The following is a 72,089-nucleotide window of genomic DNA, read 5'->3' on the forward strand; positions in this document are numbered from 1 at the left end:
CTCACAGGGAATGCTCAAAGCACCGACAGTAAGAAGAGTCCCTATTCTTGTACTTAAGGCGGCATTGTCCCTTTTGTATTTAATTCCGATGTAATTTCAGTAATTCATCGTCAATGTGTATGTCCAAGGAATACATTGAATTTGCAGTGGTGTATCGGATACTAATACTGGTCTCACAGGGAATGGACAAAGCACAGACTGTAAGAAGAGTCTCTAATCATGTACTTAAGGCGGCATTGTGCCTTTTTATCTAATTCCAATGCGATTTCTGTGTTTCATCGTCAATGCGATGGTCCACGGAATACATTGAACCTGCAGTGGTGTATCGGAAACTAATACTGGTCTCAAAGGGAATGCTCAAAGCATCGACTGTAAGTAGAGTCTGTATTCTTGTACTTAAGGCGGCATTGTGCCTTTTGTATTTATTCCGATGCGATTTCTGTGTATAATCGTCAATGTGAAGGTCCAAGGAATACATTAAACCTGCAGTGGTGTATCGGAAACTAATACTGGTCTCACAGGGAATGCTCAAAGCACCGACTGTAAGAAGAATCTCTATTCTTGTACTTAAGGCGGCATTGTGCCTTTCGTATTTAATTCCGATGCTATTTCTGTGAATAATCGTCAATGTGAAGGTCCAAGGAATACATTGAACCTACAGTGGTGTATCAGAAACTAATACTGGTCCCACAGGGAATGCTCAAAGCACCGACTGTAAGAAGAGCCTCTATTCTTGTACTTATGGCGGCATTGGGCCTATTGTATCTAATTCCGATGCGATTTCTGTATTTCATCGTCAATGTGAAGGTCCGAGGAATACATTGAACCTGCAGTGGTGTATCGGATACTAATACTGGTCTCACAGGGAATGCTCAAATCACAGACTGTAAGAAGAGTCTCTATTCTTGTACTTAAGGCGGCATTGTGCCTTTTGTATTAATTCCGATGCGACTTCTGTGTTTCATCGTCAATTTCAAGGTCCAAGGAATACATTTAACCTGCAGTGGCGTATCGAAAACTAATACGGGTCGCACAGGAAAGGATCAAAACACAGACTCTAAGAAGTCTCACTGTTCCTGCACTTATTGCGGCATTGTGCCTTTTGTATTTAATTCCGATGCAATTTCAGTGTTTCATCGTTAATGTGTATGTCCAAGGAATACATTGAACCTGCAGTGGTGTATCGGAAACTAATACTAGTCTCACAAGGAATGCTCAAACACCGTCCGTAAGAAGAGTGTCTATTCTTGTACTTATGGCGGCATTGTGCCTTTTGTATTTAATTCGGTTGCCATTTCTGTGTTTCATCGTCAATGTGAAGGTCCAAGGAATGCACTGAACCTGCAGTGGTGTATCGGAAACTAATACTGGTCTCACAGGGAATGCTCAAAGCACCGACTGTAAGAAGAGTCTCTATTCTTGTACTTAAGGCGGCATTGTTCTTTTTGTATTTAATTCCGATGCGATTTCTGTGTTTCATCGTCAATGTGAAGGTCCAAGGAATACTTCGAATCTGCAGTGGCGTATCGGAAACTAATACGGGTCGCACAGGAAAGGATAAAAACACAGACTCTTGGAAGTCTCACTCTTCTTGCGCTTATGGCGGCATTGGGCCTTTTGTATTTAATTCCGATGTAATTTCAGTTTTTCATCGTCAATGTGTATGTCCAAGGAATACATTGAACCTGCAGTATTGTATTGGAAAATTATACTGGTCTCACAGGGAATGCTCAAAACACCGACAGTAAGAAGGGTCTCTATTCTTGTACTTAAGGCGATATTGTTCCTTTTGTATTTAATTCCGATGTAATTTCAGTGTTTCATCGTCAATGTGTATGTCCAATGGATACATTGATCCTGCAGTGGTGTATCAGATACTAATATACGTCTCATAGGGAATGCTCAAAGCACCGACTCTAAGAAGAGTCTCTATTCTTGTACTTAAGGCGGCATTGTGCCTTTTGTATTTAATTCTGATGCGATTTCTGTGTTTCATCGTCAATGTGAAGGTCCAAATAATACATTGAACCTGCAGTGGCGTATCGGAAACTAATGCGGGTCGCACAGGTAAGGATCAAAACACAGACTTTAAGAAGTCTCACTCTTCTTGCACTTATGACGGCATTGTGCCTTTTGTATTTAATTCCGATGTAATTTCAGTGTTTCATCGTCTATGTGTATGTCCAAGGAATACATTAAATCTGCAGTGGTGTATCGGATAGTAATACTGGTCTCACAAGGAATGCTCAAAGCACAGACCGTAAGAAGAGTCTCTATTCTTGTACTTAAGGCAGCATTGTGCCTTTTGTATTTAATTCCAATGCGATTTCTGTGTTTCATCGTCAGTGTGAAAGTCCAAGGAATACATTGAACATGCAGTGGTGTATCGGAAACTAATACTGGTCTCACAGGGATTGCTCAAAGCACCGACAGTAAGAGGAGTCTCTATTCTTGTACTGAAGGCGGCATTGTTCATTTTGTATTTAATTCCTATGTAATTGCAGTGTTTCATCGTCAATGTGTATGTCCAAGGAATACATTGAATCTGCAGTGGTGTATCGGATACTAATACTGGTCTCACAGGAAACGCTGAAAGCACAGACTGTAAGAATAGTCTCTATTCTTGTACTTAAAGCGGCATTGTTCCTTTTGTATTTAATTCCAATGCGATTTCTGAAGTGGACTGACAAGGAAGCCAGTCCACAGTGACGGGTAGCCGAAAGAAAGTCACGCGTACACACACACGCCGACGGGCGTCAAGTACTGGAACAGGCTACGTAATTAATGCTATGAAGAAAAGTACGTAGCTAAATTAATACTTATCTTTAATCAATCATTGTGGTACATCGCTCTTGACTATACACAGGGGACTTTAATTACAATCACTGTAAGGCTAATGGCGCCTTGCTAGTTCGTAGCCATTAACTTAGCTGAAGGCTAGTCTGTCTCTTGGCTAATGAGAGAGAAAGGCTTCGTAAATCTGGTCGCTAGCTAGGTCGTCCGTCCAACTGGGGCGAGTGCTTGTTCGTATCACGAGACCTGCCTTGTGGTGGCGCTAGGTCTGTGATCAGACAGTGGCGACACGCGGGTCCGACATGTACTAAATGGACCGCGGCCGATTTAATCTACCACCTAGCAAGTGTGGTGTCTGGCGGTGACACCACATTCCTCCCCCGCAAATCGGCGAACGGTCGTGAGATAAGGCTTCCGCCCGCCGTGGGGAGGACCCCATGTTGACGTATGCGATGAGGTGGGGAGCCTAACAACAGGCGAAGCTGTGCCAGCCGCACCCGGCCATTCAGTCCGAGGGGATCTAGGAAACGCCTGAAAAACTAGTCCAGGGTGCACGACAACATGCGGTGTATGCGCCCGTAATGAGACAGGAGGGGCCGAAGGGTCGACCTCCATTGCGTCGGGGTAGCCGACGCGCGATGACGTCATGTGGTCCGGAGCGGGCAAGAGTTCCATGGCGGAGGACAGCTGGTCACGGGAAGCGATCGACGGCGCGTGACCCAGGGAGGCGCGTGGCGGCTGCAGCGACGCGTCGAATGCGGGCGGCGCCGGCGGGAGAACAGGCGGCGGCGGCGGCGGCGGCGGTTGCTGCGGCGGCGCGTCGCCATGGGGCAAAATGGGAGGCATCGTCGGTAACACCTGGGGATGAGGCGAGCCAGTAGATGGGTCCCCAGGGCGCTGACCGGACGGCACCGTCGCTGAAAGCAGACGGGGAGCGGCAGAACCCGTGCGACGACAGAGGCGCAGCTGATTGAGATACCGACGCACCTCACCAGAGGCCCCCAAAACCAAATACATCGCGCGGCCGAGGCAGCGAAGAATGCGCCCTGCGAGCCAACGCCGTGAACCTCGATAGTTGCGATAACATACAACGTCGCCTGGAGCAAAAGGAGGAGTCTGCCGCTGCAAAGGAACCTGATGCGGCGGATGCAGCAAAGACATCATGGTGCGATGAGGACGACCATGGAGCAACTCAGCCGGCGAGCGACCATCTCGGGGCTGAGAGCGATACGAAGACAAAAAGAGCAACAATGCGTCCTCCCGAGAATGCGACTCTTTCAATTTCAACATCTGTGCCTTGAAAGTCCGGACCTATCGTTCAGCGGCACCGTTTGACTGAGGCGAAAACGGCGGGGATGTCAGATGTTGAATACCATTGGCCTGGCAGAATGACTGAAATTCTGCGGACATGAATTGTGGGCCATTGTCGGAAACAATAGTCTGCGGAAGACCTTCAATGCAAAAGATAGCAGACAACGCTTGGATGGTGGCGGAGGACGTCGTGGAAGACATCCGGACAACAAAAGGAAAATTACTGAAGGCGTCGACCAGAACCAACCATCGAGCATTCCAGAATGGACCAGCAAAATCAATGTGCAAGCGTTGCCAAGGGGAAGTGGCTTTCGGCCATGCAAAGACTTTCCGCGGCGGTGCGTAGTGTTGTTCGGCACACGCCATGCAAGAAGAACACATATTCGTAGTCGCAGCATCGATTCCGAACCAAGTGCAGTGCTGACGAGCTAGTTGTTTTGTTCGCACTATACCCCAATGTCCTTGGTGAAGAAGCCGTAAAACAGAGGACTGTAACGAACGTGGGACCACGACTCTGGACTGATCATTATCAGAACGCAACAACAAAACACCACGTCGAACAAAAAGTCTCTCCCTGTGAGCAAGAAATCTGCGAACCAACGGATCCTCGATCCGTGACTTTGACAAGGGCCATTGTGTAGCAACAAAACGCAAAACGGTAGCAAGGACAGGGTCAGCAGCTGTGGCTGTAGCTACACGACGAAAATCAATCGGAAACGATTCGACCACTTCATCGGTTTCCGAATCAATGAACATGCAAGCAAGGTCGGAAGAATCGAATGATCTATCCTCAGCAACCGGCAAACGGGACAACGCATCGGCGTTTCCGTGCTTAGCAGTGGACCGATACAAGATATCGGAGCGGTACTGCGAGAGGAAAATAGACCAGCGAATGAATTTCTGCGCTGTACGCGGAGATACAGGCTCGTTCGGATGAAAAAGAGATGTCAAAGATTTGTGGTCTGTGATGATGGTGAAGTGACGACCATACAAGAAATCATGGAACTTAGTAACACCAAATACGAGAGCCAAAGCTTCTTTTTCTATCTGTGAATAATTTCTGTGCGCAGACGAGAGCAATTTGAACGCAAAGGCAATAGGGCGATCATGGGAGCCAACTTTGTGCGCAAGCACAGCACCGATCCCGAAATCCGATGCATCTACCATCAACAAAAGGGGTTTCTGGGGATCAAAAGGCGTGAGGCAAGTATTAGAAAGCAACGCCGATTTCAACTGGAGAAAGGCGCGTTCGCATTCCGTCGTCCAGACGAACGGAACACCTTTACGGCGTAAGTGATGAAGCGGAGCTGAAATGGAAGAGGCATTGCGCACATTCACTCACACCATGTGATTCTACATTGTTCAATGTTCTTGCGACCTCATGACGCAATGCGTGAGGAACATTGCGCGCTCTGAAAAATTTCGGTTGCGCGTTGAGCTTCAGTTCCAATTGTGCTTCATAGTTTTTAGCGCAACCTAAGCCTGATGCAAAATTGTCTGCAAATTGGTCACATAAGCGAGAAACACTGTCTGAAGGCACAGTGTGATTCACTGATAGCACCTGATTTACAATAGACATGTTAAACAACTGAAATAAATGTAAGCCAAACAAGTTCACTGCCGTAGAAGAACGAAGAACGTAAAATGACACAAGTTTTCTTTTTCCCTTGTATGTTGCAATAAGGCTGCACTGTCCTAACACAGTAATTTTCTGTCCTGAATATGTGGTTAGCTCAACATTTGCGGCACGCAACGGAGGTGCGCCCAGTTGTTTGTACGTGTCATGATTGAGCAATGAAACTTCAGCTCCGGTATCGAGCTGGAATGGTATCACTTTGCCTTCAAAGTCTAAGTCCACAAAAAGTTTATTGTCCTGCTGACGACAAGAGCGACTGTTTTGTGCAAGAGGAATAGACACTGGGACAGAATCACTTGCTAATTGTCGTGATTTCTGGCGACGTTGACGCACTCTTTTTGTGGGACGATCACAGTCACTGTTAGAGAAAGTGTCACTGGACGAAGTGGAATTAACGACATGAATGTCCATGGGCGAAGGTCCACGAGCCTGAGTGTCCTTGGTTCGAGACCGGCGCGAAGCAAAGGGCCTGGAATGATTGTGATTGTCTGATCTGAGCTTTTTCTGGCAAACACTTTGAACATGTCCTTTCCTATTGCAGAAAAAGCAAATAGCTTGGCGTGACGGGCAATGTTCACGCGCATGTCTAGTAGCACACCGCGGGCACGATTTCACTGCATTTGTGTGCTGGCGCGGCACACCTGGTTTACAGCGCGGCGGCACCTGGGTCGAAGGGTGCGAGGCCTGGTTACCGGGCCGCGCAGCGCGTCCAGCGGGCCGGTTAATGTTACACACTGCTGGCGAAGTTTCAAAAGATTCCTGAGCACAGTCAAGTGTGTCCTGTCTATCCAATATGTCTATCACTTGTTGAAGGGAGGGATTAACTAGTTTCAAAATTTGCTCCCGTATGCGAACATCAGAAACGTTCTGTGCAATTGCATCACGCACCATTGTATCTGAATAAGAAAGACCACAGTCACAGTCAAAGGCACAGTCCCTAGTAAGTCCTTGCAATGTTGCTACCCACTCCCTATTAGTTTGATCGGCCGTACGTTTTGTACGAAAAAACGTATAACGCTTTGCAACCATATTAACTGTTTCTTTGAAATAGGCATCTAGAGCAGACAAAATTTCCTCGTAGGACAGAGTTGCTACGTCGCGTCGGGGAAACAATTTCACTATCACACGGTAGGTGGACACACCAACACAAGAAAGCAAAAACGGCTGCCGCTCATTACCTTGAATTCTGTATGCGGCGAGGTGGAAGGCAAACTGGCGGGACCATTCCCGCCAAGTCTCGTGGTTCGGGTCGTAGTGCCTAAAAGGCGGTGCAACGGCAGGTTGTGGCTGCGGTACCGGAGAAGCGGCGGCGGCCGCATCGGTTTGAATGGCACGTTGACCCTGGACGAGCTGTCCAAGGGCATCCAATAACGCCTGCGTCTGCTGATTCTGCAAGCGATAAAATTCGGACAGTACATCTGGCGAACCCATGACACAAGTAAATGTAAGCAATCAGAAAGAATACTTTAACTCGTCGCCAATGAAGTGGAATGACAAGGCAGCCAGTCCACAGTGACGGGTAGCCGAAAGAAAGGCACGCGTACACACACACGCCGACGGGCGTCAAGTACTGGAACAGGCTACGTAATTAATGCTATGAAGAAAAGTACGTAGCTGGATTAATACTTAGTTTTAATCAATCATTGTGGTACATCGCTCTTGACTATACACATGAGACTTTAATTACAATCACTGTAAGGCTAATGGCGCCTTGCTAGTTCGTAGCGATTAAACTTGGCTGAAGCCTAGTCAGTCTCTCGGCTAATGAGAGAGAAAGGCTTCGTACATCTGGTCGCTAGCTAGGTCGTCCGTCCAACTGGGGCGAGTGCTTGTTCGTATCACGAGACCTGCCTTGTGGTGGCGCTAGGTCTGTGATCACACAGTGGCGACACGTGGGTCCGACATGTACTAAATGGACCGCGGCCGATTTAATCTACCACCTAGCAAGTGTGGTGTTTGGCGGTGACACCACAATTTCTGTGTTTCATCGTCAATTTGAAGCTCCAAGGAATACATTGAACCTGCAGTGGTGTATCGGAAACTAATACTCGTCTCACAGGGAATGCTCAAAGCACCGACTGTAAGTAGAGTCTGTATTCTTGTACTTGAGGCGGCATTGTGCCTTTTGTATTTAATTCCGATGCGATTTCTGTGTTTCATTGTCAATGTGAAGGTCCAAGGAATACATTGAACCTGCAGTGGTGTATCGGAAACTAATACTAGTCTCACAGGGAATGCTCAAACACCGTCTGTAAGAAGAGTGTCTATTCTTGTACTTAAGGCGGCATTGTGCGTTTTGTATTTAATTCCGTTGCCATTTCTGTGTTTCATCGTCAATGTGAAGGTCCAAGGAGTGCACTGAACCTGCAGTGGTGTATCGGAAACTAATACTGGTCTCACAGGGAATGCTCAAAGCACCGACTGTAAGAAGAGACTCTATTCTTGTACTTAAGGCGGCATTGTTCTTTTTGTATTTAATTCCGATGTGATTTCTGTGTTTAATCGTCAATGTGAAGGTCCAAGGAATACATTGAACCTGCAGTGGTGTATCGGAAACTAATACTGGTCTCACAGGGAATGCTCAAAGCACCGACTGAAAGAAGAGTCTCTGTTCTTGTACTTAAGGCGGCATTGTGCCTTTTGTATTTAATTCCGATGCCATTTCTGTATTTCATCGTCAATTTGAAGGTCCAAGGAATACATTTAACCTACAGTGGCGTATCGAAAACTAATACAGGTCGCACAGGAAAGGATCAAAACACAGACTCTAAGAAGTCTCACTGTTCTTGCACTTATGGCGGCATTGTGCCTTTTGTATTTAATTCCGATGTAATTTCAGTGTTTCATTGTCAATGTGTATGTCCAAGGAATACATTGAACCTGCAGTGGTGTATCGGAAACTAATACTGGTACACCAGCGAATGCTCAAAGCACCGACTGTAAGAAGAGTCTCAATTCTTGTACTTAAGGCGGCACTGCGCCTTTTGTATACAATTACGATGCAATTTCTGTGTGTCATCGTCAATGTGAAGGTCCAAGGAATACATTGAACCAGCAGAGGTGTATCGGAAACTAATACTGGTCTCACAGGGAATGCTCAAAGCACCGACTGTAAGAAGAGTGTCTATTGTTGTACTTAAGGCGGCATTGTGACCTTTGTATTTAATTCCGATGCCATTTCTGTGTTTCATCGTCGATGTGAAAGTCCAAGAAATACACTGAACCTGCAGTGGTGTATCGGAAACTAATACTGGTCTCACAGGGAATGCTCAAAACACCGACTGTAAGAACAGTCTCTATTCTTGTACTTAAGGCGGCATTGTGCCTTTTGTATTTAATTCCGATGCGATTTCTATGTATAATCGTCAATGTGAAGGTCCAAAGAATACATTGAACCTGCAGTGGTGTATCGGAAACTAATACTGGTCTCACAGGGAATGCTCAAAGCACCGACTGTAAGAAGAGTCTCTATTCTTGTACTTATGGCGGCATTGTTCTTTTTGTATTTAATGCCGATGTGATTTCTGTGGGTAATCGTCATTGTGAAGGTCCAAGGAATACATTGAACCTGCAGTGGTGTATCGGAAACTAATACTGGTCTCACAGGGAATGCTCAAAGCACCGACTAAAAGAAGAGTCTCTGTTCTTGTACTTAAGGCGGCATTGTTCCTTTTGTATTTAATTCCGATGTAATACCAGTGTTTCATTGCCAATGTGTATGTCCAAGGAATACATTGAACCTGCAGTGGTGTATCGGAAACTAATACTGGTCTCACAGGGAATGCTCAAAGCACCGACTGTAAGAAAAGTGTCTATTCTTTTGCTTAAGGCGGCATTGTGCCCTTTGTATTTAATTCCGATGCCATTTCTGTGTTTCATCGTCGATGTGAAAATCCAAGTATCGGAAACTAATACTAATCTCACAGGAAAGCATCAAAGCACAGACTCTAAGAAGTCTCACTCTGCTTGTACTTAAGGCGTCATTGTGCCCTTTGTATTTAATTCCGATGTAATTTCAGTGTTTCATCGTCAATGTGTATGTCCAAGGAATACATTGAACCTGCAGTATTGTATCGGAAAATAATACTGGTCTCACAGGGAATGCTCAAAACACCGACAGCAAGAAGAGTCTCTAATCTTATACTTAAGGTGATATTGTTCCTTTTGTATTTAATTCCGATGTAATTTCAGTGTTTCATCGTCAATGTGTATGTCCAAGGAATACATTGAACCTCAGTGGTGTATCGGATACTAATATTGGTCTCACAGGGAATGCTCATAGCACCGACTCTAAGAAGAGTCTCTATTCTTGTACTTAAGGCGGCATTGTGGCTTTTGTATATAATTCCGATGCGATTTCTGTGTTTCATCGTCAATGTGAATGTCCAAGGAATACATTGAACCTGCAGTGGCGTATCGGAAACTAATAAGGGTCGCACAGGAAAGGATCAAAACACAGACTTTGAGAAGTCTCACTCTTCTTGCACTTATGGCGTCATTTTGCCTTTTGTATTTAATTCCGATGTAATTTCAGTGTTTCATCGTCGATGTGTATGTCCAAGGAATACATTGAATCTGCAGTGGTGAATCGGATACTAATACTGCTCTCACAGGGAATGCTCAAAGCACAGACTGCAAGAAGAGTCTCTATTCTTGTACTTAAGGCGGCATTGAGCCTTTTGTATTTAATTCCAATGCGATTTCTGTGTTTCATCGTCAATGTGAAAGTCCAACGAATACATTGAACATGCAGTGGTGTATCGGAAACTAATACTGGTCTCACAGGGAATGCTCAAAGCACCGACAATAAGAGGAGTCTCTATTCTTGTACTTAAGGCGGCATTGTTCCTTTTGAATTTAATTCCGATGTAATTGCAGTGTTTCATCGTCAAAGTGTATGTCCAAGGAATACATTGAATCTGCAGTGGTGTATCGGATACTAATACTGGTCTCCCAGGGAATGTTCAAAGCACCGACTGTATGTATAGTCTGTATTCTTGTACTTAAGGCGGCATTGTGCCTTTTGTATTTAATTCCGATGCGATCTCTGTGTTTCATCGTCAATGTGAAGGTCCAAGGAATACATTGAACCTGCAGTGGTGAATTGGAAACTAATACTAGACTCACAGGGAATGCTCAAACACCGTCTGTAAGTAGAGTGTCTAATCTTGTACTTAAGGCGACATTGTGCCTTTTGTATTTAATTCCCTTGCCATTTCTGTGTTTCATCGTCAATGTGAAGGTCCAAGGAATGCACTGAACCTGCAGTGGTGTATTGGAAACTAATACTGGTCTCGCAGGGAATGCTCAAAGCACCGACTGTAAGAAGAGTCTCTATTCTTGTACTTATGGCGGCATTTTTTTTTTGTATTTAATTCCGATGTTATTTCTGTGTTTAATCGTCATTGTGAAGGTCCAAGGAATACATTGAACCTGCAGTGGTGTATCGGAAACTAATATTGGTCTCACAGGAAATGCTTAAAGCACCGACTAAAAGAAGAGTCTCTGTTCTTGTACTTAAGGCGGCATTGTTCCTTTTGTATTTAATTCCGATGTAATACCAGTGTTTCATCGTCAATGTGTATGTCCAAGGAATACATTGAACCTGCAGTGGTGTATCGGAAACTAATACTGGTCTCACAGGGAATGCTCAAAGCACCGACAGTAAGAAGAGTCTCTATTCTTGTACTTAAGGCGGCATTGTGGCTTTTGTATTTAATTCCTATGTAATTTTTGTGTTTCATCGTCAATGTGAATGTCCAAGGAATACAGTGAACCTGCTGTGGTGTATCGGAAACTAATTCTGGTCTTACAGTGAATGCTCAAAGCACCGACTGTTAGAAGAGTCTCTATTCTTGTACTTAAGGCATCATTGTGCCTTTTGTATTTAATTCCGATGTAATTTGAGTGTTTCAACGTCAATGTGAATGTCCAAGGAATACATTGAACCTCCAGTGGTGTATCGGAAACTAATACTGGTCTCACAGGGAATGCTCAAAGCACCGACCGTAAGAAGAGTCTCTATTCTTGTACTTAAGGCGGCATTGTGCCTTTTGTATTTAATTCCTATGCGATTTCTGTGCTTCATCGTCAATGTGAAGGTCCAAGGAATACATTGAACCAGCAGTGGTGTATCGGAAACTAATACTGGTCTCACAGGGAATGCTCAAAGCACCGACTGTAAGAAAAGTGTCTATTCTTGTGCTTAAGGCGGCATTGTGCCTTTGTATTTAATTCCGATGCCATTTCTGTGTTTCATCCTCGATGTGAAAATCCAAGGAATACACTGAACCTGCAGTGGTGTATCGGAAACTAATACTACTCTCACAGGAAAGCATCAAAGCACAGACTCTAAGAAGTCTCACTCTGCTTGTACTTAGGGCGTCATTGTGCCCTTTGTATTTAATTCCGATGTAATTTCAGTGTTTCATCGTCAATGTGTATGTCCAAGGTATACATTGAACCTGCAGTATTGTATCGGAAAATAATACTGGTCTCACAGGGAATGCTCAAAACACCGACAGTTGGAAGAGTCTCTAAACTTGTACTTAAGGCGATATTGTTCCTTTTGTATTTAATTCCGATGTAATTTCAGTGTTTCATCGTCAATGTGTATGTCCAAGGAATACATTGAACCTGCAGTGGTGTATCGGATACTAATATTGGTCTCACAGGGAATGCTCATAGCACCGACTCTAAGAAGGGTCTCTATTCTTGTACTTAAGGCGGCATTGTTCTTTTTGTATTTAATTCCGATGTTGTTTCTGTGTTTAATCGACAATGTGAAGGTCCAAGGAAAACATTGAACCTGCAGTTGTGTATCGGAAACTAATACTGGACTCACAGGGAATGCTCAAACCACCGACTGAAAGAAGAGTCTCTGTTCTTGTACTTAAGGCGGCATTGTGCCTTTAGTATTTAATTCCGATGCGATTTCTGTGTTTCATCGTCAATTTGAAAGTCGAAGGAGTACATTAAACCTGCAGTGGCGTATCGAAAACTAATACGGGTCGCACAGGAAAGGATCAAAACACAGACTCTAAGAAGTCTCACTGTTCTTGCACTTATGGCGGCATTGTGCCTTTTGTATTTACTTCCGATGTAATTTCAGTGTTTCATCGTCAATGTGTATGTCCAAGGAATACATTGAACCTGCAGTGGTGTATCGGAAACTAATACTGGGTTCACAGGGAATGCTCAAAGCACCGACTGTAAGAAGAGTCTCTATTCTTGTACTTAAGGCGGCATTGTGGCTTTTGTATATAATTACGATGCAATTTCTGTGTGTCATCGTCAATGTGAAAGTCCAAGGAATACATTGAACCTCCAGTGGTGTATCGGAAACTAATACTGGTCTCACAGGGAATGCTCAAAGCACCGACTGTAAGAAGAGTCTCTATTCTTGTACTTAAGACGGCATTGTGCCTATTGTTTTTAATTCCGATGCGATTTCTGTGTATAATTGTCAATGTGAAGGTCCAAGGAATACATTGAACCTGCAGTGGTGTATTGGAAATTAATACTGGTCTCAAAGAAAATGCTCAAAGCAACGACTGTAAGTAGAGTCTGTATTCTTGTACTTAAGGCGGCATTGTGCCTTTTGTGTTTAATTCCGATGCGATTTCTGTCTTTCATCGTCAATGTGAACGTCCAAGGAATACATCGAACTTGCAGTGGTGTATCGGAAACTAATACTGGACTCACAGGGAATGCTCAAAGCACTGACTGTAAGAAGAGTGTCTATTCCTGTGCTTAATGCGGCATTGTGATTTTTGTATTTATTTCCGATGCGATTTCTGTAGTTCATCGTCAATGTGAAGGTCCAAGGAATACACTGAACCTGCAGTGGTGTATCGGAAACTAATACTGGTCCCACAGGGAATGCTCAAAGCACCGACAGTAAGAAGAGTCTCTATTCTTGTACTTAAGGCGGCATTGTGCCTTTTGTATTTAATTCCAATGCGATTTCTGTGTTTAATCGTCAATGTGAAGGTCCAAGGAATACATTGAACCGGCAGTGGTGTATCGGAAACTAATACTGGTCTCACAGGGAATACTCAAAGCACCGACTGTAAGAAGAGTCTCTATTCTTGTACTTAAGGCGGCATTGTGCCCTTTGTATTTAATTCCGATGCCATTACTGTGTTTCATCGTCAATGTGAAAGTCCAAGGAATACACTGAACCTGCAGTGGTGTATCGGAAACTAATACTGGTCCCACAGGGAATGCTCAAAGCACCGACAGTAAGAAGAGTCTCTATTCTTCTACTTAAGGCGGCATTGTGCCTATTGTATTTAATTCCGATGCCATTTCTGTGTTTATTCGTCAATGTGAAGGTCCAAGGAATACATTGAACCTGCAGAGGGGTATCGGAAACTAATACTGGTCTCACAGGGAAAGCTCAAAGCACCGACTGTAAGAAGAGTCTCTATTCTTGTACTTAAGGCGGCATTGTGCGTTTTGTATTTAATTCCGTTGCCATTTCTGTGTTTCATCGTCAATGTGAAGGTCCAAGGAGTGCACTGAACCTGCAGTGGTGTATCGGAAACTAATACTGGTCTCACAGGGAATGCTCAAAGCACCGACTGTAAGAAGAGACTCTATTCTTGTACTTAAGGCGGCATTGTTCTTTTTGTATTTAATTCCGATGTGATTTCTGTGTTTAATCGTCAATGTGAAGGTCCAAGGAATACATTGAACCTGCAGTGGTGTATCGGAAACTAATACTGGTCTCACAGGGAATGCTCAAAGCCCCGACTGAAAGAAGAGTCTCTGTTCTTGTACTTAAGGCGGCATTGTGCCTTTTGTATTTAATTCCGATGCCATTTCTGTATTTCATCGTCAATTTGAAGGTCCAAGGAATACATTTAACCTACAGTGGCGTATCGAAAACTAATACAGGTCGCACAGGAAAGGATCAAAACACAGACTCTAAGAAGTCTCACTGTTCTTGCACTTATGGCGGCATTGTGCCTTTTGTATTTAATTCCGATGTAATTTCAGTGTTTCATTGTCAATGTGTATGTCCAAGGAATACATTGAACCTGCAGTGGTGTATCGGAAACTAATACTGGTACACCAGCGAATGCTCAAAGCACCGACTGTAAGAAGAGTCTCAATTCTTGTACTTAAGGCGGCACTGCGCCTTTTGTATACAATTACGATGCAATTTCTGTGTGTCATCGTCAATGTGAAGGTCCAAGGAATACATTGAACCAGCAGAGGTGTATCGGAAACTAATACTGGTCTCACAGGGAATGCTCAAAGCACCGACTGTAAGAAGAGTGTCTATTGTTGTACTTAAGGCGGCATTGTGACCTTTGTATTTAATTCCGATGCCATTTCTGTGTTTCATCGTCGATGTGAAAGTCCAAGAAATACACTGAACCTGCAGTGGTGTATCGGAAACTAATACTGGTCTCACAGGGAATGCTCAAAACACCGACTGTAAGAACAGTCTCTATTCTTGTACTTAAGGCGGCATTGTGCCTTTTGTATTTAATTCCGATGCGATTTCTATGTATAATCGTCAATGTGAAGGTCCAAAGAATACATTGAACCTGCAGTGGTGTATCGGAAACTAATACTGGTCTCACAGGGAATGCTCAAAGCACCGACTGTAAGAAGAGTCTCTATTCTTGTACTTATGGCGGCATTGTTCTTTTTGTATTTAATGCCGATGTGATTTCTGTGGGTAATCGTCATTGTGAAGGTCCAAGGAATACATTGAACCTGCAGTGGTGTATCGGAAACTAATACTGGTCTCACAGGGAATGCTCAAAGCACCGACTAAAAGAAGAGTCTCTGTTCTTGTACTTAAGGCGGCATTGTTCCTTTTGTATTTAATTCCGATGTAATACCAGTGTTTCATTGCCAATGTGTATGTCCAAGGAATACATTGAACCTGCAGTGGTGTATCGGAAACTAATACTGGTCTCACAGGGAATGCTCAAAGCACCGACTGTAAGAAAAGTGTCTATTCTTTTGCTTAAGGCGGCATTGTGCCCTTTGTATTTAATTCCGATGCCATTTCTGTGTTTCATCGTCGATGTGAAAATCCAAGTATCGGAAACTAATACTAATCTCACAGGAAAGCATCAAAGCACAGACTCTAAGAAGTCTCACTCTGCTTGTACTTAAGGCGTCATTGTGCCCTTTGTATTTAATTCCGATGTAATTTCAGTGTTTCATCGTCAATGTGTATGTCCAAGGAATACATTGAACCTGCAGTATTGTATCGGAAAATAATACTGGTCTCACAGGGAATGCTCAAAACACCGACAGCAAGAAGAGTCTCTAATCTTATACTTAAGGTGATATTGTTCCTTTTGTATTTAATTCCGATGTAATTTCAGTGTTTCATCGTCAATGTGTATGTCCAAGGAATACATTGAACCTCAGTGGTGTATCGGATACTAATATTGGTCTCACAGGGAATGCTCATAGCACCGACTCTAAGAAGAGTCTCTATTCTTGTACTTAAGGCGGCATTGTGGCTTTTGTATATAATTCCGATGCGATTTCTGTGTTTCATCGTCAATGTGAATGTCCAAGGAATACATTGAACCTGCAGTGGCGTATCGGAAACTAATAAGGGTCGCACAGGAAAGGATCAAAACACAGACTTTGAGAAGTCTCACTCTTCTTGCACTTATGGCGTCATTTTGCCTTTTGTATTTAATTCCGATGTAATTTCAGTGTTTCATCGTCGATGTGTATGTCCAAGGAATACATTGAATCTGCAGTGGTGAATCGGATACTAATACTGCTCTCACAGGGAATGCTCAAAGCACAGACTGCAAGAAGAGTCTCTATTCTTGTACTTAAGGCGGCATTGAGCCTTTTGTATTTAATTCCAATGCGATTTCTGTGTTTCATCGTCAATGTGAAAGTCCAACGAATACATTGAACATGCAGTGGTGTATCGGAAACTAATACTGGTCTCACAGGGAATGCTCAAAGCACCGACAATAAGAGGAGTCTCTATTCTTGTACTTAAGGCGGCATTGTTCCTTTTGAATTTAATTCCGATGTAATTGCAGTGTTTCATCGTCAAAGTGTATGTCCAAGGAATACATTGAATCTGCAGTGGTGTATCGGATACTAATACTGGTCTCCCAGGGAATGTTCAAAGCACCGACTGTATGTATAGTCTGTATTCTTGTACTTAAGGCGGCATTGTGCCTTTTGTATTTAATTCCGATGCGATCTCTGTGTTTCATCGTCAATGTGAAGGTCCAAGGAATACATTGAAACTGCAGTGGTGAATTGGAAACTAATACTAGACTCACAGGGAATGCTCAAACACCGTCTGTAAGTAGAGTGTCTAATCTTGTACTTAAGGCGACATTGTGCCTTTTGTATTTAATTCCCTTGCCATTTCTGTGTTTCATCGTCAATGTGAAGGTCCAAGGAATGCACTGAACCTGCAGTGGTGTATTGGAAACTAATACTGGTCTCGCAGGGAATGCTCAAAGCACCGACTGTAAGAAGAGTCTCTATTCTTGTACTTATGGCGGCATTGATCTTTTTGTATTTAATTCCGATGTTATTTCTGTGTTTAATCGTCATTGTGAAGGTCCAAGGAATACATTGAACCTGCAGTGGTGTATCGGAAACTAATATTGGTCTCACAGGAAATGCTTAAAGCACCGACTAAAAGAAGAGTCTCTGTTCTTGTACTTAAGGCGGCATTGTTCCTTTTGTATTTAATTCCGATGTAATACCAGTGTTTCATCGTCAATGTGTATGTCCAAGGAATACATTGAACCTGCAGTGGTGTATCGGAAACTAATACTGGTCTCACAGGGAATGCTCAAAGCACCGACAGTAAGAAGAGTCTCTATTCTTGTACTTAAGGCGGCATTGTGGCTTTTGTATTTAATTCCTATGTAATTTTTGTGTTTCATCGTCAATGTGAATGTCCAAGGAATACAGTGAACCTGCTGTGGTGTATCGGAAACTAATTCTGGTCTTACAGTGAATGCTCAAAGCACCGACTGTTAGAAGAGTCTCTATTCTTGTACTTAAGGCATCATTGTGCCTTTTGTATTTAATTCCGATGTAATTTGAGTGTTTCAACGTCAATGTGAATGTCCAAGGAATACATTGAACCTCCAGTGGTGTATCGGAAACTAATACTGGTCTCACAGGGAATGCTCAAAGCACCGACCGTAAGAAGAGTCTCTATTCTTGTACTTAAGGCGGCATTGTGCCTTTTGTATTTAATTCCTATGCGATTTCTGTGCTTCATCGTCAATGTGAAGGTCCAAGGAATACATTGAACCAGCAGTGGTGTATCGGAAACTAATACTGGTCTCACAGGGAATGCTCAAAGCACCGACTGTAAGAAAAGTGTCTATTCTTGTGCTTAAGGCGGCATTGTGCCTTTGTATTTAATTCCGATGCCATTTCTGTGTTTCATCCTCGATGTGAAAATCCAAGGAATACACTGAACCTGCAGTGGTGTATCGGAAACTAATACTACTCTCACAGGAAAGCATCAAAGCACAGACTCTAAGAAGTCTCACTCTGCTTGTACTTAGGGCGTCATTGTGCCCTTTGTATTTAATTCCGATGTAATTTCAGTGTTTCATCGTCAATGTGTATGTCCAAGGTATACATTGAACCTGCAGTATTGTATCGGAAAATAATACTGGTCTCACAGGGAATGCTCAAAACACCGACAGTTGGAAGAGTCTCTAAACTTGTACTTAAGGCGATATTGTTCCTTTTGTATTTAATTCCGATGTAATTTCAGTGTTTCATCGTCAATGTGTATGTCCAAGGAATACATTGAACCTGCAGTGGTGTATCGGATACTAATATTGGTCTCACAGGGAATGCTCATAGCACCGACTCTAAGAAGGGTCTCTATTCTTGTACTTAAGGCGGCATTGTTCTTTTTGTATTTAATTCCGATGTTGTTTCTGTGTTTAATCGACAATGTGAAGGTCCAAGGAAAACATTGAACCTGCAGTTGTGTATCGGAAACTAATACTGGACTCACAGGGAATGCTCAAACCACCGACTGAAAGAAGAGTCTCTGTTCTTGTACTTAAGGCGGCATTGTGCCTTTAGTATTTAATTCCGATGCGATTTCTGTGTTTCATCGTCAATTTGAAAGTCGAAGGAGTACATTAAACCTGCAGTGGCGTATCGAAAACTAATACGGGTCGCACAGGAAAGGATCAAAACACAGACTCTAAGAAGTCTCACTGTTCTTGCACTTATGGCGGCATTGTGCCTTTTGTATTTACTTCCGATGTAATTTCAGTGTTTCATCGTCAATGTGTATGTCCAAGGAATACATTGAACCTGCAGTGGTGTATCGGAAACTAATACTGGGTTCACAGGGAATGCTCAAAGCACCGACTGTAAGAAGAGTCTCTATTCTTGTACTTAAGGCGGCATTGTGGCTTTTGTATATAATTACGATGCAATTTCTGTGTGTCATCGTCAATGTGAAAGTCCAAGGAATACATTGAACCTCCAGTGGTGTATCGGAAACTAATACTGGTCTCACAGGGAATGCTCAAAGCACCGACTGTAAGAAGAGTCTCTATTCTTGTACTTAAGACGGCATTGTGCCTATTGTTTTTAATTCCGATGCGATTTCTGTGTATAATTGTCAATGTGAAGGTCCAAGGAATACATTGAACCTGCAGTGGTGTATTGGAAATTAATACTGGTCTCAAAGAAAATGCTCAAAGCAACGACTGTAAGTAGAGTCTGTATTCTTGTACTTAAGGCGGCATTGTGCCTTTTGTGTTTAATTCCGATGCGATTTCTGTCTTTCATCGTCAATGTGAACGTCCAAGGAATACATCGAACTTGCAGTGGTGTATCGGAAACTAATACTGGACTCACAGGGAATGCTCAAAGCACTGACTGTAAGAAGAGTGTCTATTCCTGTGCTTAATGCGGCATTGTGATTTTTGTATTTATTTCCGATGCGATTTCTGTAGTTCATCGTCAATGTGAAGGTCCAAGGAATACACTGAACCTGCAGTGGTGTATCGGAAACTAATACTGGTCCCACAGGGAATGCTCAAAGCACCGACAGTAAGAAGAGTCTCTATTCTTGTACTTAAGGCGGCATTGTGCCTTTTGTATTTAATTCCAATGCGATTTCTGTGTTTAATCGTCAATGTGAAGGTCCAAGGAATACATTGAACCGGCAGTGGTGTATCGGAAACTAATACTGGTCTCACAGGGAATACTCAAAGCACCGACTGTAAGAAGAGTCTCTATTCTTGTACTTAAGGCGGCATTGTGCCCTTTGTATTTAATTCCGATGCCATTACTGTGTTTCATCGTCAATGTGAAAGTCCAAGGAATACACTGAACCTGCAGTGGTGTATCGGAAACTAATACTGGTCCCACAGGGAATGCTCAAAGCACCGACAGTAAGAAGAGTCTCTATTCTTCTACTTAAGGCGGCATTGTGCCTATTGTATTTAATTCCGATGCCATTTCTGTGTTTATTCGTCAATGTGAAGGTCCAAGGAATACATTGAACCTGCAGAGGGGTATCGGAAACTAATACTGGTCTCACAGGGAAAGCTCAAAGCACCGACTGTAAGAAGAGTCTCTATTCTTGTACTTAAGGCGGCATTGTGCCTTTTGTATTTAATTCCGATGCGATTTCTGTGTATCATCGTCAATTTGAAGGTCCAAGGAATACATTGAACTTGCAGTGGAGTATCGAAAACTAATACAGGTCGCACAGGAAAGGATCAAAACGCAGTCTCTAAGAAGTCTCACTCTTCTTGCATTTATGGCGGCATTGTGCCTTTCGTATTTAGTTCCGATGTGATTTCAGTGTTTCATCGTCAATGTGTATGTCCGAGGAATACTTTGAACCTGCAGTGGTGTATCGGAAACTAATACTGGCCTCACAGGGAATGCTCAAAGCACCGACTGTAAGAAAAGTCTCTATTCGTGTACTTCAGGTGGCATTGTGCCTTTTGTATTTAATTCCGATGCCATTTCTGTGTTTCATCGTCAATGAGAAGGTCCAAGGAATAAACTGAACCTGCAGAGGTGTAGCGGAAACTAATACTGGTCTCACAGGGAATGCTCAAAGCACCGACTGTATGAAGAGTCTCCTTTCTTGTTCTTAAGGCGGCATTGAGCCTTTTGTATTTAATTCCGATGCGATTTCTGTGTTTAATCGTCAGTGTGAAGGTCCAAGGTATACATTGAACCTGCAGTGGTTTATCGGAAACTAATACTGGTCTCACAGGGAATGCTCAAATCACCAACTGTAAGTAGAGTCTCTATTCTTGTACTTACGGCGGCATTGTGCCTTTTGTATTTAATTCCGATGCGATTTCTGTGTTTCATCGTCAATGTGAAGGTCCAAGGAATACATTGAACCTGCAGTGGTGTATCGGAAACTAATACTAGTCTCACAGGGAATGCTCAAACACCGTCTGTAAGAAGAGTGTCTATTCTTGTACTTAAGGCGTCATTGTGCCTTTTGTATTTAATTCCGTTGCCATTTCTGTGTTTCATCGGCAATGTGAAGGTCCAAGGAATACACTGAACCAGCAGTGGTGTATCGGAAACTAATACTGGTCTCACAGGGAATGCTCAAAGCACCGACTGTAAGAAGAGTCTCTATTCTTGTACTTAAGGCGGCATTGTTCTTTTTGTATTTAATTCCGTTGTGATTTCTGTGTTTAATCGTCAATGTGAAGTTCCAAGGAATACATTCAACCTGCAGTGGTGTATCGGAAACTAATACTGGTCTCACAGTGAATGCTCAAAGCACCGACTGAAAGAAGAGTCTCTGTTCTTGTACTTAAGACGGCATTGTGCCTTTTGTATTTAATTATGATGCGATTTCTGTGTTTCGTCGTCAATGTGAAGGTCCAAGGAATACATTGAACCTGCAGTGGCGTACCAGAAACTAATACGGGTCACACAGGAAAGGATCAAATCACAGACTCTAAGAAATCTCACTCTTCTTGCACTTATGGCGGCATTGCGCCTTTTGTATTTAATTCCGATATAATTTCAGTGTTTCATCGTCAATGTGAATGTCCAAGGAATACATTGAACCTCCAGTGGCGTATCGGAAACTAATACTGGTCTCACAGGGAATGCTCAAGGCACCGACCGTAAGAAGAGTATCTATTCTTGTACTTAAGGCGGCATTGTGCCTTTCGTATTTAATTCTGATGCGATATCTGTGTTTAATCGTCAATGTGAAGGTCCAAGGAATACATTGATCCTGCAGTGGCGTATCGGAAACTAGTACGGGTCGCTCAGGAAAATATCTAAACACAATCTCTAAGAAGCCTCACTCTTCTTGCACTTATGGCGGCATTGTGCCTTTTGTATTTAATTCCGATGTAATATCAGTGTTTCATCGTCAATGTGAATGTCCAAGGAATACATTGAACCTGCAGTGGTGTATCGGAAACTAATACTGGTCACACAGGGAATGCTCAAAGCACCGAGTGTTTATTCTTGTACTTAAGGCGGCATTGTGCCCGTTGTATTTAATTCCGATGCCATATCTGTGTTTCATCGTCAATGTGAAAGTCCAAGGAATACACTGAACCTGCAGTGGTGTATCGGAAACTAATACTGGTCCCACAGGGAATGCTCGAAGCACCGACAGAAAGAAGAGTCTCTATTCTTCTACTTAATGCGGCATTGTGCCTTTTGTATTTAATTCCGATGCGATTTCTGTGTTTAATCGTCAATGTGAAGGTCCAAGGAATACATTGAACCTGCAGTGGTGTATCGGAAACTAATACTGGTCACACAGGGAATGCTCAAAGCACCGAGTGTTTATTCTTGTACTTAAGGCGGCATTGTGCCCGTTGTATTTAATTCCGATGCCATATCTGTGTTTCATCGTCAATGTGAAAGTCCAAGGAATACACTGAACCTGCAGTGGTGTATCGGAAACTAATACTGGTCCCACAGGGAATGCTCGAAGCACCGACAGAAAGAAGAGTCTCTATTCTTCTACTTAATGCGGCATTGTGCCTTTTGTATTTAATTCCGATGCGATTTCTGTGTTTAATCGTCAATGTGAAGGTCCAAGGAATACATTGAACCTGCAGAGGTGTATCGGAAACTAATACTGGTCTCACAGGGAAAGCTCAAAGCACCGACTGTAAGAAGAGTCCCTATTCTTGTACTTAAGGCGGCATTGTGCCTTTTGTATTTAATTCCGTTGCGAATTCTGTGTATCATTGTCAATTTGAAGGTCCAAGGAATACATTGAACCGGCAGTGGCGTATAGAAATCTAACACGGGTCGCACAGGAAAGGATCAAAGCACAGACTCTAAGAAGTCTCACTCTTCTTGCACTTATGGCGGCATTGTGCCTTTTCTATATAATTCCGATGTAATTTCAGTGTTTCATCGTCAATGTGTATGTCCAAGGAATACATAGAACCTGCAGTGGTATATCGGAAACTAATACTTGTCTCACAGGGAATGCTCAAAGCACCGACGGTAAGAAGAGCCTCTATTCTTGTACATAAGGCGTCATTGTGCCCTTTGTATTTAATTCCGATGTAATTTCAGTGTTTCATCGTCAATGTGTATGTCCAAGGAATACATTGAACCTGCAGTGGTGTATCGGAAACTAATACTGGTCTCACAGGGAATGCTCAAAGCACCGACGGAAAGAAGAGCCTCTATACTTGTACATAAGGCGGCATTGTGCCTTTGGTATTTAATTCCGATGCGATTTCTGTGTTTGATCGTCAATGCGAAGGTCCAAGGAACACATTGAACCTGGAATGGTGTATCGGAAATTAATACTGGTCTCTCAGGGAATGCTCGAAGCACCGATTGTAAGATGAGTCTCCATTCTTGTACTTAGGGCGGCATTGTGCCTTTTGTATGTAATTCCGATGCGATTTCTGTGTTTTATCGTCAATGTGAAGGTCCAAGGAATACATTGAATCAAAAGTGCTGTATCGGAAACAAATACTGGTCTCACAGGGAATGCTCAAAGCACCGACTGTAAGAAGAGTTTCTATTCTTGTAGTTAAGGAGGCATTGTTGCTTTTGTATTTAATTCCGATGTAATTTCAGTGTTTCATCGTCAATGTGTATGTCCAAGGAATACATTGAACCTGCAGTGGTGTATCGGAAACTAATACTGGTCTCACAGGGAATGCTCAAATCACCAACTGTAAGTAGAGTCTCTATTCTTGTAGTTACGGCGGCATTGTGCCTTTTGTATTTAGTTCCGATGCGATTTCTGTGTTTCATCGTCAATGTGAAGGTCCAAGGAATACATTGAACCTGCAGTGGTGTATCGGAAACTAATACTGGTCTCACAGGGAATGCTCAAAGCACCGACTGTAAGAAGAGTCTCTATTCTTGTACTTAAGGCGGCATTGTTCTTTTTGTATTTAATTCCGTTGTGATTTCTGTGTTTAATCGTCAATGTGAAGTTCCAAGGAATACATTCAACCTGCAGTGGTGTATCGGAAACTAATACTGGTCTCACAGTGAATGCTCAAAGCACCGACTGAAAGAAGAGTCTCTGTTCTTGTACTTAAGGCGGCATTGTGCCTTTTGTATTTAATTCCGATGCGAATTCTGTGTTTCGTCGTCAATGTGAAGGTCCAAGGAATACATTGAACCTCCAGTGGCGTATCGGAAACTAATACTGGTCTCACAGGGAATGCTCAAGGCACCGACCGTGAGAAGAGTCTCTATTCTTGTACTTAAGGCGGCATTGTGCCTTTTGTATTTAATTCTGATGCGATATCTGTGTTTAATCGTCAATGTGAAGGTCCAAGGAATACATTGATCCTGCAGTGGCGTATCGGAAACTAGTACGGGTCGCTCAGGAAAATATCTAAACACAATCTCTAAGAAGCCTCACTCTTCTTGCACTTATGGCGGCATTGTGCCTTTTGTATTTAATTCCGATGTAATATCAGTGTTTCATTGTCAATGTGAATGTCCAAGGAATACATTGAACCTGCAGTGGTGTATCGGAAACTAATACTGGTCACACAGGGAATGCTCAAAGCACCGAGTGTTTATTCTTGTACATAAGGCGGCATTGTGCCCGTTGTATTTAATTCCGATGCCATTCCTGTGTTTCATCGTCAATGTGAAAGTCCAAGGAATACACTGAACCTGCAGTGGGGTATCGGAAACTAATACTGGTCCCACAGGGAAGCTCGAAGCACCGACTGTAAGAAGAGTCCCTATTCTTGTACTTAAGGCGGCATTGTGCCTTTTGTATTTAATTCCGTTGCGAAATCTGTGTATCATTGTCAATTTGAAGGTCCAAGGAATACATTGAACCGGCAGTGGCGTATCGAAATCTAATACGGGTCGCACAGGAAAGGATCAAAACACAGACTCTAAGAAGTCTCACTCTTCTTGCACTTATGGCGGCATTGTGCCTTTTGTATATAATTCCGATGTAATTTCAGTGTTTCATCGTCAATGTGTATGTCCAAGGAATACATAGAACCTGCAGTGGTGTATCGGAAACTAATACTTGTCTCACAGGGAATGCTCAAAGCACCGACGGTAAGAAGAGCCTCTATTCTTGTACATAAGGCATCATTGTGCCCTTTGTATTTAATTCCGATGTAATTTCAGTGTTTCATCGTCAATGTGTATGTCCAAGGAATACATTGAACCTGCAGTGGTGTATCGGAAACTAATACTGGTCTCACAGGGAATGCTCAAAGCACCGACGGTAAGAAGAGCCTCTATACTTGTACATAAGGCGGCATTGTGCCTTTGGTATTTAATTCCGATGCGATTTCTGTGTTTGATCGTCAATGCGAAGGTCCAAGGAACACATTGAACCTGGAATGGTGTATCGGAAATTAATACTGGTCTCTCAGGGAATGCTCGAAGCACCGATTGTAAGATGAGTCTCCATTCTTGTACTTAGGGCGGCATTGTGCCTTTTGTATGTAATTCCGATGCGATTTCTGTGTTTTATCGTCAATGTGAAGGTCCAAGGAATACATTGAACCAAAAGTGCTGTATCGGAAACAAATACTGGTCTCACAGGGAATGCTCAAAGCACCGACTGTAAGAAGAGTTTCTATTCTTGTAGTTAAGGAGGCATTGTTGCTTTTGTATTTAATTCCGATGTAATTTCAGTGTTTCTTCGTCAATGTGTATGTCCAAGGAATACATTGAAACTGCAGTGGTGTATCGGAAACTAATACTGGTCTCACAGGGAATGCTCAAAGCACCGACTGTAAGAAGAGTCTCTATTCTTGTACTTAAGGCGGCATTGTGCCTTTTGTATTTAATTCCGTTGCGAATTCTGTGTATCATCGTCAATTTGAAGGTCCAAGGAATACATTGAACCTGCTGTGGCGTAACGAAAACTAATACAGGACGCACAGGAAATGATCAAAACGCAGACTCAAAGAAGTCTCACTCTTCTTGCACTTATGGCGGCATTGTGCCTTTTGTATTTAGTTCCGATGTGATTTCAGTGTTTCATCGTCAATGTGTATGTCCAAGGAATACTTTGAACCTGCAGTGGTGTATCGGAAACTAATACTGGTCTCACAGGGAATGCTCAAAGCACCGACTGTAAGAAAAGTCTCTATTGTTGTACTTCAGGTGGCATTGTGCCTTTTGTATTTAATTCCGATGCCATTTCTGTGTTTCATCGTCAATGAGAAGGTCCAAGGAATAAACTGAACCTGCAGAGGTGTAGCGGAAACTAATACTGGTCTCACAGGGAATGCTCAAAGCACCGACTGTATGAAGAGCCTCTATTCTTGTTCTTAAGGCGGCATTGTGCCTTTTGTATTTAATTCCGATGCGATTTCTGTGTTTAATCGTCAATGTGAAGGTCCAAGGTATACATTGAACCTGCAGTGGTGTATCGGAAACTAATACTGGTCTCACAGGGAATGCTCAAATCACCAACTGTAAGTAGAGTCACTATTCTTGTACTTACGGCGGCATTGTGCCTTTTGTATTTAATTCCGATGCGATTTCTGTGTTTCATCGTCAATGTGAAGGTCCAAGGAATACATTGAACCTGCAGTGGTGTATCGGAAACTAATAGTAGTCTCACAGGGAATGCTCAAACACCGTCTGTAAGAAGAGTGTCTATTCTTGTACTTAAGGCGGCATTGTGCCTTTTGTATTTAATTCCGTTGCCATTTCTGTGTTTCATCGGCAATGTGAAGGTCCAAGGAATGCACTGAACCTGCAGTGGTGTATCGGAAACTAATACTGGTCTCACAGGGAATGCTCAAACACCGTCTGTAAGAAGAGTGTCTATTCTTGTACTTAAGGCGGCATTGTGCCTTTTGTATTTAATTCCGTTCAAATTTCTGTGTTTCGTCGTCAATGTGAAGGTCCAAGGAATACATTGAACCTGCAGTGGCGTATCGGAAACTAATACGGGTCACACAGGAAAGGATCACATCACAGACTCTAAGAAATCTCACTCTTCTTGCGCTTATGGCGGCATTGTGACTTTTGTATTTAATTCCGATGTAATTTCAGTGTTTCATTGTCAATGTGAATGTCCAAGGAATACATTGAACCTCCAGTGGCGTATCGGAAACTAATACTGGTCTCACAGGGAATGCTCAAGACACCGACCGTAAGAAGAGTCTCTATTCTTGTACTTAAGGCGGCATTGTGCCTTTTGTATTTAATTCTGATGCGATATCTGAGTTTAATCGTCAATGTGAAGGTCCAAGGAATACATTGATCCTGCAGTGGCGTATCGGAAACTAGTACGGGTCGCTCAGGAAAATATCTAAACACAATCTCTAAGAAGCCTCACTCTTCTTGCACTTATGGCGGCATTGTGCATTTTGTATTTAATTCCGATGTAATATCAGTGTTTCATCGTCAATGTGAATGTCCAAGGAATACATTGAACCTGCAGTGGTGTATCGGAAACTAATACTGGTCACACAGGGAATGCTCAAAGCACCGAGTGTTCAATCTTGTACTTAAGGCGGCATTGTGCCCGTTGTATTTAATTCCGATGCCATTTCTGTGGTTCATCGTCAATGTGAAAGTCCAAGGAATACATTGAACCTGCAGTGGTGTATCGGAAACTAATACTGGTCCCACAGGGAATTCTCGAAGCGCCGACAGTAAGAAGAGTCTCTATTCTTCTACTTAATGCGGCATTGTGCCTTTTTTATTTAATTCCGCAGCGATTTCTGTGTTTAATGGTCAATGTGAAGGTCCAAGGAATACATTGAACCTGCAGAGGTGTATCGGAAACTAATACTGGTCTCACAGGGAAAGCTCAAAGCACCGATTGTAAGAAGAGTCCTTAATCTTGTACTTAAGGCGGCAATGTGCCTTTTGTATTTAATTCCGTTGCGAATTCTGTGTATCATTGTCAATTTGAAGGTCCAAGGAATACATTGAACCGGCAGTGGCGTATCGAAATCTAATACGGGTCGCACAGGAAAGGATCAAAACACAGACCCTAAGAAGTCTCACTCTTCTTGCGCTTATGGCGGCATTGTGCCTTTTGTATATAATTCCGATGTAATTTCAGTGTTTCATCGTCAATGTGTATGTCCAAGGAATACATAGAACCTGCAGTGGTGTATCGGAAACTATTACTTGTCTCACAGGGAATGCTCAAAGCACCGACGGTAAGAAGAGCCTCTATTCTTGTACATAAGGCGTCATTGTGCCCTTTGTATTTAATTCCGATGTAATTTCAGTGTTACATCGTCAATGTGTATGTCCAAGGAATACATTGAACCTGCAGTGGTGTATCGGAAAATAATACTGGTCTCACAGGGAATGCTCAAAGCACCGACGGTAAAAAGAGCCTCTATTCTTGTACATAAGGCGTCATTGTGCCCTTTGTATTTAATTCCGATGTAATTTCTGTGTTTAATCGTCAATGCGAAGGTCCAAGGAATACATTGAACCAAAAGTGCTGTATCGGAAACAAATACTGGTCTCACAGGGAATGCTCAAAGCACCGACTGTAAGAAGAGTTTCTATTCTTGTAGTTAAGGAGGCATTGTTGCTTTTGTATTTAATTCCGATGTAATTTCAGTGTTTCATCGTCAATGTGTATGTCCAAGGAATACATTGAACCTGCAGTGGTGTATCGGAAACTAATACTGGTCTCACAGGGAATGCTCAAAGCACCGACGGAAAGAAGAGCCTCTATACTTGTACATAAGGCGGCATTGTGACTTTGGTATTTAATTCCGATGCGATTTCTGTGTTTGATCGTCAATGCGAAGGTCCAAGGAACACATTGAACCTGGAATGGTGTATCGGAAATTAATACTGGTCTCTCAGGGAATGCTCGAAGCACCGATTGTAAGATGAGTCTCCATTCTTGTACTTAGGGCGGCATTGTGCCTTTTGTATGTAATTCCGATACGATTTCTGTGTTTTATCGTCAATGTGAAGGTCCAAGGAATACATTGAATCAAAAGTGCTGTATCGGAAACAAATACTGGTCTCACAGGGAATGCTCAAAGCACCGACTGTAAGAAGAGTTTCTATGCTTGTAGTTAAGGAGGCATTGTTGCTTTTGTATTTAATTCCGATGTAATTTCAGTGTTTCATCGTCAATGTGTATGTCCAAGGAATACATTGAACCTGCAGTGGTGTATCGGATACTAATACTGGTCTCACAGGGAATGCTCAAATCACCAACTGTAAGTAGAGTCTCTATTCTTGTAGTTACGGCGGCATTGTGCCTTTTGTATTTAGTTCCGATGCGATTTCTGTGTTTCATCGTCAATGTGAAGGTCCAAGGAATACATTGAACCTGCAGTGGTGTATCGGAAACTAATACTGGTCTCACAGGGAATGCTCAAAGCACCGACTGTAAGAAGAGTCTCTATTCTTGTACTTAAGGCGGCATTGTTCGTTTTGTATTTAATTCCGTTGTGATTTCTGTGTTTAATCGTCAATGTGAAGTTCCTAGGAATACATTCTACCTGCAGTGGTGTATCGGAAACTAATACTGGTCTCACAGTGAATGCTCAAAGCACCGACTGAAAGAAGAGTCTCTGTTCTTGTACCTAAGGCGGCATTGTGCCTTTTGTATTTAATTCCGATGCTATTTCTGTGTTTCGTCGTCAATGTGAAGGTCCAAGGAATACATTGAACCTCCAGTGGCGTATCGGAAACTAATACTGGTCTCACAGGGAATGCTCAAGGCACCGACCGTGAGAAGAGTCTCTATTCTTGTACTTAAGGCGGCATTGTGCCTTTTGTATTTAATTCTGATGCGATATCTGTGTTTAATCGTCAATGTGAAGGTCCAAGGAATACATTGATCCTGCAGTGGCGTATCGGAAACTAGTACGGGTCGCTCAGGAAAATATCTAAACACAATCTCTAAGAAGCCTCACTCTTCTTGCACTTATGGTGGCATTGTGCCTTTTGTATTTAATTCCGATGTAATATCAGTGTTTCATCGTCAATGTGAATGTCCAAGGAATACATTGAACCTGCAGTGGTGTATCGGAAACTAATACTGGTCACACAGGGAATGCTCAAAGCACCGAGTGTTTATTCTTGTACTTAAGGCGGCATTGTGCCCGTTGTATTTAATTCCGATGCGATTTCTTTGTTTAATCGTCAATGTGAAGGTCCAAGGAATACACTGAACCTGCAGAGGTGTATCGGAAACTAATACTGGTCTCACAGGGAAAGCTCAAAGCACCGACTGTAAGAAGAGTCCCTATTCTTGTACTTAAGGCGGCATTGTGCCTTTTGTATTTAATTCCGTTGCGAAATCTGTGTATCATTGTCAATTTGAAGGTCCAAGGAATACATTGAACCGGCAGTGGCGTATCGAAATCTAATACGGGTCGCACAGGAAAGGATCAAAACACAGACTCTAAGAAGTCTCACTCTTCTTGCACTTATGGCGGCATTGTGCCTTTTGTATTTAGTTCCGATGTGATTTCAGTGTTTCATCGTCAATGTGTATGTCCAAGGAATACTTTGAACCTGCAGTGGTGTATCGGAAACTAATACTGGTCTCACAGGGAATGCTCAAAGCACCGACTGTAAGAAAAGTCTCTATTGTTGTACTTCAGGTGGCATTGTGCCTTTTGTATTTAATTCCGATGCCATTTCTGTGTTTCATCGTCAATGAGAAGGTCCAAGGAATAAACTGAACCTGCAGAGGTGTAGCGGAAACTAATACTGGTCTCACAGGGAATGCTCAAAGCACCGACTGTATGAAGAGTCTCTATTCTTGTTCTTAAGGCGGCATTGTGCCTTTTGTATTTAATTCCGATGCGATTTCTGTGTATAATCGTCAATGTGAAGGTCCAAGGTATACATTGAACCTGCAGTGGTGTATCGGAAACTAATACTGGTCTCACAGGGAATGCTCAAATCACCAACTGTAAGTAGAGTCACTATTCTTGTACTTACGGCGGCATTGTGCCTTTTGTATTTAATTCCGATGCGATTTCTGTGTTTCATCGTCAATGTGAAGGTCCAAGGAATACATTGAACCTGCAGTGGTGTATCGGAAACTAATAGTAGTCTCACAGGGAATGCTCAAACACCGTCTGTAAGAAGAGTGTCTATTCTTGTACTTAAGGCGGCATTGTGCCTTTTGTATTTAATTCCGTTGCCATTTCTGTGTTTCATCGGCAATGTGAAGGTCCAAGGAATGCACTGAACCTGCAGTGGTGTATCGGAAACTAATACTGGTCTCACAGGGAATGCTCAAAGCACCGACTGTAAGAAGAGTCTCTATTCTTGTACTTAAGGCGGCATTGTTCTTTTTGTATTTAATTCCGTTGTGATTTCTGTGTTTAATCGTCAATGTGAAGTTCCAAGGAATACATTCAACCTGCAGTGGTGTATCGGAAACTAATACTGGTCTCACAGTGAATGCTCTAAGCATCGACTGAAAGAAGAGTCTCTGTTCTTGTACTTAAGGCGGCATTGTGCCTTTTGTATTTAATTCCGTTGCCATTTCTGTGTTTCATCGGCAATGTGAAGGTCCAAGGAATCCACTGAACCTGCAGTGGTGTATCGGAAACTAATACTGGTCTCACAGGGAATGCTCAAACACCGTCTGTAAGAAGAGTGTCTATTCTTGTACTTAAGGCGGCATTGTGCCTTTTGTATTTAATTCCGTTCAAATTTCTGTGTTTCGTCGTCAATGTGAAGGTCCAAGGAATACATTGAACCTGCAGTGGCGTATCGGAAACTAATACGGGTCACACAGGAAAGGATCAAATCACAGACTCTAAGAAATCTCACTCTTCTTGCGCTTATGGCGGCATTGTGACTTTTGTATTTAATTCCGATGTAATTTCAGTGTTTCAGTGTCAATGTGAATGTCCAAGGAATACATTGAACCTCCAGTGGCATATCGGAAACTAATACTGGTCTCACAGGGAATGCTCAAGACACCGACCGTAAGAAGAGTCTCTATTCTTGTACTTAAGGCGGCATTGTGCCTTTTGTATTTAATTCTGATGCGATATCTGAGTTTAATCGTCAATGTGAAGGTCCAAGGAATACATTGATCCTGCAGTGGCGTATCGGAAACTAGTACGGGTCGCTCAGGAAAATATCTAAACACAATCTCTAAGAAGCCTCACTCTTCTTGCACTTATGGCGGCATTGTGCATTTTGTATTTAATTCCGATGTAATATCAGTGTTTCATCGTCAATGTGAATGTCCAAGGAATACATTGAACCTGCAGTGGTGTATCGGAAACTAATACTGGTCACACAGGGAATGCTCAAAGCACCGAGTGTTCAATGTGGTACTTAAGGCGGCATTATGCCCGTTGTATTTAATTCCGATGCCATTTCTGTGGTTCATCGTCAATGTGAAAGTACAAGGAATACATTGAACCTGCAGTGGTGTATCGGAAACTAATACTGGTCCCACAGGGAATGCTCGAAGCGCCGACAGTAAGAAGAGTCTCTATTCTTCTACTTAATGCGGCATTGTGCCTTTTTTATTTAATTCCGCAGCGATTTCTGTGTTTAATGGTCAATGTGAAGGTCCAAGGAATACATTGAACCTGCAGAGGTGTATCGGAAACTAATACTGGTCTCACAGGGAAAGCTCAAAGCACCGATTGTAAGAAGAGTCCTTAATCTTGTACTTAAGGCGGCAATGTGCCTTTTGTATTTAATTCCGTTGCGAATTCTGTGTATCATTGTCAATTTGAAGGTCCAAGGAATACATTGAACCGGCAGTGGCGTATCGAAATCTAATACGGGTCGCACAGGAAAGGATCAAAACACAGACTCTAAGAAGTCTCACTCTTCTTGCGCTTATGGCGGCATTGTGCCTTTTGTATATAATTCCGATGTAATTTCAGTGTTTCATCGTCAATGTGTATATCCAAGGAATACATAGAACCTGCAGTGGTGTATCGGAAACTAATACTTGTCTCACAGGGAATGCTCAAAGCACCGACGGTAAGAAGAGCCTCTATTCTTGTACATAAGGCGTCATTGTGCCCTTTGTATTTAATTCCGATGTAATTTCAGTGTCACATCGTCAATGTGTATGTCCAAGGAATACATTGAACCTGCAGTGGTGTATCGGAAAATAATACTGGTCTCACAGGGAATGCTCAAAGCACCGACGGTGAAAAGAGCCTCTATTCTTGTACATAAGGCGTCATTGTGCCCTTTGTATTTAATTCCGATGTAATTTCTGTGTTTAATCGTCAATGCGAAGGTCCAAGGAATACATTGAACCAAAAGTGCTGTATCGGAAACAAATACTGGTCTCACAGGGAATGCTCAAAGCACCGACTGTAAGAAGAGTTTCTATTCTTGTAGTTAAGGAGGCATTGTTGCTTTTGTATTTAATTCCGATGTAATTTCAGTGTTTCTTCGTCAATGTGTATGTCCAAGGAATACATTGAACCTGCAGTGGTGTATCGGAAACTAATACTGGTCTCACAGGGAATGCTAAAAGCACCGACTGTAAGAAGAGTCTCTATTCTTGTACTTAAGGCGGCATTGTGCCTTTTGTATTTAATTCCGTTGCGAATTCTGTGTATCATCGTCAATTTGAAGGTCCAAGGAATACATTGAACCTGCTGTGGCGTAACGAAAACTAATACAGGACGCACAGGAAATGATCAAAACGCAGACTCTAAGAAGTCTCACTCTTCTTGCACTTATGGCGGCATTGTGCCTTTTGTATTTAGTTCCGATGTGATTTCAGTGTTTCATCGTCAATGTGTATGTCCAAGGAATACTTTGAACCTGCAGTGGTGTATCGGAAACTAATACTGGTCTCACAGGGAATGCTCAAAGCACCGACTGTAAGAAAAGTCTCTATTGTTGTACTTCAGGTGGCATTGTGCCTTTTGTATTTAATTCCGATGCCATTTCTGTGTTTCATCGTCAATGAGAAGGTCCAAGGAATAAACTGAACCTGCAGAGGTGTAGCGGAAACTAATACTGGTCTCACAGGGAATGCTCAAAGCACCGACTGTATGAAGAGTCTCTATTCTTGTTCTTAAGGCGGCATTGTGCCTTTTGTATTTAATTCCGATGCGATTTCTGTGTTTAATCGTCAATGTGAAGGTCCAAGGTATACATTGAACCTGCAGTGGTGTATCGGAAACTAATACTGGTCTCACAGGGAATGCTCAATTCACCAACTGTAAGTAGAGTCACTATTCTTGTACTTACGGCGGCATTGTGCCTTTTGTATTTAATTCCGATGCGATTTCTGTGTTTCATCGTCAATGTGAAGGTCCAAGGAATACATTGAACCTGCAGTGGTGTATCGGAAACTAATAGTAGTCTCACAGGGAATGCTCAAACACCGTCTGTAAGAAGAGTGTCTATTCTTGTACTTAAGGCGGCATTGTGCCTTTTGTATTTAATTCCGTTGCCATTTCTGTGTTTCATCGGCAATGTGAAGGTCCAAGGAATGCACTGAACCTGCAGTGGTGTATCGGAAACTAATACTGGTCTCACAGGGAATGCTCAAAGCACCGACTGTAAGAAGAGTCTCTATTCTTGTACTTAAGGCGGCATTGTTCTTTTTGTATTTAATTCCGTTGTGATTTCTGTGTTTAATCGTCAATGTGAAGTTCCAAGGAATACATTCAACCTGCAGTGGTGTATCGGAAACTAATACTGGTATCACAGTGAATGCTCTAAGCATCGACTGAAAGAAGAGTCTCTGTTCTTGTACTTAAGGCGGCATTGTGCCTTTTGTATTTAATTCCGTTGCCATTTCTGTGTTTCATCGGCAATGTGAAGGTCCAAGGAATCCACTGAACCTGCAGTGGTGTATCGGAAACTAATACTGGTCTCACAGGGAATGCTCAAACACCGTCTGTAAGAAGAGTGTCTATTCTTGTACTTAAGGCGGCATTGTGCCTTTTGTTTTTAATTCCGTTCAAATTTCTGTGTTTCGTCGTCAATGTGAAGGTCCAAGGAATACATTGAACCTGCAGTGGCGTATCGGAAACTAATACGGGTCACACAGGAAAGGATCAAATCACAGACTCTAAGAAATCTCACTCTTCTTGCGCTTATGGCGGCATTGTGACTTTTGTATTTAATTCCGATGTAATTTCAGTGTTTCAGTGTCAATGTGAATGTCCAAGGAATACATTGAACCTCCAGTGGCATATCGGAAACTAATACTGGTCTCACAGGGAATGCTCAAGACACCGACCGTAAGAAGAGTCTCTATTCTTGTACTTAAGGCGGCATTGTGCCTTTTGTATTTAATTCTGATGCGATATCTGAGTTTAATCGTCAATGTGAAGGTCCAAGGAATACATTGATCCTGCAGTGGCGTATCGGAAACTAGTACGGGTCGCTCAGGAAAATATCTAAACACAATCTCTAAGAAGCCTCACTCTTCTTGCACTTATGGCGGCATTGTGCATTTTGTATTTAATTCCGATGTAATATCAGTGTTTCATCGTCAATGTGAATGTCCAAGGAATACATTGAACCTGCAGTGGTGTATCGGAAACTAATACTGGTCACACAGGGAATGCTCAAAGCACCGAGTGTTCAATGTGGTACTTAAGGCGGCATTATGCCCGTTGTATTTAATTCCGATGCCATTTCTGTGGTTCATCGTCAATGTGAAAGTCCAAGGAATACATTGAACCTGCAGTGGTGTATCGGAAACTAATACTGGTCCCACAGGGAATGCTCGAAGCGCCGACAGTAAGAAGAGTCTCTATTCTTCTACTTAATGCGGCATTGTGCCTTTTTTATTTAATTCCGCAGCGATTTCTGTGTTTAATGGTCAATGTGTATGTCCAAGGAATACATTGAACCTGCAGTGGTGTATCGGAAAATAATACTGGTCTCACAGGGAATGCTCAAAGCACCGACGGTAAAAAGAGCCTCTATTCTTGTACATAAGGCGTCATTGTGCCCTTTGTATTTAATTCCGATGTAATTTCTGTGTTTAATCGTCAATGCGAAGGTCCAAGGATTACATTGAACCAAAAGTGCTGTATCGGAAACAAATACTGGTCTCACAGGGAATGCTCAAAGCACCGACTGTAAGAAGAGTTTCTATTCTTGTAGTTAAGGAGGCATTGTTGCTTTTGTATTTAATTCCGATGTAATTTCAGTGTTTCATCGTCAATGTGTATGTCCAAGGAATACATTGAACCTGCAGTGGTGTATCGGAAACTAATACTGGTCTCACAGGGAATGCTTAAAGCACCGACTGTAAGAAGAGTCTCTATTCTTGTACTTAAGGCGGCATTGTGCCTTTTGTATTTAATTCCGATGCGATTTCTGTGTATCATCGTCAATTTGAAGGTCCAAGGAATACATTGAACCTGCAGTGGCGTAACGAAAACTAATACAGGACGCACAGGAAAGGATCAAAACGCAGACTCTAAGAAGTCTCACTCTTCTTGCACTTATGGCGGCATTGTGCCTTTTGTATTTAGTTCCGATGTGATTTCAGTGTTTCATCGTCAATGTGTATGTCCAAGGAATACTTTGAACCTGCAGTGGTGTATCGGAAACTAATACTGGTCTCACAGGGAATGCTCAAAGCACCGACTGTAGGAAAAGTCTCTATTCTTGTACTTCAGGTGGCATTGTGCCTTTTGTATTTAATTCCGATGCCATTTCTGTGTTTCATCGTCAATGAGAAGGTCCAAGGAATAAACTGAACCTGCAGAGGTGTAGCGGAAACTAATACTGGTCTCACAGGGAATGCTCAAAGCACCGACTGTAAGAAGAGTCCCTATTCTTGTTCTTAAGGCGGCATTGTGCCTTTTGTATTTAATTCCGATGCGATTTCTGTGATTACTCGTCAATGTGAAGGTCCAAGGAATACATTGAAACTGCAGTGGTGTATCGGAGACTAATACTGGTCTCACAGGGAATGCTCAAAGCACCAACTGTAAGTAGAGTCTCTATTCTTGTACTTAAGGCGGCATTGTGCCTTTTGTATTTAATTCCGATGCGATTTCTGTGTTTCATCGTCAATGTGAAGGTCCAAGGAATACATTGAACCTGCAATGGTGTATCGGAAACTAATACTAGTCCCACAGGGAATGCTCAAACACCGTCTGTAAGAAGAGTGTCTATTCCTGTACTTAAGGCGGCATTGTGCCTTTTGTATTTAATTCCGCTGCCATTTCTGTGTTTCATCGTCAATGTGAAGGTCCAAGGAATGCACTGAACCTGCAGTGGTGTATCGGAAACTAATTCTGGTCTCACAGGGAATGCTCAAAGCACCGACTGTAAGAAGAGTCTCTATTCTTGTACTTAAGGCGGCATTGTTCTTTTTGTATTTAATTCCGATGTGATTTCTGTGTTTAATCGTCAATGTGAAGTTCCAATGAATACATTCAACCGGCCGTGGTGTATCGGAAACTAATACTGGTCTCACAATGAATCCTCAAAGCACCGACTGAAAGAAGAGTCTCTGTTCTTGTACTTTACGCGGCATTGTGCTTCTTGTATTTAATTCCGATGAAATTTCAGTGTTTCATCGTCAATGTGAATGTCCAAGGAATACATTGAACCTCCAGTGGCGTATCGGAAACTAATACTGGTCTCACAGGGAATGCTCAAGGCACCGACCGTAAGAAGAGTCTCTATTCTTGTACTTAAGGCGGCATTGTGCGTTTTGTATTTCATTCTGATGCGATATCTGTGTTTAATCGTCAATGTGAAGGTCCAAGGAATACATTGATCCTGCAGTGGCGTAATGGAAACTAGTACGGGTCGCTCAGGAAAATATCCGAACACAATCTCTAAGAAGACTCACTCTTCTTGCACTTATGGCGGCATTGTGCCTTTTGTATTTAATTCCGATGTAATATCAGTGTTTCATCGTCAATGTGAATGTCCAAGGAATACATTGAACCTGCAGTGGTGTATCGGAAACTAATACTGGTCACACAAGGAATGCTCAAAGCACCGAGTGTTTATTCTTGTACTTAAGGTGGCATTGTGCCCTTTGTGTTTATTTCCGATGTCATTTCTGTGTTTCATCGTCAATGTGAAAGTCCAAGGAATACACTGAACCTGCAGTGGTGTATCGGAAACTAATACTGGTCCCACAGGGAATGCTCGAAGCACCGACAGTAAGAAGAGTCTCTATTCTTCTACTTAATGCGGCATTGTGCCTTTTGTATTTAATTCCGATGCGATTTCTGTGTTTAATCGTCAATGTGAGGGTCCAAGGAATACATTGAACTACAGAGGTGTATCGGAAACTAATACTGGTCTCACAGGAAAGGATCAAAACACAGACTCTAAGAAGTCTCACTCTTCTTGCACTTATTGCGGCATTGTGCCTTTTGTATATAATTCCGATGTAATTTCAGTGTTTCATCGTCAATGTGTATGTCCAAGGAATAAATTGATCCTGCAGTGGTGTATCGGAAACTAATACTGGTCTCACAGGGAATGCTCAAAGCACCGACGGTAAGAAGAGCCTCTATTCTTGTACATAAGGCGGCATTGTGCCTTTGGTATTTAATTCCGATGCGATTTCTGTGTTTCATCGCCAATGTGAAGGTCCAAGGAACACATTGAACCTGCAATGGTGTATCGGAAATTAATACTGGCCTCTCAGGGAATGCTCGAAGCACCGATTGTAAGATGAGTCTCCATTCTTGTACTTAGGGCGGCATTGTGCCTTTTGTATGTAATTTCGATGCGATTTCTGTGTTTCATCGTCAATGTGAAGGACCATGGAATACATTTAACCTGCAGTGGTATATCGGAAACTAAAACTGGTCTTACAGGAAAGGATCAAAGCACAGACTCTAAGAAGTCTCATTCTTCTTGTAGTTAAGGCGTCATTGTGCCCTTTGTATTTAATTCCGATGTAATTTCAGTGTTTCATCGTCAATGTGTATGTCCAAGGAATACATTGAACCTGCAGTGGTGTATCGGAAACTAATACTGGTCTCACAGGGAATGCTCAAAGCACCGACGGTAAGAAGAGTCTCTATTCTTGTACTTAAGGCGGCATTGTTCCTTTTGTATTTAATTCCGATGTAATTTCAGTGTTTCATCGTCAATGTGTATGTCCAAGGAATAGATTGAACCTGCAGTGGTGTATCGGATACTATTACTGGTCTCACAGGGAATGCTCAAAGCACCGACGGTAAGAAGAGTCTCTATTCTTGTACTTAAGGCGGCATTGTTCTTTTTGTAAATAATTCCGACGTGAATTCTGTGTGTAATCGTCAATGTGAAGTTCCAAGGAATACATTCAACCTGCAGTGGTGTATCGGTAACTAATACTGGTCTCACCGTGAATGCTCAAAGCACCGACTGAAAGAAGAGTCTCTGTTCTTGTACTTAAGGCGGCATTGTGCCTTTTGTATTTAATTTTGATGCGATTTCTGTGTTTCGTTGTCAATTTGAAAGTCCAAGGAATACATTTAACCTGCAGTGGCGAATCGAAAACTAATACGGGTCGCACAGAAAAGGATCAAATAACGGACTCTAAGAAATCTCACTCTTCTTCCACTTATGGCGGCATTATGCCTTTTGTATTTAATTCCGATGTAATTTTAGTGTTTCATAGTCAATGTGTATGTCCAAGGAATACATTGAACCTGCAGTGGTGTATCGGAAACTAATACTGGTCTCACAGGGAACACTCGAAACACCGACTGTGGGAAGAGACTATATTCTGGTACTTAGGGCGGCATTGTGCCTTTTGTATTTAATTCCGATGCGATTTCTGTGTTTCATCGTCAATGTGAAGGTCCAAGGAATGCATTGAACCGGCAGTGGCGTATCGGAAACTAATACGGGTCGCACAGGAGAGGATCAAAACACAGACACTAAGAAATCTCACTCTTCTTGCACTTATGGCGGCATTATGCCTTTTGTATTTAATTCCGATGTAATTTCAGTATTTCATCGTCAATATGAATGTCCAAGGAATACATTGAACCTCCAGTGGCGTATCGGAAACTAATACTGGTCTCACAGGGAATGCTCAAAGCACCGACCGTAAGAAGAGTCTCTATTCTTGTACTTAAGGCGGCATTGTGCCTTTTGTATTTAATTCCGATGGGATTTCTGTGTTTAATCGTCAATGTGAATGTCCAAGTGTTACATTGATCCTGCAGTGGCGTATCGGAAAGTAGTACGGGTCGCACAGGAAGATATCAAAACACAGTCTCTAAGAAGTCTCACTCTTCTTGCACTTATGGCGGCATTGTGCCTTTCGTATTTAATTACGATGTAATTTCAGTGTTTCATCGTCAATGTGTATGTCCAAGGAATACATTGAACCTGCAGTGGTGTATCGGAAACTAATACTGGTCACACAGGGAATGCTCAAAGCACCGAGTGTTTGTTCTTGTACTTAAGGCGGCATTGTGCCCTTTGTATTTAATTCCGATGCCATTTCTGTGTTTCATCGTCAATGTAAAAGTCCAAGGAATACACTGAACCTGCAGTGGTGTATCGGTAACTAATACTGGTCCCACAGGGAATGCTCAAACCACCGACTGTAAGAAGAGTCTCTATTCTTCTACTTAAGGCGGCATTGTGCCTTTTGTATTTAATTCCGATGCGATTTCTGTGTTTAATCGTCAATGTGAAGGTCCAAGGAATCATTGAACCTACAGAGGTGTATCGGAAACTAATACTGGGCTCACAGGGAAAGCTCAAAGCACCGACTGTAACAAGAGTCTCTATTCTTCTACTTAAGGCGGCATTGTGCCTTTTGTATTTAATTCCGATGCGATTTCTGTGTTTAATCGTCAATGTGAAGGTCCAAGGAATACATTGAACCTGCAGAGGTGTATCGGAAACTAATACTGGGCTCACAGGGAAAGCTCAAAGCACCGACTGTAAGAAGAGTCTCTATTCTTGTACTTAAGGCGGCATTGTGCATTTTGTATTTAATTCCGTTGCGAATTCTGTGTATCATCGTCAATTTGAAGGTCCAAGGAATATATTGAACCTGCAGTGGCGTATCGAAAACTAATACGGGTCGCACAGGAAAGGATCAAAACACAGACTCTAAGAAGTCTCACTCTTCTTGCACTTATGGCGGCATTGTGCCTTTTGTATATAATTCCGATGTAGTTTCAGTGTTTCATCGTCAATGTGTATGTCCAAGGAATACATTGAACCGGCAGTGGTGTATCGGAAACTAATACTGGTCTCACAGGGAATGCTCCAAGCACCGACGGTAAGAAGAGCCTCTATTCTTGTACATAAGGCGGCATTGTGCCTTTCATATTTAATTCCGATGCGATTTCTGTGTTTTATCGGCAATGTGAAGGTCCACGGAATACATTGAATCTGCAGTGGTGTATCGGATACTAATACTGGTCTCACAGGGAACGCTGAATGCACAGACTGTAAGAATAGTCTCTATTCTTGTACTTAAAGCGGCATTGTGCCTTATGTATTTAATTCCAATGCGATTTCTGTGTTTCATCGTCAATTTGAAGGTCCAAGGAATACAATGAACCCGCAGTTGTGTATCGGAAACTAATACTGGTCTCACAGGGAATGCTCAAAGCACCGACTGTAAGAAGAGTCTCTATTCTTGTACTTAAGGCGGCATTGTGGCTTTTGTATATAATTACGATGCAATTTCTGTGTGTCATCATCAATGTGAAGGACCAACGAATACATTGAACTTGCAGTGGTGTATCGCAAACTAATACTGGTCTCACAGGGATTGCTCAAAGCACTGACTGTAAGAAGAGTGTCTATTCCAGTACTTAATGCGGCATTGTGCCTTTTGTATTTAATTCCGATGCCATTTCTGTGTTTCATCGTCAATGTGAAGGTCCAAGGAACACACTGAACCTGGAGTGGTTTATCGGAAACTAATACTGGTCTCACAGGGAATGCTCAAAGCACCGACTGTAAGAAGAGTCTCTATTCTTGTACTTAAGGCGGCATTGTGCCTTTTGTATTTAATTCCGATGTGATTTCTGTGTTTAATCGTCAATGTGAAGGTCCAAGGAATACATTGAACCTGCAGTGGTGTATCAGAAACTAATATTGGTCTCACAGGGAATGCTCAAAGCATCGACTGTAAGAAGAGTCTCTATTCTTGTACTTAAGGCGGTATTGTGCCTTTTGTATTTAATTCCGATCCCATTTCTGTGTTTCATCGTCAATGTGAAGGTCCAAGGAATACACTGAACCTGCAGTGGTGTATCGGAAACTAATACTGGTCTCACAGGGAATGCTCAAAGCACCGACTGTAAGAAGAGTCTCTATTCTTGTACTTAAGGAGGCATTGTGCCTTTTGTATTTAATTCCGATGTGATTTCTGCGTTTAATCGTCTATGTGAAGGTCCAAGGAATACATTGAACCTGCAGTGGTGTATCGGAAACTAATACTGCTCTCACAGGGAATGCTCAAAGCACCGACTGTAGGAAGAGCCTCTATTCTTGTACTTAAGGCGGTATTGTGCCTTTTGTATTTAATTCCGATGCGATTTCTGTGTTTCATCGTCAATTTGAAGGTCCAAGGTATACATTGAAGCTGCAGTGGCGTATCGAAAACTAATACGGGTCGCACAGGAAAGGATCAAAACACAGACTCTAAGTAGTCTCACTCTTCTTTCACTTATGGCGGCATATTGCCTTTTGTATTTAATTCCGATGTAGTTTCAGTGCTTCATCGTCAATGTGTATGACCAAGGAAAACATTGAACCTGCAGTGGTGTATCGGAAACTAATACTGGGCTCACAGGGAATGCTCAAAGCACCGACAGTAAGAAGAGTCTCTATTCTTGCACTTAAGGCGGCATTGTGGCTTTTGTATTTAATTCCGATGCAATTTCTGTGTTTCATCGTCAATGTGAAGGTCCAAGGAATACATTGAACCTGCTGTGGTGTATCGGAAACTAATACTGGTCTTACTGGGAATGCTCAAAACACCGACGGTTAGAAGAGTCTCTATTCTTGTACTTAAGGCATCATTGTGCCTTTTGTATTTAATTCCGATGTAATTTCAGTTTTTCATCGGCAATGTGAATGTCCAAGGAATACATTGAACCTCCAGTGGTGTATCGGAAACTAATACTGGATTCACAGGGAAAGCTCAAAGCACCGACTGTAAGAAGAGTCTGTATTCTTGTACTTAAGGCGGCATTGTGCCTTTTGTATTTAATTCCGATGAGATTTCTGTGTTTAATCGTCAATGTGAAGGTCCAAGGAATACATTGAACCTGCAGTGGCGTATCGGAAACTAATACGAGTCGCACAGGAATGAATCAAATCACAGACTCTAAGAAATCTCACTCTTCTTGCACTTATGGCGGCATTGTGCCTTTTGTATTTAATTCCGATGTAATTTTAGTGTTTCATAGTCAATGTGTATGTCCAAGGAATACATTGAACCTGCAGTGGTGTATCGGAAACTAATACTGGTCTCACAGGGAATACTCGAAACACCGACTGTGAGAAGAGACTATATTCTTGTACTTAGGGCGGCATTGTGCCTTTTGTATTTAATTCCGATGCGATTTCTGTGTTTCATCGTCAATGTGAAGGTCCAAGGAATGCATTGAACCTGCAGTGGCGTATCGGAAACTAATACGGGTCGCACAGGAGAGGATCAAAAACACAGACTCTAAGAAGTCTCACTCTTCTTGCACTTATGGCGGCATTATGCATTTTGTATTTAATTCCGATGTAATTTCAATGTTTCATCGTCAATATGAATGTCCAAGGAATACATTGAACCTCCAGTGGTGTATCGGAAACTAATACTGGTCTCACAGGGAATGCTCAAAGCACCGACCGTAAGAAGAGTCTCTATTCTTGTACTTAAGGCGGCATTGTGCCTGTTGTATTTAATTCCGATGGGATTTCTGTGTTTAAACGTCAATGTGAAGGTCCAAGGAATACATTGATCCTGCAGTGGCGTATCGGAAAGTAGTACGGGTCGCACAGGAAGATATCAAAACACAGTCTCTAAGAAGTCTCACTCTTCTTGCACTTATGGTGGCATTGTGCCTTTTGTATTTAATTCCGATGTAATTTCAGTGTTTCATCGTCAAAGTGTGTGTCCAAGGAATACATTGAACCTGCAGTGGTGTATCGGAAACTATTACTGGTCACACAGGGAATGCTCAAAGCACCGAGTGTTTATTCTTGTACTTAAGGCGGCATTGTGCCTTTTGTATTTAATTCCGATGTGATTTCTGTGTTTAATCGTCAATGTGAAGGTCCAAGGAATACATTGAAACTGCAGTGGTATATCGGAAACTAATACTGATCTCACAGGGAATGCTCAAAGCACCGACTGTAGGAAGAGCCTGTATTCTTGTACTTAAGGCGGTATTTTGCCTTTTGTATTTAATTCCGATGCGATTTCTGTGTTTCATCGTCAATTTCAAGGTCCAAGGAATACATTGAAGCTGCAGTGGCGTATCGAAAACTAATACGGGTCGCACAGGAAAGGATCAAAACACAGACTCTAAGAAGTCTCACTCTTCTTGCACTTAAGGCGGTATTTTGCCTTTTGTATTTAATTCCGATGTAGTTTCAGTACTTCATCGTCTTTGTGTATGTCCAAGGAATACATTGAACCTGCAGTGGTGTATCGGAAACTAATACTGGTCTCACAGGGAATGCTCAAAGCACCGACAGTAAGAAGAGTCTCTATTCTTAAACTTAAGGTGGCATTGTGGCTTTTGTATTTAATTCCGATGCAATTTCTGTGTTTCATTTTGAATGTGAAGGTCGAAGGAATACATTGAACCTGCTGTGGTGTATCGGAAACTAATACTGGTCTTACTGGGAATGCTCAAAACAGCGACTGTTAGAAGAGTCTCTATTCTTGTACTTAAGGCATTATTGTGCCTTTTGTATTTAATTCCGATGTAATTTCAGTGTTTCATCATCAATGTGAATGTCCAAGGAATACATTGAACCTCCAGTGGTGTATCGGAAACTAATACTGGTCTCACAGGGAATGCTCAAAGCACCGACTGTAAGAAGAGTCTGTATTCTTGTACTTAAGGCGGCATTGTGCCTTTTGTATCTAATTCCGATGCGATTTCTGTGTTTAATCGTCAATGTGAAGGTCCAAGGAATACATTGAACCTGCAGTGGCGTATTGGAAACTAATACGGGTCGCACAGGAATGGATCAAATCACAGACTCTAAGAAATCTCACTCTTCTTGCACTTAAGGCGGCATTGTGCCTTTTGTATTTAATTTCGATGTAATTTTAGTGTTTCATAGTCAATCTGTATGTCCAAGGAATACATTGAACCTGCAGTGGTGTATCGGAAACTAATACTGGTCTCACAGGGAATACTCGAAACACCGACTGTGAGAAGAGACTATATTCTGGTTCTTAGGGATTCATTGTGCCTTTTGTATTTAATTCCGATGCGATTTCTGTGTTTCATCGTCAATGTGAAGGTCCAAGGAATTCATTGAACCTGCAGTGGCGAATCGGAGACTGATACGGGTCGCACAGGAGAGTATCAAAACACAGACTCTAAGAAGTCTCACTCTTCTTGCACTTATGACGGCATTGTGCCTTTTGTATTTAATTCCGATGTAGTTTCAGTACTTCATCGTCAATGTGTATGTCCAAGGAATACATTGATCCTGCAGTGGCGTATCGGAAACTAGTATGGGTCGCACAGGAAAATATCAAAGCACAGTCTCTAAGAAGTCTCACTCTTCTTGCACTTATGTGCGGCATTGTGCCTTTTGTATTTAATTTCGATGTAATTTTAGTGTTTCATAGTCAATGTGTATGTCCAAGGAATACATTGAACCTGCAGTGGTGTATCGGAATCTAACACTGGTCTCACAGGGAATGCTCAAAGCAACGACAGTAAGAAGAGTCTCTATTCTTGTACTTAAGGCGGCATTGTGGCTTTTCTATTTAATTCCGATGCAATTTCTGTGTTTCATCGTCAATGTGAATGTCCTAGGAATACATTGAAACTGCAGTGGTGTATCGGAAACTAATACTGGTCCCACAGGGAATGCTCAAAGCACCGACAGTAGAAGAGTCTCTATTCTTCTACTTAAGGCAGCATTGTGCCTTTTGTATGTAATTCCGATGCGATTTCTGTGTTTAATCGTCAATGTGAAGGACCATGGAATACATGTAACCTGCAGTGGTATATCGGAAACTAATACTGGTCTCCCTGGAAAGGATCAAAGCACAGACTCTAAGAAGTCTCATTCTTCTTGTAGTTAAGGCGTCATTGTGCCCTTTGTATTTAATTCCGATGTAATTTCAGTGTTTCATCGTCAATGTGTATGGCCAAGGAATACATTGAACCTGCAGTGGTGTATCGGAAACTAATACTGGTCTCACAGGGAATGGTCAAAACACCGACGGTAAGAAGAGTCTCTATTCTTGAACTTAAGGCGGCATTGTGCGTTTTGGATTTAATTCCGATGCGATTTCTATGTTTCATCGTCAATGTGAAGGTCCAAGGAATACACTGAACCTGCAGTGGTGTATCGGAAACTAATACTGGTCTTACAGGGAATGCTCAAAGCACCGACTGTAAGAAGAGTGTCTATTCTTGTACTTAAGGCGGCATTGTGCCTTTTGTATTTCATTCCGATGCCATTTCTGTGTTTAATCGTCAATGGGAAGGTCCAAGGAATACATTGAATCTGCAGTGGTGTATCGGAAACTAATACTGGTCTCACAGGGAATGCTCAAAGCACCGACTGTAAGAAGAGTCTCTATTCTTGTACTTAAGGCGGCATTGTGCCTTTTGTATTTAATTCCGATGCGGTTTCCGTGTTTCATCGTCAATGTGAAGGTCCAAGGAATACATTGAACCTGCAGTGGTGTATCGGAAACTAATACTGGTCTCACAGGGAATGCTCAAAGCACCGACTGTAAGTAGAGTCGGTATTCTTGTACTTAAGGCGGCATTGTGCGTTTTGGATTTAATTCCGATGCGATTTCTGTGTTTCATCGTCAATGTGAAGGTCCAAGGAATACATTGAACCCTCAGTGGTGTATCGGAAACTAATACTGGTCTCACAGGGGATGCTCAAAGCATCGACTGTAAGAAGAGTGTCTATTCTTGTACTTAAGGCGGCATTGTGCCTTTTGTATTTCATTCCGATGCCATTTCTTTGTTTAATCGGCAATGTGAAGGTCCAAGGAATACATTGAACCTGCAGTGGTGTATCGGAAACAAATACTGGTCTCACAGGGAATGCTCAAAGCACCGACTGTAAGAAGAGTCTCTATTCCTGCACTTAAGGCGACATTGTGCGTTTTGGATATAATTCCGATGCGATTTCTGTGTTTCATCGTCAATGTGAAGGTCCAAGGAATACATTGAATCTGCAGTGGTGTATCGGAAACTAATACTGGTCTCACAGGGAATGCTCAAAGCACCGACTGTAAGAAGAGTCTGTATTCTTGTACTTAAGGCGGCGTTGTGCGTTTTGGATTTAATTCCGTTGCGATTTCTGTGTATTATCGTCAATGTGAAGGTACAAGGAATACATTGAACTTGCAGTGGTGTAATGGAAACTAATACTGGTCTCACAGGGAATGCTCAAAGCACCGACTGTAAGAAGAGTCTCTATTCTTGTACTTAAGGCGGCATTGTGCCTTTTGTATTTAATTCCGATGCGATTTCTGTCTTTCTTCGTCAATGTGAAGGTGCAAGGAACACATTGAACCTAGAGTGGTGTATCGGAAACTAATACAGGTCTCACAGGAAAGGATCAAAGCACAGACCCTAGGAAGTCTCACTCTTCTAGCACTTACGGCGGCATTGTGCCTTTTGTATTTAATTCCGATGTAATTTCAGTGTTTCATCGTCAATGTGTATGTCCAAGGAATACATTGAACCTGCAGTGTTGTATCGGAAGCTAATACTGGTCTCACAGGGAATGCTCAAAGCACCGACTGTAAGAAGAGTCTCTATTCTTGTACTTAAGGCGGCATTGTGCCTTTTGTATTTAATTCCGATGCGATTTCTGTGTTTCATCGACAATGTGAAGGTCCAAGGAATACACTGAACCTGCACTAATGGATTGGAAACTAATACTGGTCTCAAAGGGATTGCTCAAAGCACCGACTGTAAGAAGAGTCTCTATATTTGTACTTAAGGCGGCAATGTGGCTTTTGTATTTAATTCCGATGCGATTTCTGTGTTAAATCGTCAATGTGAAGGTCCAAGGAATACATTGAACCTCCAGTCGTGTATCGGAAACTAATACTGGTTTCACAGGGAATACTCAAAGCACCGACTATAAGAAGAGTCTCTATTCTTGTACTTAGGGCGGCGTTGTGCATTTTGTGTTTAATTCCGATGTAATATCAGTATTTCATCGTCAATGTGAATGTCAAAGGAATACATTGAACCTCCCGTGGTGTATCGGAAACTAACACTGGTCTCACAGGGAATGCTCAAAGCACCGACTGTAAGAAGAATCTCTATTCTTGTACTTAAGGCGGCAATGTGCCTTTTGTATTGAATTACGATGCGATTTCTGCGTTTCATTGTCAATGTGAAGGCATAAGGAATACATTGAACCTGCAGTGGTGTATCGGAAACTAATACTGGTCTCACAGGCAATGCTTAAAGCACCGACTGTAAGAACAGTCTCTATTCTTGTACTTAAGGCGGCATTGTGCCGTTTCTATTTAATTCCGATGCGATTTCTGTGTTTCTTCGTCAATGTGAAGGTGCAAGGAACACATTGAACCTGCAGTGGTGTATCGGAAACTAATACTGGTCTCACAGGAAAGGATCAAACCACAGAGTCTAAGAAGTCTCACGCTTCTTGCACTTAAGGCGGCATTGTGCCTTTTGTATTTAATGCTGATGTAATTTCTGTGTTTCATCGTCAATGTGTATGTCCAAGGAATACATTGGACTTGCAGTGGTGTATCGGAAACTAATACTGGTCTCACAGGGAATGCTCAAAGCACCGACTGTAAGAAGAGTCTCTATTCTTGTACTTAAGGCGGCATTGCGCCTTTTGTATTTAATTCCGATGCGTTTTTGGTGTTTCATCGTCAACGTGAATGTCCAAGGAATACATTGAACCTGCAGTGGTGTATCGGAAACTAATACTGGTCTCGCAGGGAATGCTCAAAGCACCGACTGGAAGAACAGTCTCTATTCTTGTACTTAAGGCGGAATTGTGCCTTTTGTATTTAGTTCCGATGCGATTTATGTGTTTCATCGTCCATGCGAAGGTCCAAGGAATACGTTGAACCTGCAGTGGTGTATCGGAAACTAATAATGGTCTCACAGGGAATGCTCAAAGCACCGACTGTAAGAAGAGTCTTCATTCTTGCACTTATGGCGGCATTGTGCCTTTTGTATTTAATTCCGATGTAATTTCAGTATTTCATCGTCAATGTGTATGTCCATTGAATACATGCAATCTGCAATGGTGGATCGGAAGCTAATACTGGTCTCACAGGGAATGCTCAGAGCACGACTGTAAGAAGTGTCTGCATTCTGGAACTTAAGGCGCTATTGTGCCATTTGTATTTCATTCCGATGCCATTTCTGTGTTTCATCGTCAATGTGAAGGTCCAAGGAATACATTGTACCTGCAGTGGTGTATCGGAAACTAATACTGGTCTCGCAGGGAATGCTCAAAGCACCGACTGGAAGAACAGTCTCTATTCTTGTACTTAAGGCGGCATTGTGCCTTTTGTATTTAATTCCGATGTAATTTCAGTGTTTCATCGTCAATGTGAATGTCCAAGGAATTCATTTAACCTCCAGTGGTGTATCGGAAACTAATACTGGTCTCACAGGGAATCCTCAAAGCACCGACTGTAAGAAGAGTCTCTATTCTTGTACTTAAGGCGGCATTGTGCCTTTTGTATTTTATTCCGATGCGATTTCTGCGTTTCATCGTCAATGTGAAGGGCCAAGGAATAAATTGTACCTGCAGTGGTGTATAGGAAACTAATACTGGTCTCACAGATAATGCTCAAAGCACCGACTGTAAGAACAGTCTCTATTCTTGTACTTAAGGCGGCATTGTGCCTTTTGTATTTAATTCCAATGCGATTTCAGTTTTTCATCGTCAATGTGAAGGTCCAAGGAATACATTTAACCTGCAGTGGTGTATCGGAAACTAATAATGGTCTCACAGGGAATGCTTAAAGCACCGAGTGTAAGAAGACTATCTATTCTTGTACTTAAGGCGGCTTTGTGCCATTTGTATTTAATTCCGATGCCATTTCTGTGTTTTATCGTCAATGTGAAGGTCCAAGGAATACATTGTACCTGCAGTGGTGTATCGGAAACTAATACTGGTCTCGCAGGGAATGCTCAAAGCACCGACTGTAAGAAGAGTCTCCATTCTTGCACTTATGGCGGCATTGTGCCTTTTGTATTTAATTTCGATGTAATTTCAGTGTTTCATCGTCAATGTGTATGTCTAAGGAATACATTGAATCTGCAGTGGTGTATCGGAAACTAATACTGGTCTCACAGGGAATGCTCAAAGCACCGACAGTAAGAAGAGTCTCTATTCTTGTACTTATTGCGTCATTGTGCCTTTTGTATTTAGTTCCGATGCGATTTATGTGTTTCATCGTCCATGCGAAGGTCCAAGGAATACGTTGAACCTGCAGTGGTGTATCGGAAACTAATACTGGTCTCACAGGGAATGCTCAAAGCATCGACTGTACTTATGGCGGCATTGTGGCTTTTGTACTTAATTCCGATGCAATTTCTGTGTTTCATCGTCAATGTGAAGGTCCAAGGAAAACATTGAAACTGCAATGGTGTATCGGAAACTAATACTGGTCTCACAGGGAAAACTCAAAGCACCGACTATAAGAAGAGTCTCTATTCTTGTACTTAAGGCGGCATTGTGCCTTTTGGGTTTAATTCCGATGTAATATCAGTGTTTCATCGTCAATGTGAATGTCAAAGGAATACATTGAACCTCCAGTGGTGTATCGGAAACTAACACTGGTCTCACAGGGAATGCTCATTGCACCGACTGTAAGAAGAGTCTCTATTCCTGTACTTAAGGCGGCATTGTGCCTTTTGTATTTAATTACGATGCGATTTCTGCGTTTCATTGTCAATGTGAAGGTATAAGGAATACATTGAACCTGCAGTGGCGTATCGGAATCTAATACGGGTAGCACAGGAATGGATCAAATCACAGACTCTAAGAAATCTTACTCTTCTTGCACTTATGGCGGCATTGTGCCTTTTGTATTTAATTCCGATGTAATTTTAGTGTTTCATAGTCAATGTGAATGTCCAAGGAATACATTGAACCTCCAGTGGCGTATCGGAAAGTAATACTGGTCTCACAGGGAATGCTCAATGCACCGACCGTAAGAAGAGTCTCTATTCTTGTACTTAAGGCGGCATTGTGCCTTTTGTATTTAATTCCGATGCGATTTCTGTGATTAATCGTCAATGTGAAGGTCCAAGGAATACATTGATCCTGCAGTGGCGTATCGGAAACTGATACGGGTCGCACAGGAGAGGATCAAAACACAGACTCTAAGAAGTCTCACTCCTCTTGCACTTATGGCGGCATTGTGCCTTTTGTATTTAATACCGATGTAATTTCAGTGTTTCATCGTCAATGTGAATGTCCAAGGAATACATTGAACCTCCAGTGGCGTATCGGATAGTAATACTGGTCTCACAGGGAATGCTCAATGCACCGACAGTAAGAAGAGTCTCTATTCTTGTACTTCAGGCGGCATTGTGCCTTTTGTATTTAATTCCGATGCAATTTCTGTGTTTCATCGTCAATGTGAAGGTCCAAGTAATACATTGAACCTGCAGTGGTGTATCGGAAACTAATACTGGTCCCACAGGGAATGCTCAAAGCACCGACGGAAGAAGAGTCTCTATTCTTCTACTTAAGTCAGCATTGTGCCTTTTGTATTTAATTCCGATGCGATTTCTGTGTTTAATCGTCAATGTTAAGGTCCAAGGAATACATTGAACCTGCAGAGGTGTATCGGAAACTAATACTGGTCTCACAGGGAAAGCTCAAAGCACCGACTGTAAGGAGAGTCTCTATTCTTGTACTTAAGGCGGCATTCTTCCTTTTGTATTTAATTCGGATGCGATTTCTGTGTTTCATCGTCAATGTGTATGACCAAGCAATACATTGAACCTGCAGTGGTGTATCGGAAACTAATACTGGTCTCACAGGAAATGCTCAAAGCACCGACTGTAAGAAGAGTCTTTATTCTTGTACTGAAGCGGCATTGTGCCTTTTGTATTTAGTTCCGATGTGATTTCTGTGTTTCATCGTCAATGTGAAGGTTCAAGGAATACATTGTACCTGCAGTGGTGTATCGGAAACTAATACTGGTCTCACAGGGAATGCTCAAAGCACCGACTGTAAGAGGAGTCTCTATTCTTGCACTTGTGATGGCATTGTGCCTTTTGTATTTAATTCCAGTGTAATTTCAGTGTTTCTTCGTCGAGGTGTATGTCTAAGGAATACATTGAACCTGCAGTGGTGTATCGGAAACTAATACTGGTCTCACAGGGAATGCTCAAAGGACCGACTGTAACAAGAGTCTCTATTCTTGTACTTATTGCGGCATTGTGCCTTTTGTATTTAGTTCCGATGCGATTTCTGTGTTTCTTCGTCAATGCGAAGGTCGAATGAATACATTGAACCTGCAGTGGTGTATCGGAAACTAATACTGGTCTCACAGGAGAGGATCAAAGCACAGACTCTAAGAAGTCTCACTCATCTTGCTGTTAAAACGGCATTATTCCTTTTGTATTTAATAGCGATGTAATTTCAGTGTTTCATCGTCAATGAGTATGTCCAAGGAATACATTGAACCTGGAGTGGTGTATCGGAAACTAATACTGGTCTCACAGGGAATGCTCAAAGCACCGACTGTAAGAAGAGTCTCTATTCTTGTACGTAAGGCGGCATTGTGCCTTTTGTATTTAATTCCGATGCGATTTCTGTGTTTCATCGTCAATGTGTATGTCCAAGGAATACATTGAACCTGCAGTGGTGTATCGGAAACTAATACTGGTCTCACAGGGAATGCTCAAAGCACCGACTGTAAGAAGAGTCTCTATTCTTGTACTTATTGCGGCATTGTGCCTTTTCAATTTAGTTCCGATGCGATTTCTGTGTTTCTTCGTCAATGCGAAGGTCCAAGGAATACATTGAACCTGCAGTGGTGTATCGGAAACTAATACTGGCCTCACAGGAAAGGATCAAAGCAAAGACTCTAAGAAGTCTCACTCATCTTGCAGCTAAGGCGGCATTGTTCCTTTTGTGGTGTCACCGCCAGACACCACACTTGCTAGGTGGTAGTTTAAATCGGCCGCGGTCCATTTAGCACTGTCGGACCCGCGTGTCGCCACTGTGTGATCACAGACCTAGCGCCACCACAAGGCAGGTCTCGTGATACGAACAAGCACTCGACCCAGTTGGACGGACGACCTCTCTAGCGACTAGATGTACGAAGCCTTTCACTCTCATTAGCCGAGAGACAGAATAGCATTCAGCTAAGTTAATGGCTACGAACTAGCAAGGCGCCATTAGCCTTACAGTGATTGTAATTAAAGTCTTCTGTGTATCGTCAAGAGCGATGTACCACAATGATTGATTAAAGATAAGTATTAATCCAGCTACGTACTTTTCTTCATAGCATTAATTACGTAGCCTGTTCCAGTACTTGACGCCCGTCGGCGTGTGTGTGTACGCGTGCCTTTCTTTCGGCTACCCGTCACTGTGGACTGGCTGCCTTGTCAGTCCACTTCACCTTTCGTATTTAATTCCGATGTAATTTCAGTGTTTCATCGTCAATGAGTATGTCCAAGGAATACATTGAACCTGGAGTGGTGTATCGGAAACTAATACTGGTCTCACAGGTAATGCTCAAAGCACCGACTGTAAGAAGAGTCTCTATTCTTGTACGTAAGACGGCATTGTGCCTTTTGTATTTAATTCCGATGTGATTTCTGTGTTTCATCGTCAATGTGTATGTCCAAGGAATACATTGAACCTGCAGTGGTTTATCGGAAACTAATACTGGTCTCACAGGGAATGCTCAAACACCGACGGTAAGAAGAATCTCTATTCTTGTACTTAAGGCGGCATTGTGCCTTTTGTATTTAATACCGATGTAATTTCAGTGTTTCATCGTCAATGTGAATGTCCAAGGAATACATTGAACCTCCAGTGGCGTATCGGAAAGTAATACTGGTCTCACAGGGAATGCTCAATGCACCGACCGTAAGAAGAGTCTCTATTCTTGTACTTCAGGCGGCATTGTGCCTTTTGTATTCCATTCCGATGCGATTTCTGTGTTTTATCGTCAATGTGAAGGTCCAGGGAATACATTGATCCTGCAGTGGCGTATCGGAAACTAGTATGGGTCGCACAGGAAAATATCAAAGCACATTCTCTAAGAAATCTCACTCTTCTTGCACTTATGGCGGCATTGTGCCTTTTATATTTGATTCAGATGTAATTTTAGTGTTTCATAGTCAATGTGTATGTCCAAGGAATACATTGAACCTGCAGTGGTGTATCGGAATCTAATACTGGTCTCACAGGGAATGCTCAAAGCACCGACAGTAAGAAGAGTCTCTATTCTTGTACTTAAGGCGGCATTGTGGCTTTTGTACTTAATTCCGATGCAATTTCTGTGATTCATCGTCAATGTGAAGGTCCAAGTAATACATTGAACCTGCAGTGGTGTATCGGAAACATATACTGGTCTTACAGGGAATGCTCAAAGCACCGACAGTAGAAGAGTCTCTATTCTTCTACTTAAGGCAGCATTGTGACTTTTGTATTTAATTCCGATGCGATTTCTGTGTTTCTTCGTCAATGTGAAGGTGCAAGGAACACATTGAACCTCGAGTGGTGTATCGGAAACTAATACAGGTCTCACAGGAAAGGATCAAAGCACAGACCCTAAGAAGTCTCACTCTTCTAGCACTTACGGCGGCATTGTGCCTTTTGTATTTAATTCCGATGTAATTTCAGTGTTTCATCGTCAATGTGTATGTCCAAGGAATACATTGAACCTGCAGTGTTGTATCGGAAGCTAATACTGGTCTCACAGGGAATGCTCAAAGCACCGACTGTAAGAAGAGTCTGTATTCTTGTACTAAAGGCGGCATTGTGCCTTTTGTATTTAATTCCGATGCGATTTCTGTGTTTCATCGACAATGTGAATGTCCAAGGAATACACTGAACCTGCAATAATGTATTGGAAACTAATACTGGTCTCAAAGGGATTGCTCAAAGCACCGACTGTAAGAAGAGTCTCTATATTTGTACTTAAGGCGGCAATGTGGCTTTTGTATTTAATTCCGATGCGATTTCTGTGTTAAATCGTCAATGTGAAGGTCCAACGAATACATTGAACCTCCAGTCGTGTATCGGAAACTAATACTGGTCTCACATGGAATGCTCAAAGCATCGACTGTACTTATGGCGGCATTGTGGCTTTTGTACATAATTCCGATGATATTACTGTGTTTCATCGTCAATGTGAAGGTCCAAGGAAAACTTTGATACTGCAGTGGTGTATCGGAAACTAATACTGGTCTCACAGGGAATACTCAAAGCACCGACTATAAGAAGAGTCTCTATTCTTGTACTTAGGGCGGCGTTGTGCATTTTGTGTTTAATTCCGATGTAATATCAGTATTTCATCGTCAATGTGAATGTCACAGGAATACATTGAACCTCCAGTGGTGTATCGGAAACTAACACTGGTCTCACAGGGAATGCTCAAAGCACCGACTGTAAGAAGAATCTCTATTCTTGTACTTAAGGCGGCAATGTGCCTTTTGTATTGAATTACGATGCGATTTCTGCGTTTCATTGTCAATGTGAAGGCATAAGGAATACATTGAACCTGCAGTGGTGTATCGGAAACTAATACTGGTCTCACAGGCAATGCTTAAAGCACCAACTGTAAGAACAGTCTCTATTCTTGTACTTAAGGCGGCATTGTGCCGTTTGTATTTAATTCCGATGCGATTTCTGTGTTTCTTCGTCAATGTGAAGGTGCAAGGAACACATTGAACCTGCAGTGGTGTATCGGAAACTAATACTGGTCTCACAGGAAAGGATCAAACCACAGAGTCTAAGAAGTCTCACGCTTCTTGCACTTAAGGCGGCATTGTGCCTTTTGTATTTAATGCTGATGTAATTTCTGTGTTTCATCGTCAATGTGTATGTCCAAGGAATACATTGGACTTGCAGTGGTGTATCGGAAACTAATACTGGTCTCACAGGGAATGCTCAAAGCACGACTGTAAGAAGAGTCTCTATTCTTGTACATAAGGCGGCATTGTGCCTTTTGTATTTAATTCCGATGCGTTTTTGGTGTTTCATCGTCAACGTGAATGTCCAAGGAATACACTGAACCTGCAGTGGTGTATCGGAAACTAATAATGGTCTCACAGGGAATGCTCAAAGCACCGACTGTAAGAACAGTCTCTATTCTTGTACTTAAGTCGGCATTGTGCCTTTTGTATTTAATTCCGATGTAATTTCAGTATTTCATCGTCAATGTGTATGTCCATTGAATACATGCAATCTGCAATGGTGGATCGGAAGCTAATACTGGTCTCACAGGGAATGCTCAAAGCACCGACTGTAAGAACAGTCTCTATTCTTGTACTTAAGGCGGCATTGTGCCTTTTGTATTTAATTCCGATGTAATTTCAGTGTTTCATCGTCAATGTGAATGTCCAAGGAATTCATTGAACCTCCAGTGGTGTATCGGAAACTAATACTGGTCTCACAGGGAATCCTCAAAGCACCGACTGTAAGAAGAGTCTCTATTCTTGTACTTAAGGTGGCATTGTGCCTTTTGTATTTTATTCCGATGCGATTTCTGCGTTTCATCGTCAATGTGAAGGGCCAAGGAATAAATTGTACCTGCAGTGGTGTATGAGAAACTAATACTGGTCTCACAGATAATGCTCAAAGCACCGACTGTAAGAACAGTCTCTATTCTTGTACTTAAGGCGGCATTGTGCCTTTTGTATTTAATTCCAATGCGATTTCTGTTTTTCATCGTCAATGTGAAGGTCCAAGGAATACATTTAACCTGCAGTGGTGTATCGGAAGCTAATAATGGTCTCACAGGGAATGCTTAAAGTACCGAGTGTAAGAAGACTCTCTATTCTTGTACTTAAGGCGGCTTTGTGCCATTTGTATTTAATTCCGATGCCATTTCTGTGTTTCATCGTCAATGTGAAGGTCCAAGGAATACATTGTACCTGCAGTGATGTATCGGAAACTAATACTGGTCTCGCAGGGAATGCTCAAAGCACCGACTGTAAGAAGAGTCTCCATTCTTGCACTTATGGCGGCATTGTGCCTTTTGTATTTAATTTCGATGTAATTTCAGTGTTTCATCGTCAATGTGTATGTCTAAGGAATACATTGAACCTGCAGTGGTGTATCGGAAACTAATACTGGTCTCACAGGGAATGCTCAAAGCACCGACAGTAAGAACAGTCTCTATTCTTGTACTTATTGCGTCATTGTGCCTTTTGTATTTAGTTCCGATGCGATTTATGTGTTTCATCGTCCATGCGAAGGTCCAAGGAATACGTTGAACCTGCAGTGGTGTATCGGAAACTAATACTGGTCTCACAGGGAATGCTCAAAGCATCGACTGTACTTATGGCGGCATTGTGGCTTTTGTACTTAATTCCGATGCAATTTCTGTGTTTCATCGTCAATGTGAAGGTCCAAGTAATACATTGAACCTGCAGTGGTGTATCGGAAACTAATCCTGGTCTCACAGGGAATGCTCAAAGCATCGACTGTACTTAAGGCAGCATTGTGCCTTTTGTATTTAATTCCGATGCGATTTCTGTGTTTAATCGTCAATGTTAAGGTCCAAGGAATACATTGAACCTGCAGAGGTGTATCGGAAACTAATACTGGTCTCACAGGGAAAGCTCAAAGCACCGACTGTAAGAAGAGTCTCTATTCTTGTACTTAAGGCGGCATTCTTCCTTTTGTATTTAATTCGGATGCGATTTCTGTGTTTCATCGTCAATGTGTATGACCAAGCAATACATTGAACCTGCAGTGGTGTATCGGAAACTAATACTGGTCTCACAGGAAATGCTCAAAGCACCGACTGTAAGAAGAGTCTTTATTCTTGTACTGAAGCGGCATTGTGCCTTTTGTATTTAGTTCCGATGCGATTTCTGTGTTTCATCGTCAATGTGAAGGTTCAAGGAATACATTGTACCTGCAGTGGTGTATCGGAAACTAATACTGGTCTCACAGGGAATGCTCAAAGCACCGACTGTAAGAGGAGTCTCTATTCTTGCACTTGTGATGGCATTGTGCCTTTTGTATTTAATTCCAGGGTAATTTCAGTGTTTCTTCGTCGAGGTGTATGTCTAAGGAATACATTGAACCTGCAGTGGTGTATCGGAAACTAATACTGGTCGCACAGGGAATGCTCAAAGGACCGACTGTAAGAAGAGTCTCTATTCTTGTACTTATTGCGCCATTGTGCCTTTTGTATTTAGTTCCGATGCGATTTCTGTGTTTCCTCGTCAATGCGAAGGTCGAATGAATACATTGAACCTGCAGTGGTGTATCGGAAACTAATACTGGTCTCACAGGAGAGGATCAAAGCACAGACTCTAAGAAGTCTCACCCATCTTGCTGTTAAAACGGCATTATTCCTTTTGTATTTAATAGCGATGTAATTTCAGTGTTTCATCGTCAATGAGTATGTCCAAGGAATACATTGAACCTGGAGTGGTGTATCGGAAACTAATACTGGTCTCCCAGGGAATGCTCAAAGCACCGACTGTAAGAAGAGTCTCTATCCTTGTACGTAAGGCGGCATTGTGCCTTTTGTATTTAATTCCGATGCGATTTCTGTGTTTCATCGTCAATGTGTATGTCCAAGGAATACATTGAACCTGCAGTGGTGTATCGGAAACTAATACTGGTCTCACAGGGAATGCTCAAAGCACCGACTGTAAGAAGAGTCTCTATTCTTGTACTTATTGCGGCATTGTGCCTTTTCAATTTAGTTCCGATGCGATTTCTGTGTTTCTTCGTCAATGCGAAGGTCCAAGGAATACATTGAACCTGCAGTGGTGTATCGGAAACTAATACTGGCCTCACAGGAAAGGATCAAAGCAAAGACTCTAAGAAGTCTCACTCATCTTGCAGTTAAGGCGGCATTGTTCCTTCTGTGGTGTCACCGCCAGACACCACACTTGCTAGGTGGTAGTTTAAATCGGCCGCGGTCCATTTAGCACTGTCGGACCCGCGTGTCGCCACTGTGTGATCACAGACCTAGCGCCACCACAAGGCAGGTCTCGTGATACGAACAAGCACTCGCCCCAGTTGGACGGACGACCTCTCTAGCGACTAGATGTACGAAGCCTTTCACTCTCATTAGCTGAGAGACAGAATAGCATTCAGCTAAGTTAATGGCTACGAACTAGCAAGGCGCCATTAGCCTTACAGTGATTGTAATTAAAGTCTCCTGTGTATCGTCAAGAGCGATGTACCACAATGATTGATTAAAGATAAGTATTAATCCAGCTACGTACTTTTCTTCATAGCATTAATTACGTAGCCTGTTCCAGTACTTGACGCCCGTCGGCGTGTGTGTGTACGAGTGCCTTTCTTTCGGCTACCCGTCACTGTGGACTGGCTGCCTTGTCAGTCCACTTCACCTTTCGTATTTAATTCCGATGTAATTTCAGTGTTTCATCGTCAATGAGTATGTCCAAGGAATACATTGAACCTGGAGTGGTGTATCGGAAACTAATACTGGTCTCACAGGTAATGCTCAAAGCACCGACTGTAAGAAGAGTCTCTATTTTTGTACGTAAGACGGCATTGTGCCTTTTGTATTTAATTCCGATGTGATTTCTGTGTTTAATCGTCAATGTGTATGTCCAAGGAATACATTGAACCTGCAGTGGTTTATCGGAAACTAATACTGGTCTCACAGGGAATGCTCAAACACCGACGGTAAGAAGAATCTCTATTCTTGTACTTAAGGCGGCATTGTGCCTTTTGTATTTCATTCCGATATGATTTCTGTGTTTCATCGTCAATGTGAAGGTCCAAGGAATGCATTGATCCTGCAGTGGCGTATCGGAAACTGATACGGGTCGCACAGCAGAGGATCAAAACACAGACTCTAAGAAGTCTCACTCTTCTTGCACTTATGGCGGCATTGTGCCTTTTGTATTTAATACCGATGTAATTTCAGTGTTTCATCGTCAATTTGAATGTCCAAGGAATACATTGAACCTCCAGTGGCGTATCGGAAAGTAATACTGGTCTCACAGGGAATGCTCAATGCACCGACCGTAAGAAGAGTCTCTATTCTTGTACTTCAGGCGGCATTGTGCCTTTTGTATTCCATTCCGATGCGATTTCTGTGTTTTATCGTCAATGTGAAGGTCCAGGGAATACATTGATCCTGCAGTGGCGTATCGGAAACTAGTATGGGTCGCACAGGAAAATATCAAAGCACATTCTCTAAGAAATCTCACTCTTCTTGCACTTATGGCGGCATTGTGCCTTTTATATTTGATTCAGATGTAATTTTAGTGTTTCATAGTCAATGTGTATGTCCAAGGAATACATTGAACCTGCAGTGGTGTATCGGAATCTAATACTGGTCTCACAGGGAATGCTCAAAGCACCGACAGTAAGAAGAGTCTCTATTCTTGTACTTAAGGCGGCATTGTGGCTTTTGTACTTAATTCCGATGCAATTTCTGTGATTCATCGTCAATGTGAAGGTCCAAGTAATACATTGAACCTGCAGTGGTGTATCGGAAACATATACTGGTCTTACAGGGAATGCTCAAAGCACCGACAGTAGAAGAGTCTCTATTCTTCTACTTAAGGCAGCATTGTGCCTTTTGTATTTAATTCCGATGCGATTTCTGTGTTTAATCGTCAATGTAAAGGTCCAAGGAATACATTGAACCTGCAGAGGTGTATCGGAAACTAATACTGGTCTCACAGGGAAAGCTCAAAGCACCGTCTGTAAGAAGAGTCTCTATTCTTGTACTTAAGGCGGCATTGTTCCTTTCGTATTTAATTCGGATGCGATTTCTGTGTATCATCGTCAATGTGTATGACCAAGCAATACATTGAACCTGCAGTGGTGTATCGGAAACTAATACTGGTCTCACAGGAAATGCTCAAAGCACCGACTGTAAGAAGAGTCTCTATTCTTGTACTGAAGCGGCATTGTGCCTTTTGTATTTAATTCCGATGCGATTTCTGTGTTTCATCGTCAATGTGAAGGTTCAAGGAATTCATTGTACCTGCAGTGGTGTTTCGGAAACTAATACTGGTCTCACAGGGAATGCTCAAAGCACCGACTGTAAGAGGAGTCTCTATTCTTGCACTTATGATGGCATTGTGCCTTTTGTATTTAATTACAGTGTAATTTCAGTGTTTCTTCGTCAAGGTGTATGTCTAAGGAATACATTGAACCTGCAGTGGTGTATCGGAAACTAATACTGGTCTCACAGGGAATGCTCAAAGCACCGACTGTAAGAAGAGTCTCTATTCTTGTACTTATTGCGGGATTGTGCCTTTTGTATTTAGTTCCGATGCGATTTCTGTGTTTCTTCGTCAATGCGAAGGTCCAAGGAATACATTGAACCTGCAGTGGTGTATCGGAAACTAATACTGGTCTCACAGGAGAGGATCAAAGCACAGACTCTAAGAAGTCTCACTCATCTTGCAGTTAAGCCGGCATTATTCCTTTTGTACTTAATAGCGATGTAATTTCAGTGTTTCATCGTCAATGAGTATGTCCAAGGAATACATTGAACCTGGAGTGGTGTATCGGAAACTAATACTGGTCTCACAGGGAATGCTCAAAGCACCGACTGTAAGAAGAGTCTCTATTCTTGTACGTAAGGCGGCATTGTGCCTTTTGTATTTATATCCGATGCGATTTCTGTGTTTCATCGTCAATGTGTATGTCGAAGGAATACATTGAACCTGCAGTGGTGTATCGGAAACTAATACTGGTCACACAGGGAATGCTCAAAGCACCGACTGTAAGAAGAGTCTCTATTCTTGTACTTATTGCGGCATTGTGCCTTTTGTATTTAGTTCCGATGCGATTCTGTGTTTCTTCGTCAATGCGAAGGTCCAAGGAATACATTGAACCTGCAGTGGTGTATCGGAAACTAATACTGGCCTCACAGGAAAGGATCAAAGCACAGACTCTAAGAAGTCTCACTCATCTTGCAGTTAAGGCGGCATTGTTCCTTTTGTGGTGTCACCGCCAGACACCACACTTGCTAGGTGGTAGTATAAATCGGCCGCGGTCCATATAGTACATGTCGGACCCGCGTGTCGCCACTGTGTGATCACAGACCTAGCGCCACCACAAGGCAGGTCTCGTGATACGAACAAGCACTCGCCCCAGTTGGACGGACGACCTCTCTAGCGATTAGATGTACGAAGCCTTTCACTCTCATTAGACGAGAGACAGAGTAGCATTCAGCTAAGTTAATGGCTACGAACTAGCAAGGCGCCATTAGCCTTACAGTGATTGTAATTAAAGTCTCGTGTGTATCGTCAAGAGCAATGTACCACAATGATTGATTAAAGATAAGTATTAATCCAGCTACGTACTTTCCTTCATAGCATTAATTACGTAGCCTGTTCCAGTACTTGACGCCCGTCGGCGTGTGTGTGTACGCGTGCCTTTCTTTCGGCTACCCGTCACTGTGGACTGGCTGCCTTGTCAGTCCACTTCACTTTTCGTATTTAATTCCGATGTAATTTCAGTGTTTCATAGTCAATGAGTATGTCCAAGGAATACATTGACCTGGAGTGGTGTATCGGAAACTAATACTGGTCTCACAGGGAATACTCAAAGCACCGACTGTAAGAAGAGTCTCTTTTCTTGTACGTAAGACGGCATTGTGCCTTTTGTATTTAATTCCGATATGATTTCTGTGTTTCATCGTCAATGCGAAGCTCCAAGGAATACATTGAACCTGCAGTGGTGTATCGGAAACTAATACTGGTCTCACAGGAAAGAATCAAAGAACAGACTCTAAGAAGTCTCACTCATCTTGCAGTTATATCGGCATTGTTCCTTCTGTATTTAATTCCGATGTAATTTCAGTGTTTCATCGTCAATGAGTATGTCCACGGAATACATTGAACCTGGAGTGGTGTATCGGAAACTAATACTGGTCTCACAGGGAATGCTCAAAGCACCGACTGTAAGAAGAGTCTCTATTCTTGTACGTAAAGCGGCATTGTGCCTTTTGTATTTAATTCCGATGCGATTTCTGTGTTTCATCGTCAATGTGTATGTCCAAGGAATGCATTGAACCTGCGGTGGTGTATCGGAAACTAATACTGGTCTCACAGGGAATGCTCAAAGCACCGACTGTAAGAAGAGTCTCTATTCTTGTACTTAAGGCGGCATTGTGTCTTTTGTATTTATTTCCGATGCGATTTCTGTGTTTCATCGTCAATGTGAAAGTACAAGGAATACATTGTACCTGCAGTGGTGTATCGCAAACTAATACTGGTCTCACAGGGAATGCTCAAAGCACCGACTGTAAGAGGAGCCTCTACTCTTGCACTTATGGCGGCATTGTGCCATTTGTATTTAATTCCGATGTAATTTCAGTGTTTCAACCTCAATGTGTATGTCTAAGGAATACATTGAAGCTGCAGTGGTGTATCGGAAACTAATACTGGTCTCACAGGGAATGCTCAAAGCACCGACTGTAAGAAGAGTGTCGATTCCTGCACTTATGGCGCCATTGTGCCTTTTGTATTTAATACCGATGTAATTTCAGTGTTTCATTGTCAATGTGTATGTCTAAGGAATACATTGAACCTGCAGTGGTGTATCGGAAACTAATACTGGTCTCACAGGGAATGCTCAAAGCATCGACTGTAGGAAGGGTCACTATTCTTGTACTTAAGGCGGCATTGTGCCTTTTGTATTTAATTCCGATGCGATTTCTGTGTTTCATCGTCAATGTGAAGGTCCATGGAATACATTGTACCTGTTGTGGTGTATCGGAAACTAATACTGGTCTCACAGGGAATGCTCAAAGCACCGACTGGAAGAAGAGTCTCTATTCTTGCACTTATGGCGGCATTTTGCCTTTTGTATTTAATACCGATGTAATTTCAGTGTTTCATCGTCAATGTGTATGTCTAAGGAATACATTGAACCTGCAGTGGTGTATCGGAAACTAATACTGGTCCCACAGGGAATGCACAAAGCACCAACTGTAAGAAGAGTCTCTATTCTTGTACTTATTGCGGCATTGTGCCTTTTGTATTTAGTTCCGATGCGATTTCTGTGTTTCATCGTCAATGCGAAGGTCCAAGGAATACATTGAACCTGCAGTGGTGTATCGGAAACTAATACTGGTCACACAGGGAATGCTCAAAGCACCGACTGTAAGAAGAGTCTCTATTCTTGTACTTATTGCGGCATTGTGCCTTTTGTATTTAGTTCCGATGCGATTCTGTGTTTCTTCGTCAATGCGAAGGTCCAAGGAATACATTGAACCTGCAGTGGTGTATCGGAAACTAATACTGGCCTCACAGGAAAGGATCAAAGCACAGACTCTAAGAAGTCTCACTCATCTTGCAGTTAAGGCGGCATTGTTCCTTTTGTGGTGTCACCGCCAGACACCACACTTGCTAGGTGGTAGTTTAAATCGGCCACGGTCCATTTAGTACATGTCGGACCCGCGTGTCGCCACTGTGTGATCACAGACCTAGCGCCACCACAAGGCAGGTCTCGTGATACGAACAAGCACTCGCCCCAGTTGGACGGACGACCTCTCTAGCGACTAGATGTACGAAGCCTTTCACTTTCATTAGCCGAGAGACAGAATAGCATTCAGCAAAGTTAATGGCTACGAACTGGCAAGGCGCCATTAGCCTTACAGTGATTGTAATTAAAGTCTCCTGTGTATCGTCAAGAGCGATGTACCACAATGATTGATTAAAGATAAGTGTTAATCCAGCTACGTACTTTTCTTCATAGCATTAATTATGTAGCCTGTTCCAGTACTTGACGCCCGTCGGCATGTGTGTGTACGCGTCCCTTTCTTTCGGCTACCCGTCCCTGTGGACTGGCTGTCAGTCCACTTCACCTTTCGTATTTAATTCCGATGTAATTTCTGTGTTTCATCGTCAATGAGTATGTCCAAGGAATACATTGAACCTGGAGTGGTGTATCGGAAACTAATACTGGTCTCACAGGTAATGCTCAAAGCACCGACTGTAAGAAGAGTCTCTATTCTTGTACGTAAGACGGCATTGTGCCTTTCGTATTTAATTCCGATGTGATTTCTGTGTTTCATCGTCAATGTGTATGTCCAAGGAATACATTGAACCTGCAGTGGTGTATCGGAAACAAATACTGGTCTCACAGGGAATGCTCAAACACCGACTGTAAGAAGAATCTCTATTCTTGTACTTAAGGCGGCATTGTGCCTTTTGTATTTCATTCCGATATGACTTCTGTGTTTCATCGCCAATGCGAAGGTCCAAGGAATACATTGAACCTGCAGTGGTGTATCGGAAACTAATACTGGTCTCACAGGAAAGGATCAAAGAACAGACTCTAAGAAGTCTCACTCACCTTGCAGTTATATCGGCATTGTTCCTTCTGTATTTAATTCCGATGTAATTTCAGTGTTTCATCGTCAATGAGTATGTCCACGGAATACATTGAACCTGGAGTGGTGTATCGGAAACTAATACTGGTCTCACAGGGAATGCTCAAAGCACCGACTGTAAGAAGAGTCTCTATTCTTGTACGTAAAGCGGCATTGTGCATTTTCTATTTAATTCAGATGCGATTTCTGTGTTTCATCGTCAATGTGTATGTCCAAGGAATGCATTGAACCTGCGGTGGTGTATCGGAAACTAATACTGGTCTCACAGGGAATGCTCAAAGCACCGACTGTAAGAAGAGTCTCTATTCTTGTACTTAAGGCCGCATTGTGCATTTTGTATTTAATTCCGATGCGATTTCTGTGTTTCATCGTCAATGTGAAGGTACAAGGAATACATTGTACCTGCAGTGGTGTATCGGAAACTAATACTGGTCTCACAGGGAATGCGCAAAGCACCGACTGTAAGAGGAGCCTCTACTCTTGCACTTATGGCGGCATTGTGCCATTTGTATTTAATTCCGATCTAATTTCAGTGTTTCAACGTCAATGTGTATGTCTAAGGAATACATTGAACCTGCAGTGGTGTATCGGAAACTAATACTGGTCTCACAGGGAATGCTCAAAGCACCGACTGTAAGAGGAGTATCTATTCTTGCACTTATGGCAGCATTGTGCCATTTGTATTTAATTCCGATGTAATTTCAGAGTTTCATCGTCAATGTGTATGTCTAAGGAATACAATGAACCTGCTGTGGTATATCGGAAACTAATACTGGTCTCAAAGGGAATGCGCAAAGCACCGACTGTAAGAAGAGTCTCTATTCTTGCACTTATTGCGGCATTGTGCCTTTTTTTAAAATTCCGATTCGATTTCTGTGTTTCATCGTCAATGCGAAGGTCCAAGGAACACATTGAACCTGCAGTGGTGTATCGGAAACTAATACTGGTCTCACAGGAAACGATCAAAGCACAGACTCTAAGAAGTCTTACTCATCTTGCCGTTAAGGCGGCATTGTTCCTTTTGTATTTAATACCGATGTTAATTCAGTGTTTCATCGGCAATGAGTATGTCCAAGGAATACATTGAACCTGGAGTGGTGTATCGGAAACTAATACTGGTATCACAGGGAGAGCTCAAAGCACCGACTGAAAGAAGAGTCTCTATTCTTGCACTTATGGCGGCATTGTGCCTTTTGTATGTAATTCCGATGTAATTTCAGTGTTTCATCGGCAATGCGAAGGTCCAAGGAATACATTGAACCCGCAGTTGTGTATCGGAAACTAATACTAGTCTCACAGGAAAGGATCAAAGCACAGACTCTAACAAGTCTCACTCATCTTGCAGTTAAGGCGGCATTGTTCCTTTTGTATTTAATTCCGATGTAATTTCAGTGTTTCATCGTCAAGGAGTATGTCCAAGGAATACATTGAACCTGGAGTGGTGTATCGGAAACTAATACTGGTCTCACAGGGAATGCTCAAAGCACCGACTGTAAGAAGAGTCTCTATTCTTGTACTTAAAGCGGCATTGTGCCTTTTGTATTTAATTCCGATGCGATTTCTGTTTTTCATCGTCAATGTGAAGGTACAAGGAATACATTGTACCTGCAGTGGTGTATCGGAAACTAATACTGGTCTCACAGGTAGAGCTCAAAGCACCGACTGTAAGAAAAGTCTCTATTCTTGCACTTATGGCGCCATTGTGCCTTTTGTATTTAATTCCGATGTAATTTCAGTGTTTCATCGTCAATGTGTATGTCTAAGGAATACAATGAACCTGCAGTGGTATATCGGAAACTAATACTGGTCTCACACTGAATGCTCAAAGCACCGACTGTAAGATGAGTCTCTATTCTTGCACTTATTGCGGCATTGTGCCTTTTTTTTAAATTCCGATTCGATTTCTGTGTTTCATCGTCAATGCGAAGGTCCAAGGAACACATTGAACCTGGAGTGGTGTATCGGAAACTAATACTGGTCTCACAGGGAATGCTCAATGCACCGACTGTTAGAAGAGTCTCTATTCTTGTACGTAAGGCGGCATTGTGCCTTTTCTATTTAATTCCGATGCGATTTCTGTGTTTCATCGTCAATGCGTATGTCCAAGGAATACATCGAACCAGAGGTGGTGTATCAGAAACTAATACTGGTCTCACAGGGAGTGCTCAAAGCACCGACTGTAAGAGGAGTCTCTACTCTTGCACTTATGGCGGCATTGTGCCATTTTTATTTAATTCCGATGTAATTTCAGTGTTTCAACGTCAATGTGTATGTCTAAGGAATACATTGAACCTGCAGTGGTGTATCGGAAACTAATACTGGTCTCACAGGGAATGCTCAAAGCACCGACTGTAAGAGGAGTATCTATTCTTGCACTTATGGCAGCATTGTGCCATTTGTATTTAATTCCGATGTAATTTCAGTGTTTCATCGTCAATGTGTATGTCTAAGGAATACAATGAACCTGCAGTGGTATATCGGAAACTAATACTGGTCTCACACTGAATGCTCAAAGCACCGACTGTAAGAAGAGTCTCTATTCTTGCACTTATTGCGGCATTGTGCCTTTTTTTTTAATTCCGATTCAATTTCTGTGTTTCATCGTCAATGCGAAGGTCCAAGTAATACATTGAACCTGCAGTGGTGTATCGGAAACTAATACTGGTCCCACAGGGAATGCTCAAAGCACCGACAGAAGAAGAGTCTCTCTTCTTCTACTTAAGGCAGCATTGTGCCTTTTGTATTTAATTCCGATGCGATTTCTGTGTTTAATCGTCAATGTTAAGGTCCAAGGATTACATTGAAACTGATGAGGTGTATCGGAAACTAATACTGGTCTCACAGGGAAAGCTCAAAGCACCGACTGTAAGAAGAGTCTCTATTCTTGTACTTAAGGCGGCATTCTTCCTTTTGTATTTAATTCGGATGCGATTTCTGTGTTTCATCGTCAATGTGTATGACCAAGCAATACATTGAACCTGCAGTGGTGTATCGGAAACTAATACTGGTCTCACAGGAAATGCTCAAAGCACCGACTGTAAGAAGAGTCTTTATTCTTGTACTGAAGCGGCATTGTGCCTTTTGTATTTAGTTCCGATGCGAATTCTGTGTTTCATCGTCAATGTGAAGGTTCAAGGAATACATTGTACCTGCAGTGGTGTATCGGAAACTAATACTGGTCTCACAGGGAATGCTCAAAGCACCGACTGTAAGAGGAGTCTCTATTCTTGCACTTGTGATGGCATTGTGCCTTTTGTATTTAATTCCAGTGTAATTTCAGTGTTTCTTCGTCGAGGTGTATGTCTAAGGAATACATTGAACCTGCAGTGGTGTATCGGAAACTAATACTGGTCTCACAGGAGAGGATCAAAGCACAGACTCTAAGAAGTCTCACTCATCTTGCTGTTAAAACGGCATTATTCCTTTTGTATTTAATAGCGATGTAATTTAAGTGTTTCATCGTCAATGAGTATGTCCAAGGAATACATTGAACCTGGAGTGGTGTATCGGAAACTAATACTGGTCTCACAGGGATTGCTCAAAGCACCGACTGTAAGAAGAGTCTCTATTCTTGTACGTAAGGCGGCATTGTGCCTTTTGTATTTAATTCCGATGCGATTTCTGTGTTTCATCGTCAATGTGTATGTCCAAGGAATACATTGAACCTGGAGTGGTGTATCGGAAACTAATACTGGTCTTACAGGGAATGCTCAAAGCACCGACTGTAAGAAGAGTCTCTATTCTAGTACTTAAGGCGGCATTGTGCCTTTTGTATTTAATTCCGATGCGATTTCTGTTTTTCATCGTCAATGTGAAGGTAAAAGGAATACATTGTACCTGCAGTGGTGTATCGGAAACTAATACTGGTCTCACAGGAAAGGATCAAAGAACAGACTCTAAGAAGTCTCACTCACCTAGGAGTTATATCGGCATTGTTCCTTCTGTATTTAATTCCGATGTAATTTCAGTGTTTCATCGTCAATGAGTATGTCCACGGAATACATTGAACCTGGAGTGGTGTATCGGAAACTAATACTGGTCTCACAGGGAATGCTCAAAGCACCGACTGTAAGAAGAGTCTCTATTCTTGTACGTAAGACGGCATTGTGCCTTTTGTATTTAATTCCGATGTGATTTCTGTGTTTCATCGTCAATGTGTATGTCCAAGGAATACATTGAACCTGCAGTGGTGTATCGGAAACAAATACTGGTCTCACAGGGAATGCTCAAACACCGACTGTAAGAAGAATCTCTATTCTTGTACTTAAGGCGGCATTGTGCCTTTTGTATTTCATACCGATATGACTTCTGTGTTTCATCGCCAATGCGAAGGTCCAAGGAATACATTGAACCTGCAGTGGTGTATCGGAAACTAATACTGGTCTCACAGGAAAGGATCAAAGAACAGACTCTAAGAAGTCTCACTCACCTTGCAGTTATATCGGCATTGTTCCTTCTGTATTTAATTCCGATGTAATTTCAGTGTTTCATCGTCAATGAGTATGTCCACGGAATACATTGAACCTGGAGTGGTGTATCGGAAACTAATACTGGTCTCACAGGGAATGCTCAAAGCACCGACTGTAAGAAGAGTCTCTATTCTTGTACGTAAAGCGGCATTGTGCATTTTCTATTTAATTCCGATGCGATTTCTGTGTTTCATCGTCAATGTGTATGTCCAAGGAATGCATTGAACCTGCGGTGGTGTATCGGAAACTAATACTGGTCTCACAGGGAATGCTCAAAGCACCGACTGTAAGAGGAGCCTCTACTCTTGCACTTATGGCGGCATTGTGCCATTTGTATTTAATTCCGATCTAATTTCAGTGTTTCAACGTCAATGTGTATGTCTAAGGAATACATTGAACCTGCAGTGGTGTATCGGAAACTAATACTGGTCTCACAGGGAATGCTCAAAGCACCGACTGTAAGAGGAGTATCTATTCTTGCACTTATGGCAGCATTGTGCCATTTGTATTTAATTCCGATGTAATTTCAGTGTTTCATCGTCAATGTGTATGTCTAAGGAATACAATGAACCTGCTGTGGTATATCGGAAACTAATACTGGTCTCAAAGGGAATGCGCAAAGCACCGACTGTAAGAAGAGTCTCTATTCTTGCACTTATTGCGGCATTGTGCCTTTTTTTAAAATTCCGATTCGATATCTGTGTTTCATCGTGAATGCGAAGGTCCAAGGAACACATTGAACCTGCAGTGGTGTATCGGAAACTAATACTGGTCTCACAGGAAACGATCAAAGCACAGACTCTAAGAAGTCTTACTCATCTTGCCGTTAAGGCGGCATTGTTCCTTTTGTATTTAATACCGATGTTAATTCAGTGTTTCATCGGCAATGAGTATGTCCAAGGAATACATTGAACCTGGAGTGGTGTATCGGAAACTAATACTGGTATCACAGGGAGAGCTCAAAGCACCGACTGTAAGAAGAGTCTCTATTCCTGCACTTATGGCGGCATTGTGCCTTTTGTATTTAATTCCGATGTAATTTCAGTGTTTCATCGGCAATGCGAAGGTCCAAGGAATACATTGAACCCGCAGTTGTGTATCGGAAACTAATACTAGTCTCACAGAAAAGGATCAAAGCACAGACTCTAACAAGTCTCACTCATCTTGCAGTTAAGGCGGCATTGTTCCTTTTGTATTTAATTCCGATGTAATTTCAGTGTTTCATCGTCAAGGAGTATGTCCAAGGAATACATTGAACCTGGAGTGGTGTATCGGAAACTAATACTGGTCTCACAGGGAATGCTCAAAGCACCGACTGTAAGAAGAGTCTCTATTCTTGTACTTAAAGCGGCATTGTGCCTTTTGTATTTAATTCCGATGCGATTTCTGTTTTTCATCGTCAATGTGAAGGTACAAGGAATACATTGTACCTGCAGTGGTGTATTGGAAACTAATACTGGTCTCACAGGGAATGCTCACAGCACTGACTGTAAGAGGAGTCTCTATTCTTGCACTTATGGCGGCATTCTGCCATTTGTATTTAATTCCGATGTAATTTCAGTGTTTCATCGTCAATGTGTATGTCTAAGGAATTCATTGAACCTGCAGTGGTGTATCGGAAACTAATACTGGTCTCACAGGGAATTCTCAAAGCACCGACTGTAAGAAGAGTCTCTATGCTTGTACTCATTGCGGCATTTTGCATTTTGTATTTAGTTCCGATGCGATTTCTGTGTTTCATCGTCAATGTGAATGTACAAGGAATACATTGTACCTGCAGTGGTGTATCGGAAACTAA

The sequence above is a fragment of the Schistocerca serialis genome, chromosome 4 (assembly GCF_023864345.2).
Source record: "Schistocerca serialis cubense isolate TAMUIC-IGC-003099 chromosome 4, iqSchSeri2.2, whole genome shotgun sequence".
In the NCBI taxonomy this organism is placed as follows: Eukaryota; Metazoa; Arthropoda; class Insecta; order Orthoptera; family Acrididae; genus Schistocerca; species Schistocerca serialis.